The sequence below is a fragment of the Scomber japonicus genome, chromosome 12, assembly GCF_027409825.1.
Source record: "Scomber japonicus isolate fScoJap1 chromosome 12, fScoJap1.pri, whole genome shotgun sequence".
Lineage (NCBI taxonomy): Eukaryota > Metazoa > Chordata > Actinopteri > Scombriformes > Scombridae > Scomber > Scomber japonicus.
Window position 1 is genome coordinate 10,251,106 of NC_070589.1, and position 60,138 is coordinate 10,311,243.

The window sequence follows — 60,138 nt, forward strand, 5'->3', positions numbered from 1 at the left end:
TGTGCGTATTTTACACACACAGACACACGCGCACACGCACACGCTCGGACACAACCGTGGACTGGAATTTTGTTTGCTTTGAAATAATCTTTTAAAAAGCCAAATCGGGAGGAAAAGAAACAAATCTAGCGATCAGAGATGTTTAAAAAAAAAAAAAAAAAAAAAAGTTGAGTGGTGGTGAAAAAAAAAAAAGAGTCCATTCTTTCAACTGTAAAAAAAACAACTTCAAACAAACAAAAAGAAGACAGACGACTCATCTCCCAGGTGTCTCTTGGCTGCTCCGGCCCTTTGTTCTGGTGGAGTTCCCTATGACGCACCGCGAGCCCACATCCTCACTAACATTTCTGGATTCTCATTGGATACTGCAACTCTTGACCACATAATGGGGTTTTTTTTTTAAGGGTACTACATGTCAGAGGTGAGTGGTGATTGGCAAATGACGAAGAGTTCTTGGTTGCTGTTTTCTTTTTAAAAATTCAGGACTTTCACGTGGACTTCTGCCTATAATGAAGCGTCAAGTCCCCTCCGCTCTTCCAGATAAAATGTTTAACTGTTCGCAGGTCCATGTTGGGATCCAGAACCTGATGGAGAGAAGAAGAAAAGAAAAAGAGAGAAAAGGTTAATACAATGAGGATGTGTAAGTGAGAGGAAGTTAGGTGTTTTTGGGAAAGGAGGAGAGAAAGCATGCCCACCTGGTCTTGACACATTAGCTCGATCTTCTCCTCGGCTAGCATGGCCATGTCCTCCTCTTTCTCCTGCTCCCCGGGCTTGTCGTTGGCAGAGGAGCTTGTGGTCTGCGACTCGTTGTCCAGGTTGATGATCTTCTCGTAAACGTGCTCCATCACCTTCCTCACCTGCAGCATGTCACTGGCCGAGAGGCGGTCCCTGCAGAGCACAGAGCGGGTTAGAGTCACATGGACTGGACTGCTTTAGACAACAACAACAACAAAAAGTGGGAGATACGAGTTTACAGCCCAGCAAGGGAGAAGAAAATACTCACTTCTTTAGAGTTTTTGCACCAGAGGAAGAATGAGGCTGGAGGTAGAATGGGATTTTGTTGAATTTGGGCATATTTTTCTGGAATAGAAGAGGAAGGGTACCACAAGTAAATCAAATGCATCAAATCATGGCAGCAGCAGCTTGTCATATGTTGTACTAGAAGTGTACTTGAAAATAAGAATGGCCTTCTGGGAAAAATGCAGCCTTTTAATCTGAATTTCAGAGTCCTAACGTTTCCAGTACAAACTTATCAAATCATTGCAGCACACACAGTTAGTCAAATATATTTAAATATGTTTTCCAGCAGTGCAAAGAGCTTCAACATTTGATGCTAGTGAGCCATCACTGACATGTTCTGCACTACTCACAGTATTTTCCCCAGGGCAAATATAACACTCTCAGAGCTAGTTCATTTTTAAACACATAAAAACTGTACTCATGATCTTCCACATGAGAATGACCGACTTTGACAAGGCGAGTAAAAAATAAAAACATCCAACTGAGTGACTGAGAGTGGGGTTAGGATCCAAAGCTGTGGATTTACTCATATTTATTTTCACCTGCTATTGAAGTAAATGTGTTTAGAAGCTCAGCTCAGCTCTCTAAGGAAAACCTGCTCCAAGTGTAGGACCAGTATTTTGTAAACTAGCAACAAACCAGTCAAGAACTATTAACAGATGGTAGAAACAGTTACCTGAATTCAACATAAAAACACTTTGGCCCTTTGTTTCAAATTTCAAAACCAAATTCATAACTTTTTTTTTTGCCTGTACAAACTGCCATGTTTAAGAAAAAGAGAAATATTCATCTTCAATCAACTTCTCTGCAGTTCATAGCATCATTAACAGCTAACCACTTGTTAGTATGTTGTGTTGCTTAGCAACAAAAGCCATCATGATTTCCTTTGCATGTAGTTGCCAAATTGATGGTTTGGCAAAATCAGTGTGAATGTGTTTGTTCCAAAAATGATTTTAGTTTGCTTGGATGAGTGACTTTAGATATACAAGCACATACTAACACACACCCAGTAGTTTATAATGATCGATTTGGACTTTTTATACTCACATCTACAGTTATATCAATAACCCACTGTGGAACAGTCTCATTCAGCAGCATCGACTCAGTCTCTCCTCCTGAATCTCTACATAGCAACCTGCAGCATATAAAACACAGCACATCACAAACTATGAGGAGCTGCCATCAATAATTCAACTGGAACATTTCTACACAATATGATGAATCAATATGATGAGAAGAGTGATGACATTACAGAGCCTACAGCAGCTTTTTTCCAATTATATTGAACTGGCATTGAGATATCAAAAAGGTCTGGTTAGTGAGTCAGCACCTAAAAAGAGTTCTGCCTCCTGCTTCCCCGAAGATGACTGGCGTGTGTGGCGGCACCTGGAAATACCCGTTTCCTTTCTGGACCCTGTTCTCCTGCTCTCCATTCACTGGGGACATGACAACACAAGCCTGCTTTAAGACAAACTGAATGACACCTTGGACACTAAAACACAAACAGAACATCCACAATCAGCTCTGCTTGATTTAAACTCCATTTGCTCGTCAGCAGATCGACAGTCGAGCGTCTCCTTACCGTGGTTCACCTCGTTCTCTTCCTCGTCCATGGGGTTGATGCGAGTTCTGGGCCAGAACTCTAACAGAGCCTGAAGTAGAAGTCCACCCAGGTTCACTGCAGACAGACAATGAGGAAAATGATCTCAATATGATGTTAAATCCTCCAATATTTAACCATTATCTGTGCGTAAAATGAGACTGGGTGACATATCCTTACGCTTTGGGTCAGATCCATCAGAGCTTGAAAACCCGGCGTCCTTTGCAGACACCCAGGCGGCGAAGCAGTCGCTCTCGTCCAGTGTAATGGTGAGCATCTATTTAAGCACAATATAAAAAGGGAGAGGAAGGACACACAGCTGTCATACACCAACGTCAGGCTCGGGGAAGGAGATGGAAAATGTTACAGCTGCTGACAGACAGATGAAAAGCTCTTTTATTTCATAGTTAAAAAATTACCCCAGTTTTCAGATCAACAGAGAACCAATTTGGCACGTAGACCATCTTGAAGCGCTTTTTAATCTCTTCATCAAACTCCACTTTCCCCAAATCTTCACCCTTGCAAGCCTGAAGGTAAAAAAAACAAAAAAAAAAACAATTCAAAGCCACGCAGAGCAGTCATTTGAAGAAGTTTCTGCAGTGATTCATTTCATCTTGTTCTGACAGATGCAATCACTCTGTAACATTAACGTTACCTTCAGGACATCCCAGAAAGCCACATTGTTGTTGGTATCTTTGGTTAGTATGTGTCTCTTGTCATTCAGAATGTGGCACTGTATGATACTGGCACCTCCTGCAAACACAACACAGGATTTAACTCAGTAAAATGGCACAGAGACAGAGACAGAGAGAGAGACAGAGACAGAGACAGAGACAGAGACAGAGACAGAGAGAGAGAGGCTTTAGTTTCACATAAATGAGCACAGGTTTACCCTTGATGACTTGTTCCGGTTGAGTACACAGTGGTGTCAGAGGGGTGCTGCAGTCATTGTCGTACTCCCCTGATGATCTGAAGTTGTGCATTCCCTTTAGAGACTGCGCACACACACACACACACACACACACAAATAATAATAATAATATTAATAATCAATCCAGACTATCCTGGATCCTTGCAGCACTGGCTGTGATTAATGTAATACAATTATCTTCTTTGTATCACTGATGCTATTACAAAGCTGGTTTAAATTTTTACACTAATGACAGGAGGATTACATAGCATTAGGCGTGGCCACATAAACAAGTCCGGCTACATTGTATTCTGGAGTCATTACGATGACAGCCGACCGGCGATCTCAGACGTGTCACGCATGCTTACCCATTTATTAACGGATGACTTGGTGGTGGAGACCCAGATTGCTGGAGGTGGGTCAGCAGATCTGTCCAGTTCCATCTGAGCAAAGAGAGAAAGAAAAGTGTTGAATGACTTCACATAGTCAGCTATGAGTGTAGGTCAGGAATGACAGAGCAGAGTACTATACTTGTTATTCACAGGTGTTGCGCATTTAATATCAAATATTTTGGATTTGGAATTCATTCTTACTACGTTATATAATACAATGCAGTATATCGTTTCTTAAAAAAATAAGTGCAGTAGCCAGGAAAACACAATCAGGATAAAGTAGAAATACCACTTTCACCGAACAGTCAAATTGTATTTTACATTCACATCTGCTCAGATTCATTCAATATTTGTAGTGAAGACTTTAAATCAATTTAATAATTAAGGTATTAGGTACATAAAGTTATGGACAAAAATGCATTCTTTTTTTTTTTTTATAATCACAGTGACCACACTTTTTTTGCTATCCCCAATATTTACATCTACACTGCAAAGCAATGTTCAGTCTGCAGATGTTAGTAAGTTACTCCCTTATTGCACAACAGAGCCTCTTACTTTGAGCACCGGGGCTTTCTCCTCACAGATGAGCACACGGATGTCTGGGTTACGCAGGTCAGTGCAGTAGATCTTTTTGTCCCTGCCTCCAGAATATACGTGTGTGAAGGCCTCGTTGACCTGCAGGGCCCACACCCCTTCATCGTGCACCCTGTAGGTGGCGATGCACCTTTGTTGGCCGAGGGACCACAAGCGGATGGTCCCGTCTGAACTGCCCGACAGGCACTGCAGAGAAGCAGAGTTATAGAGTTAGATCATCTTATTTTTAATGTGCGCAAAACCACTGACGAGCCCAGACATCTTAACTCACCTGAGTGCCATCTCGATTCAACAACAACGACTTAACGTTGTCTGTGTGGCCTTTCAGTTTCATCAGTTTTGCGCATGTTCGTGGATCCCACACTCTGAGAACCTGAAGAGAGGAAAGCAAAGAAAGGGAGGGAGAGGCGTCACAACAACACATACATGCACACTCTGATCAAGTTAGTGAAAAAAAGTGTTAACAAGGTTTCCCTGTTGCCATAGTTTACATAATTAAAATCGTCTTACACAAGCAGGCAGTAGCTGAAAAGAAACATCAAGCTGCGACTTTGCTGTATATATCCTTCTCTCACACCAATTAATTTACAGAGCCGATGGCACTAACATTGACACCAATTATGATGATCTGTCAGTTGAGTTTTTGCTTAGTCTACTTTCTGGACTCGATTGAATAAAGTGTCTCAGCTAATACTGCATGTTTTGGTGCCAGTCTAACTAATCTGAGTGATGTCTTAAAGTGAATTAATTAAACTCTTTATATGTGTGAAAACCCAAACCTTTTCTGTGGATCCAGATACAATAACTGTGCCCATCTGGTTCATTGCCAGACTGTAGATAGAGTCCTTGTTCCCACTAAGTGACGAAGCTGCAGCAGACGAAAAAAAAAGTAGTTCACAGGTACATAATATCTCCTAGAGAAACACATCAGCTTTCACATTACAGCTAAAAACAGCTATCATAGGTAGAAGTTCACAATAATGAAAACTACACAGTAAATAAGAGAAATAGGTACAACTGTGACAGAAAAAACATCACTTACTGGTGACAGTATTGTTGGAAGCAGTGAGTGCCGTTAGTGTGTTCACATCCCAAAGAAAGATCTGCCGGTCCAGACCTGCAGATGCCACCAGTTCCTTGTCCTTAGCGTAGGCCAAAGCTTTCACGTAGTCTTTGTGTGTTCGTAACGTCGACATGCAGAAGCCTTTGTGCGCATTCCATACTTTCACTGTTGTATCCGAGGAGGCAGATATCACTGAAAACAGAGCAGAGTCGATGATTAGCAGGTCAATCAATGCCAGGCAGAATGGTAGATAAGTAAAAACAAAAATCAAAACAAAAAACATCCTATGTGGGTGGGACCACTATCTGCAATTCAACTCACATGTTTTTCCATTGCAGCAGAGAACTATGTCATTAACCCAGTCTGTATGATGCTCCATTGAGGCGATGTACGGGTCCTGCTGCAATGACAGGGGAGAAAATTAAGACAAGTGCACCAGCTATCAGAAACATAAGCAATACAACTGCCTGATCATAGAGGAAGTGTAACATGTTGATATATAGATGTAAGAGAGTAAGACGCTCTACTTTGTGCTGGTAGACACTCCATATCCGGATGATAGAGTCCCTTCCAGCGGTGAAGAGCCGGTTCAGCGCTGGGTCCAGCTGGAGTGCGTTCACCCCATTGCGATTGTACTTCTCCACCTCATCTCTAATGACATACGACACCTGAAAAACAAACAGCAGCGGAGTGAGCACCGAGGTCAGCCTGCTTTCTTCACACCCTGTGGTGTTCATCTCACATCACACCCTCTTCCTTGTGCACATGTCGAAGATGCAGCACGGTTACATGTACCTGCACTGTTATGGATAGAGCTAAATTAGCTCGGGAAAGATGAGGCCTAGCTAGATGGCACAGATCACGGCGAACAATTGGACAATAATACACTCTAAAACTATATAGACGTATAAGTTGCAGCGCGTTACGCCGTGGTAGCACCGTGTACAATTGAACCACCGAGGTAACCTACGTCCGTTATCCCAGCAATTAGACCGAGCCCACAGTGTAGCTAAGCTGCCGCTAACGTGAAAATCATTTCAAAATGCTGCTAGGACAACACACTCACCACATGAGTTGGTTAATGAGGGTTGTAGCTGTGTTGTATTAACATGAACATGTATGAGAATAATTAACAAATGTGTGTTATGTAGACGCCAGCGTTAGCAGCAGACGCTAAAGCTAAGCTAGCTAAATTAGCCGGCTTGAGTCATGACGAGGAAGGAATTTACCGCCCTTCAAGTATTCGTGAAGCACCTTATTAAACTGAAAGCCGTCATGTTACCGCTGCCAGACGCCCAGCATTCATGCAACTGTTACAATTTACCTGTACTTTTCTCCGCCCAGCAGCATTTTGCCTGTGATGCGTGGCCATCTTGCATGTTGACAGTCAATTCATGTGATGCTACATCCGGAAAAAAAAGAAAACACACGCAGCTGAGGTTTATGGGTAATGTAGTTCCTGGGCCGTCTTCAATGTACACTCATGGAGGACGATTTAACTAAGGATTGGACCATTTTCTATCAGAGCCAAGGAGTAGAAACCAAAGAAATGCATTAAAATGTAATTTAAACATTTCTAAACAGACTAAAAGCCGGGTTAGATACACTCGTCTAATAGCTAGCTATATAAGACAAAGACAAGGACCCCTTCCCAAACACCCTCTTTAGTAGGCTACTTTTTAATTTGTTTACTATAGCCTACTGATTAAGTTCAGTAGTGGTTTAGTTATTTCTTATTCCTGTATTTAGGTATATGTGTTTGAAGTTAAACATTTTGTTATTTATTTATTTATTTATTGGAATTAAGTATCATGTGATGTCTAGATGAATATGATATCTTTGTTGTCTTTTTTTCCCCTCTAGTCAGATAAACCAGTTTAAATGATTCCATAATAAAATGTTGGACTGGAACTCTAGCCTTTGCTCGAGCCAGTGAGTTAGTCAGGTCAAGTCAAAATCCATTTAAAACAACCACAGTTGAACAGTTGAAATGCTGAGCAGGCTTAAAATACCAAAATAAATACATAGGCTATACAACTAAATAACCAATAAGAATGAAAGAAAAAGAGAAATATTATAATAATAGTAATAAAATAATTGTGGCACAATAGAAGATGAAGTGAAAATGGAATTAGTGATACTCATATCAGTATTCCTTCAAGCTAAATATTCTTCACTTATATTGCCTATAGTCCAATATTATCATGTTATTTCCCAACATGAAAGTGATAATGCAGAAAGTCAAGGAAAGATGTTTACTGACAAAATAACAGCCCTAGTGTAATAAGAGGCCATCAACCAAAAAAAATATCAGTATGTTTTTAATTATAGGATTACCTCCCCAAAGACAGCTAAAAAAAAACCCAACAACCTAAAATTAGCTGAAAAATACGCAGGACATGGACTCAAGATAAGTTAGAGCTCTGTCATCAAGCACAAGATTCCAGCTCAAATAATGAGTTCACCAAATCAGCTCATGTGTCATGATAACCACTAGAGGGCGCAACAAGACACCTACCCCCATGAGTAGTTAATCCAAAACCACCCAATCCCAGACTATTGGAAAAACAAATGTAAAACATCTGACAGTTTGTTTACCCATGTCCTTTTAGGGTTCATTCAAGTGCAACAGGTTCTGAATCCAACTTGACTTCACTGATTCCTTTGGTTGTTGACAGCAGTGCAATCAGCAGCTGGAGGCCTTGATGAGCACATTTCTGCTTGTCTCTCAACTGCATTTGCTAAATCAAATATGGTGTAAATGCGACATTAAACAAACTATTATGTGATCTAAACAACCCCCAAACTGATTAATATACAGTACTTTTAAGGTATGAATACCCTCCACATCCCATAAAACGCCAACCAGTGTCACAATGTAATGTTTACCACAAAATGTAGTTGTAAGGCAGTTTTAAGTAGGATATTTGTTAAGAATTCTCTTCACTCTGTCCATTATACAGTAGCATGTGCTTTTGCGACTTGGAGATGTGGGGATTTTACCAGCTCTCTAAATATACTTCTCTGTTAAATCTGAGTGTGACATGGGGCGTCTATAGGAGCGGTAATCCTCTGTGGTCCAGCAGCATCCTCCCTCCCTCTCGCTCTTGTTCAAGGGCAAATCGAGGCGCGCCTTCCCCGCTGCTGCGCAGCTGCTGAAGACAGCGCAGCATCCTCTTCTCGGTGTGCGGGTAGGGACCTCTCCTCTGTGGGATGAATAGTGGGAAGAGCCACTCGAATGGAAAGGAAGAGGACAACTTGTACCCCGCACCTGTGGCAGGTTTCAAAATGTCCAACATAAGGTGATGAGAGCATTGGCATTTTTCTAAAAAGTCACTTTTGAGCGCTAAACTGTGGATTCTGGTGTCAACACGCACTTTGTCTGTCCTGCTGATTGGAGTTTTTGGTCCACCATGAAGCGGAATAAGCTTTGAAAAGAAGACATGGATTTTTCACGGAGGGTTTGGCAGTTCCTTCTTCTGATAGCCGAAGAACTTAACTCTGGAAACTATGCTGTAAATCTCAGAGTTTCATATGTAAGTATATCTACAAGAGTTTTCTGCATTAATATTGAGCATGCAATTATACAGTCAGAAATGGAATAACTTTAAAAGAGTGCTCATTTGTCTATATTTTTTGTTTTCAGTTTGAGTAACATAATAGTGATGGGCTAATGATTTAAGAAGCTGCAAACCAAAAATCATGTTTGATGTATAATCAAGTTTGGGGTTTAAAATCTATATTTAATGACATATGGCTTATTCAATGTACCATCATATAAGACAAAATTCCAGAAAGTAGGCTACATAATGTTAAGTACTCATGCAATGTTTTATTTCTGAATTTGCAGAGCTGAGCATTAAAGGCTTACACTCAGCTGGGTCATTTGCGTTCGTTCTCATGATCTCTCACTGTGGTAAAAACGTGTTGTAAACACTATACAGGAAGGAAATATTATTTAAAGCTCAAACATAAGCGCTCTACAGCTTGTCTAACTTGTTAACATTTGATGGCTGGCACATTACATGACCCTCCTCCCATCAGGGAGGCGGTACACATGCCTATGGTCCAGCACCAACAGGCTCAGAACAGGTTTTTTTCCACAACACCAAAACCATGGTCAGACCCTACAGTAGCCCACTCCTCCTTCTCCTCCTTCTTACTTGTGATTGCTGATCCACAGCACTAGCCCACCCCTCACTCCCCTGTCATATTCAAGGGAATAAATTCGCAGCACTTTGACACCCCCCCCCCCCCCCCCCCACCACCCCCACCCAATCAAGACACACACCTGAGTTTTGCACATTTTTTTAAATCAACAGCACAAACACATCTGTAATTTTCATATATTCATTTCACTACATCTTTATAAAATGTATAAATGCATTATCCCTTGCACTTTATCTGTAAATATTGCCTTATAAGCAGCTTCTTTTTATCATCTGTATGTCATATAACTGCATATATCACATATACTCTTACCTGTAAACATTGCTTCATCAGCACCATATTCGGCTGCCTGTGATTTCTTGTTGGGTGCAAAACTGCATGTATTGCACTATTACTATGTACAATGACAATAAGTTAAATGTAATCCAATCTAATAAGATAATGATATGTGAAGCAGTGTGGTAACACATTTGTAACATTTTAACCCCCCTTTTCCTTTTGGTTACATTAGGTACAGATGTAACCACATATATCACAGATGTGACTTTCCTTGTTTGATATAACCCACAATTTGTTGCAAGTGAAAGTAAAAAAAAAACACTTATGGATAAGCGGCAGAGCTCATAAAAATAATTTTTCCTAAATTCATTAACCTGGTCATGGTAATGATTTCCACCACGGTCTCATTTTGTTGGTCTATACCTTCTCTAACCTACGCATTTAAGCTATCTACTGCAATTACATTGAAAGGTTTTTGCAAAAGAAGTAGGTCATCAGTTCAGTCTGTGCACCTTTTGCAGTTTGAAGCTCTGAGAGGGCAGCAGACATGTAACATGGTTCAGTAAGACCAGACAATAGCTGCACTTTGACTTTTAGTGTGTGGTGGATCATTATTTCAATTTCTTTTTTTTAAATGGTGTCTGTGGTCACGGCCAAAGCCTGGCAGTCCTCAAGAATGATATTGTCTCATTGAGTATTTGAGCGTGTTATTTCTATGTGTTGCTGTGACACTATAGTTTACAGTTCAGAGAAAGAGGGAAAAGAGACATTTTTAACTGACCTCAGACATAAGGAGAAATACACATTCAAAGATAAAGCAGCAGCAAGTACTTGGAATCCTATTTACTCCGAATTGTTTACAGACAACATGCAACAGAAAGAGTAAAGCCTGAATGAAACCACAGATTCAGAAGTATCATTAATCACCTTGAGTAACCAAAGACTGAAATACTTATCCTGCTATCCTGATATAACCCTGTGAAGGATTCAACCTCGTAAATCCGGAGAAGCACAAACCTCTAATTTTAGAATAAAAGTAATACGAAGCCACATTCAAGATACAATTTATTTTATTTATATTTGCCAGTGGTTTTGATAATAGCGGATGTTACATAATGACCATAATGACAACATGATCCCAGTTTTTTCTACTTTGAAGACACAATTTTAAATGCAAGTCATCCACAGAAAACATGATACATGTTTTTTTGTGGATGATGAATATCAAAAAAGAGAATTTAGCACAAACTCAGGGAAGACAAATCGTTGACAGATAGTTTAAAGTAGCTTTTGCAGGTTTTAAGATATTTGAACTTGTTCAAACAGTAGTTTAAGACATTTGAATGATTTATGATTGCTGAAAACATGCTTTATTTGATAAATCACAGAGAACATTCTGGAAGGAAGGATAATAAGTGAGATCAGGTCATACGTCATGTTGCGGTCAGGTGACGTGGTCCACAATCTGCATCAAGCACATGAAGTACAACCAGTATCCAGGTCAAGATATCTGCTTCACATAAAAGTAGTCAACAGGAAGCAGGAACAGAGCAAAGCTACCTGTTATTACTATTACATACAAGCAGTGAGTAAAGAAGGTATAGCAAAGTAACAACATGATAGGTGCAAACAGGTTACACTGCAAATACTTTACTCATCACTCAAAAGGCATTTCAGTAAAGGTGAGTATTGGATTGAAGTTTGAGCTGTAAACTGAAAATCATCTTTCAGCATTTCAAACATCTGTCTGAAGATGTTAGTTGGGTATTTGCCAGTCTCCAAACTGACATAATAGTCTCACTCAGTCAAAACTCATAAGAAGTTGATGTAACGCGATGTGACTCGAGTTTTCATCCACAGCTCTAAATGACAGATTTGAAATGTCTTTTTTAGTTTGGTGCCAACTGCTCATTTATCATTTACACATGTCAATGGTGCAACTTTACTAAAAAGTTGTATTTTTGACCATGTATTAGGTTTTTTGGACCACACAAGCATAACAGCACAGGACCTTATACTTCCTTATTCATGGCAAACTAAATAATAATAATGATACATGTATTTGTATAGCTCCTGTGCTTTACAACAAAATGAATTACATGCACCAAGTGCATAACATTAAAAGGACATAAAAAGAACATAAAAACCCTCCTATAATAATAATAATAATAATGTAAAAGTAGAAAAGTACAAATAATACAACAACTAAAATTAAAGTAGTTAAAACAGAGGATAAATGTATTAAATCAAGTCAAATACAACATTTTAAAAGAAGTGCATCAGCGTGAAGGTGACTGAAAAGAGCTCATTAAAGGCTAAAGTGAAAAAGTTTTTAGCTTTCTTTTAAATAATTCACACAATGCTTATTGTTAATTGTCTACAGTCAATGACAGCATCTAATATGATCAAGTTCATATACAGTTCAACCATCATATGATTTTGAAATTTTAATGACAAATGAAAAAAACTTTAAACCAAAAAACCTTCAGGTTCTTCTTTGGCACGTCCTGTAAAACCGAAGACTGGTTCAAATATATAGATATATAGATATATATTATCATTCATGACTGCAGTTATTTCCCCTTATCAACTCACATAAAGTTCATAAAACAGATAAAGTTCATGACAACATGGAGTCAAACCTCAGCCTTTCTGATTTAGTGGATCTTCAGCACAGATTCTGCAGTGTTAAATGCTTTTGTTGTTCATTTAACAGTGTTACTGAAGCTGGTCGTCTTGCCTAGAGCTGAACAATTAGTCAATTAACCAATTGGTCAATTAAGAGAAAGATTTCCAGCTATTTGATGATCAATTAATCGTTTTTCATCATTTAAAATAAAAAATATACTAAAAGTATCTCACCATGTGACAGTTATTGACATTTTATAGACCAACAACTATTGAACTAATCAACACATTGATCAATAATGAAAATAATGGTTCGTTTCAGTCCTAGTATTGTGTAAAGCTGGTTTTAGTTGCAAAGGCAGACAGTCCAGAGGATCTTTGTGTCTCTGATTTTATTGACTTATATCCATCTATTATGGCGCATTGAATTCACTGTTTAAATGAAATGATTCCTCTGTCAGTTACCTCAATACCCATCATGTGTTATTAGGAAATATTTAGTACTGTATTACTTTTCAAACCTAGCCCATCAGTTTAGAGGTTTCACATGTAAATTAGATACAATGTGCGTGCAACAAACCTCAGCAACAATATCATCTGATGAAAAGAGATTCTATCATCAGACTGAATGCTATATTAGATTAAATATTGTCCTCCAGCCTGTAACAGAATCCTACCAACATCATTACATCACCTGTCAATCATCCCCTTTTAGCCCTATCAAAAATACACATGCAGGTGGTGCTTTGTTATTTTAACCTTTGCAGCACTGATAATAAAAGAAACAAAAGAAACAACAATATGGAGAAGCAGTGGGTTCAGTGCCTTGCTCAGCAGCACATCAGCATTTTCTGCCTCTGCTTGTAAGATACTTCAAATGTTTTGCCATCATTTGTTTTACTATTGCAGACAGTGGGTGTTTGTGTGTGTTTGTGCGTGCTTGTTAAATATGCCAGCCCACAGCTCCGCTCTACTTGGAATCTAATTATCATAATTATTTGTAGTTATGATGACCATATCACATCTGGCTGTTATGGGAATTAAATTTCATTGAACTAAAATATTTTTTTTCCCTGTCTGCGCTGTCTAATTCTTTACCACCATTTCCTCTCATTTGTAAGCTGGCGTGCAATTTCAGACAGTTCACCCTGGCAGATATTCTCTCTGCGTTTTTTTTAATGTAGATTAATAGTATTCATATTCAGTTTGAATATGTAAGCTACAGAGCATATGTGACTTTTTACTGCTCTGTATCATTAGCTTTTATAGAAGACACACATGGCTACCCGTGTTTCTGTGGACGATGCGTCACATCATGACAGAAATAACATTGCTTTGAACCTGTTTATCTGCTTTATGACGTTGCAAGTGGACCTTAACCTATTTTTTGATAGCAAATAGGAAAGCACTGGATACACTGTGTGAGACAAGCTGATCTGAGATCAACCTGGGCCAAATAAGCAGATCAAGTGAAAGCAGATAACTAGCGTCTGGCTGGATGTGTGAAGGGATCAATGCATTTCAGGACAGGAGGAGATGGAAAACTCACAGAGCTTAGTCAATATGAAAAGGATACAATGATATTTCTCTGTCAAATGGGGGAACATAGAAATGTAATCCTCTCTTTGGAAAGCTTTTTCAGTTATTAAAATATCAGAATCGGTCACTGGCTAAAATGTAGGAGTGAATGTTTGGTCATGGAAAGGCCTTTAGTGTTGTCTTTATTTAGATAGTGGCCTTGCTTCCTGATCAGATTAGCTGTGGACTGTCTTCCGGCTTTGTTTTAGTCCAGAGAAACCAAGTTTGCCAAAAGGAAAAGAAGCAAATGTATTCCTTGAGATTTTAGAAAATGTGTCCATCTCTCATTAATCAATCTCTCTTTGAATCAATTAAGAAAAATAGTAAAATTGGCTACAAGGTCTTATGTTATTAATATGGCAGTAAACTAGAAATATACTAGATAGCTCTTTGTTTTTTAAATGTCTATGTTCCAGTTTAATTGTGTGAACAAAATGTTTTGAATTATAAGAAAAATAATGTTGAAAAAAAACATAATAAACTATACTATATATTTTATGCTAAATACATTTTTTAACACGTTTTTTTTTCAAATGTGGTAAAAATACTTAAAATGTCTTAACAATAAAATCTGTTGGCAACAGACATTTATTGTCTGCTGTTCACTCACCTCATAATCAGACTACTGATCAATATTCCAATATATTGACACCAGAGGACCTTTAAAGCTCCCCTTTGTGAGTTTAACAGTTACCTATAATAAACATTTAAGATGAATTAATATGAAAAATATTCCTAGTGTTTTTGTACCACTTAACATATTTATTTTCTACTCATAGTTTTAATCAGATAAAATCAGCTGATTGGGATTTTCATTTCTTTGTAGGGTTTGTTTTTTAAATCACAAATCAATATTTTCAATTAACAGTGGATCAAATGTTTGAAGTCACTCATAATGATGAAATTACAGCTACATGGAACTCTTTAGTGTCTTCCAGCTCACTGTTTTGGTTTTACAGATAGCAACTTGTGTTGTCAGTGCTCTTATTAACCTTGTTTTCAGCCACAGCCGACAGCTGTTTTCAGCAAAAAGGCTTAGATACACAAACTGCAAACTGCCCAGCAACAAACACATTTAGTGAACAAGAGCCAGATATTTCCCTCAAGAGTTGCTGGAGACCAAAACAGAGCTGAAAGTTGAATGTTTAAGTTGAACCCTGATTTGGACTGCAGACTGCTCTTATTTCAACTACTACCTGTAATAAACTGCTTTTATTTTAAGGACAATAAATGTAAATAACTAAAAGCTTATAGTGAGACGATAGTTTGTATGTTTTGTAATGGTGAAGGTCACCTCGTAGAGTATGTAATCACAATTATTGCCACAGATAATCACTTATAATTTAAACTACCTGCACTTTCAAGATATACTCATTGATTTTGTTACAGTGTTCACTAGCTCCCACCAATCTCCACAAAAACCCCAACTAATCTCCATCTTTTGGCCCACCTGTGGTCGACACAGCTCACACTTTGAGAACAGGGTTCTAGGTGGACATTTTGGCATGTTGGGCTGCTATTGGGTGTGCCAATAAACAATTACAGAATACTTCTTTAAGGTTGCTGGCAGGTTGGCATCCAAGCGTAGCGTTTTTCTGCAGTTCAGAGGAGGTAAAGAGCGAGCGATCACTATTCTAACTCATCGCTGGTGAAAACCTCTGGTCAGAGCCACAGACTGCGGACTTAATCCTTCTGACTCAGAACTATGGCTGCCCTAGTTTGACAGAGACAGTTGGATAACAGCGAGCTGGTCAGTGGTAAGGGTAAAAAATGTACATTATGTCACTGTAACTCCTGCAGTACCATCAGATAAAAAGAGCCAATGCAGCTGCTGACTTAAGCTTTAAATACTGCATTCATACAGAAGAACATGTGCCACATTGATACTGATGTCTATGCTTTCCTTTAGCAATGTTACGTATTGCAACACTAACCATGGGAACCATTAAGCTCAAAATATTTTCCTGTTGTTTAATGGACATTTTTATAAAACTGTAATAATAATACAATAGGATGATTTTGCACAATGTAGTCTAATCATTCTGATACTTGTTGTTTGTAGGAAATGAGACAATCTCAATGAAAGCATGTGTAGTCTATGTTTTACTTGCTGCCCATTCATCATTAAATTCTTGTGTCTTGTGGCTCTACCGCAGGGAATGCCAGAGTCAGAAATGTTCTAATTGTCCACATAAGCATTAAAAAAGCAGTAATATATTAGTTTGTTCACTTGTGGGTAATGCCAAAAGCACAGCTATATATAAACCTTTTCACAACATTTTGACTTTTCAAAGCAGGATAGGTACAGGTTGAGGTAATGACATTAATGGCAGATTCATTAGATTCAGCTAGAGTCAACTCCAGCACTCTGGTATTGTGCATGCTATGGTTTACTGGAGCTATTGTTAATGTTATTATTTACACCTGTACTTTTCCTGCTTTTACAAGTCAAAATGTCTGCTGTGAAAAGGGTCTGTTAGTATTCATTTGGAGTCATGTTTCTGGCCGCCTGACAAATACAAGGGCAATATTCCCTCTCCTTTATGCTCCAAGGAAAACATCTGGCTATTTAGCTGCTAAATGCTCCACTATTGTTCACCAGTTAGTCACTAGCTTTGTCTGTCTGCTGTTTGATGCAGGGCAGGTAGTGTACTCAGGATTTATCAGGGATTTTCATGGAAAAGAGTTTCCTGCTATGTCTGGAAAATCAACTGATGTGATTCATAGTGAACAGTAAATTTGAAAGAAGCTAAAGTACTACATATAACTGAAATGCAGAGTTTGTGTGGGTTTGTTACTATGAGTTACACTTTTGACATTATACTTACACCAATTTCATTCATTTTTACCATCACAATGCCAAGATTAATTGTCAAATGTAGACCTCATGGTGGCACTAGAGGAAAAGTCAGACAATCTCAAGGTTATTATGATAAATCATCTAGGAACCATGGATATCTGTATCAGATTTAATAGTTGTTTAGTAGTTTAATAGTTGTCAAACATGTTAACCTACTGGTAAAGTCAGGGATAACCAAAGGCTTTATCCTCAAGGGACAATGAATGTCTGCACAAAAGTATGTGTCAAACCATTGTGTGGTTGTAGAGATATCTCAGTGTGGACCAAAATGATGACCTGTCTGACTGACCAACAGACATCGTTGGAGCCGTGCTGCTAGCGTGGCTAAAATATTGATTAGAGTAGTTTTAAGGCATTTGAAAACTATTTGGGAACCTAGCTGTTTACTGAAGTTGACTTCCAAGTATGGTTCTTGAATATGACGAACACTTTTACAGTGTTTTGACTCTATATTGTTGTTTTCCTAAAGTTGTCTCATTGAATTGGAATTATTGATGTATAATTGACTCACTCATTCTCTCTCACCTTCTTCCCCTGTTCCCCACATAGCTGTAAGTAAATTCTAGTACAGGAGAATCAGGATGAAAAGATGGCAGCCATGCTGTTACCAACGGGTCCTGATGGCTTGCGGCGGTTCACTCGCGAATCCTTGGCTGCCCTGGAGCGGCGGATTGCGGAGGACCATGCCAAGAACGCCAAAGGTTGCGAGGAGGCTCACAGGAATACAGAGTCGCCCAGACCCAGGGCCGACCTGGAGGCTGGCAAGCAGCTGCCACGCATCTTCGGTGACATCCCTCCAGAGCTTATTGGGGTGCCACTGGAAGATATTGATCCATTTTACTTCAAGAACCAAAGGGTGAGAGTTTTTGCGTGTATGTGAGTTTGTTGGGTGGTTTGAAAAATTGAGAGGTCAAGTAAACAACTGAATTCCAGTCCTGGCTATTATTAAATTATACAAGCTACTGAAGTAATTGATAATACTTTTAACTCCACATTGTACTAATATGGTGACACATTGTTAACTCTAAACTAACCTCATTGACCAGTTTGGTTGTATAGTTTGGCTAAACAAATATCAATGCTTTTCATTTCCAGCAAACAGCTAGCAGTTAACAGATTCATCACCAATAGTTTAGCAATTAGGCCCATGTAATGTATTCAGCATATGACTTTCAACATTTAAACTGCAAATGTAACGACAGATTCTACTTTTCTGAGATAATACTTGCTGAGCATTATTACTTTGGTGTCAATTTGCACCAATATGCTTCACGACAGAAGTAAATCCAGAAGTCCAACACCAGCTTCAAACAGCAGCAGTTTTCTGTGGTACCAGAGAGATATTTTGGTTGATAGAAGTCAATATTCTCTTTATAATATCCTCCTTAAACAGGATTTTTTTTTTTTACAGTTCTATGAACACACAAGTCAACGAAAACTAATTTTACATTTTTGATAATGTAATTTACAAGTGTAGGTTCTATACCCTTAAGCTGACACTACATCAGCTCAGAAAATGGCTATTGGTGCAAAATGGTAACTGATGATCAGGCCCACATGGAATCTGTACCCGCAGAATTCTGATGACACCTCTGCAGATTCTCGCAGATTTTAGACCGTTAAAAAATGCTGCTTGTGAAACTCAAGAAACTAAGACTTAGTGAAATGAAAATAATATTTTCCCCCTTTTAAACTTGTGTCCCTGTGTCAATTGTCTTTTATTTTATGCCAGAAATCATTATAAATGTCATAAAATCACTATCAGATTATTTTTTAAAACTTTATGTCTTTTTTCTTCCTGTAACATAGTTTTAAATGATTAATCACTGGCATTAGTAATTCTGCAGCACTATGTTTGCTTGCATGTTAAATGATCATAAAACTCTCATGTGAACTTGTGATCATGATATGGCAGCGATCCTCCAGATCAGCTGAGGTTTCCACCGAATTCACTGAGTGATATTTTAGGGCGTCTAGCCGAATCGAGAGCAAGTGCATCTCTTTAGATCTCTTGTGGATGCAGAAATGGGATTATCAAGTTTGATTTGCAGAGTCGGTAGATCAGACTGCTGCCCATTAATGGGCCGCTTATGGAGAGATGAAAAAGGACGTGGCAGTCATTCTCAGGGTCTCTTTGTTTTGGCATGTGATGCGCTGCTGGATGGGAGGATTATCCAAAGACGAAAAAATATTTAAATAAATGCCACATCTGTTGGGGAAAGGTTCAGCCTGCTTTGGAGTTGCCTCCATTTATGTCAGCTGGCCCCGCCTGCTGCATGTATGTGCGCTGTTTTCTTGGAGGCAAAAGTGCTTATGGAGGAAGTTCACACAGATGGTAGACAGAGTGATAGACTCAACATAGCAACTGTCCCTGCTGGTTAAAGCAAACTGCTGAAACACTGCAGAGCTGCTGTCAAGTAGAATAGAAAAATGTGCCTGTGCATGAGGGGGAAATGATTTAAGGAGGGCTCTTCATTATATATGTGCATTTGATGGCTTGTTATATTTCTGCTTTATTTATAGAATGTGAGGAATAACAATTGAAAGATGTGATTTTTCTCACAAATGTTTTCTGTTTCTTTCTCTTTGTTTTTTTTGCAGACTTTTATAGTACTAAACAAAGGGAAGGCCATCTTCAGATTCAGTGCCACATCTGCACTTTACATATTGAGTCCATTTCACTTCATCAGATCAATCGCCATAAAAATTTTAGTCCATTCATATCCTTTTTGATTGCTCGGTGCCATTGTGTGCACACAATGCATGATGTAATAACCTGTCACAGTTTGTACTAAATTATGTAAAACAATGATGTAATTGTTGAGTGGGCTGGATGTTTGTTGTTGGATCACATTATCTGTCACTTTAGTTATTTTGTTTAAAGGTGAAATTTAACACCTTTTGAGGGGTTTAAAACGGTGTAGATTATAGTGATAACAGCATATTTTAAAAGTTAATAATCAGAATTACAAGAGCCTGAATGCGAATAAAGGTATTGATTTTGCATAACAGTTTTTGACAACCACTCGAAGTGCTTCACCTCAAAGTATTCACATCAGTGTCCTTACATGATAACATGCAGGTTATAAGGTGAATCAGACTACCTGCTGAGAACAATCCACTGTGAAATCTTCCCAACAAAATATTAATATGATAGAGTAAAAAGTCTAGAAACTACTCCTTGCATCTCATACTGGCAGATAAGCCAATTTCTAATATTTACTGATTCCTCCCGTAGGTTTCTATTGGATTTTTCCATAGTCCCATTTTTGAAACAGCTTTGTAATGGTCCTCTCTGGCATCGCAAACCAAATCCCCTCATATCCCTCTTTTAATCTCTGAAATGAAATAAGAGCAAGGAGATTTCACATCATGTGACGGCTGCCTATTAGTTCTCAGACAGCCCATTCGTACTTTACATGCGGGAGGGAATCTTTCCTCTGTATCGCTTCTATGCTATAGATTATAAAACATCTATGCTTTGATTCTCTGATTAATCTAATCTCATAAAGCACATTAATACCTATAGCTCACACTGTTGTGCTTTGAGTCTTATTATCAAAACACAAAATGTTCACTTTACATTAAATATCCAATATACAGTATCTACACTGTGCATATTTAATTGTACTATTATTTAATCTTTTTAAGTTGTCAGTTGATATATCTTTTGTTATGGTTTAATTTATCCATAAAAGAGAGAATGATATCATTTCCCAGATTTAATAAATGGAATTTACCTACGTCTTCTATAATCTGTATGTACTATAGTTGTAATGCTGTCGGCACACACAATGATGGTTTATCCTAATGGATATATTCCAGAGGATTATAAGAAACATTGTCTCTGCACTATTTCTATACATTGTTGGCTCATCACGAAAACAGCTGCAACTGTGTTACTGTAAATTAGTGTTTCACTGTACATTTCCCTTAACCTCTTCTCCACATTGTTCAGCCTGTTCATCATGTTCACTATACTCACCAACTGTTTCTTCATGGCCATGTCTGATCCGGCACTATGGACCAAGTACCTGGAGTAAGTACATAACGTATTTAAGTAGTTGTCTGATCCAAAACTGTGTGAATGAGGCAGAAATTTAAACTGTGCTACATATTATATGTCCTAATGTGGAGCTTTGCCGAGGTTTGTTGCTTTATCAGTGACAACTGAAGAATCAGTTGACATGTAAGTATATGATGCATGTTATAATTACTGCACAAATACAGTAGGAATGTTATATGGAATGAAAATTGCCACTTAAAATATTTTGCTGTGCATGATGTGGAAGATGTGGCTAAGTTGTTGTCATCATCAGTGGCTCATAGGCATGTTTAGCATGTAGCATGCTATCTGCACTGACAAATTAAATGTGAAAAGAGAAACAGTTGATTTTCTCTAGATTATGTTTTATCTCATGGCTATGACACTATCTTGAGAAATCGATTGAGAAGATTGATAACACCCTCATCTGTCTAGTAAATATGAAGCTACTGCCAGCAAAAGTGTTGGCAAATAAAGCTCTGTCCCAAGGTGAGAAAATCTGAAGTCTGGCAAATCAGAGTCAGGCTTGCTCTTTCCCCCTATTTCCAGTATTTATGTTAAACTGAGCTAACAGGCAGGTGGCTGTATATTTATTGAACAGACATGAGTGTGGTGTCCACATTTTCGTCCAAATCTCTGCAAGAAAGCGAATATACACATTTCCCAAAATGTCAAACTATTCCTTAGTATTGAGTTATTCATTTCTATGTATAAGTAAATAAATCATTTTTTACCAGATAACTAGACAAAAGAGTCATTTTATCATTTTTAACAGTGTTTGTTCGACTGTTTTGAAGGTCAAGAATGAACTTTGAAACTCAATGTCTTGGATTTGTTAGACTTAAATAAATGTTCATGTGCATGTCGTTGATGTCATGTACTGTATATGTTACGCTCATTATGTTAATTTAAACTGTTAAGGCACACATTTTTTCAGTGACATCATTCCTCAATCATTACAGGTACTTCACATCATCAGTTGCATTCATTTTTTTCATGCCGTGTTTTCAATCAGATTTCAGTAACGGTTACTGAATATAATTTATTTTATATTCATTGTTTAGAATCATTGGATTTATTGATAACTCTGTATTTTCTTTCTTCTCAATTTACATTTTCCAGGTATACTTTCACTGCCATTTACACTTTCGAGTCAGCAATAAAGATATTTGCGCGAGGATTCTGTATAGTGCCGTTCACCTTCTTGAGAGATCCGTGGAACTGGCTGGACTTCAGCGTCATTCTTATGGCGTACGTAACAGTATCATTCATACACTATCATACTGATAATCAGTCTCACCTGACATGTACTTTCCATAAGCAGCAGTGACACTGTTCAGATGTGTGTGTAGCAACTACGAGAGAAACATCCATTAACTATACTTTATTTTTCCTGTGTGGTTGAATTTATTTCCACTTTAATTCAATGTTCAGTTTCTGTCTTGAGGGATCGTTTGTGTCCCCATTTTCTGCCAATGTCAAAGTGACTTCAGTCTGTCATCCTTAGTGATGATTTGAAACACCATGAACTATAAGCCTATTGTGGGGGACAGAGATCTGTGTGTCGTGACTCACTGCCCATGATGCGGGTGGCAGATTAGACCAGAGGTGACCTCTCGATGCTGCTGCATTGTCTATGACCATTCATCCTGATAGGACATTTGCTTTGTTTGAAAACAGCGAGAGAAAATCACCTTTAGTGGGTGTAGACGCACACAAAGCTGTCATTACCTGTGGCGATTAATTTACTCCTGATTCATTATGGTTCAGTCAGCTAATTCTTTGGTTATTAGTTACAGGCTCCCAACATGTAAAACACGTCTTCACAATACCTGCCCAGTACTACATTGGTACACACAATTAATGACTATCTGGTGAACTAGTGTAGCATTTAGCAGCTAAAACTGCAAAATGTTCCCTCTGGAATTGGTGGAGGGCAAAAATATACCAAGCAGTAAGAAATATGACAAATATGATAATACAAATGAATATTGCTTCTTGTCTGCTTTATGTGTAAATAGGCAACTGTTCGCTAACATTCTAACTATATATATGTATTTGTATGTGTATATGTGTGTATATATATATATATATATATATATATATATATATATATATATATATAGATATATATATATAGATATAGATATAAATAAAAGATCAGTTAGTTCAGGTTTACCGACACCAACCATCACTGACAAATTATATGGCAATATTTTTTCAATACTTTTGTCATGGTAAGTTTATGTGATTTTAAAGGATGATTGAATGCAACCGAGGCGCTAAGTGTCTTCTTAAATTCTTGGCTTTGAAATAATTTATTAATAAATTATATACAATAAAAATGAATTATTAACCCTGGTGATCATACTGAAGTCTTACTTTGTTAAACCTCTTTGCTCTTTATATAAAAATTTCAGATATGTAACAGAGTTTGTAGACCTTGGAAACGTCTCTGCACTAAGAACCTTCAGAGTGCTACGGGCCCTGAAAACGATCTCAGTCATCCCAGGTAAACAAGCCTCCTGGCCATGTTTCTATGTCTCATCCCTTGATTCCAGTCATGTATAAATCTACCTTTCCCACATTGCTGTCAGACTAAACAGTCAATACATCGCCTCCTCTCTCCCTGTCCAGGTCTGAAAACCATTGTCGGCGCTCTGATCCAGTCTGTAAAGAAGTTGGCAGACGTGATGATCCTGACTGTCTTCTGTCTCAGTGTGTTCGCCCTCATCGGCCTGCAGCTCTTCATGGGGCTTCTGAGACAAAAGTGTGTCCGCAGCCTCGCGCACTGCGTGAACTCCTCTTACAGCCCCAATGCATCTTTCATCTGCAACAACAGAACTTGGAGCTCTAGGGCAGACTTTCTCAGCAGCGAAGGTCAGCTAAAAGCAAAAGAGACCTGTATTAAGAAAGCCTTTCACGTGTATACAATGCTCTAATTTCTGTGCAGTATCATTTAGTATTAAGTTAGAAAATATATTTTAAAATAATGTTTCTTTAACTTCTTGTTCCCTTTTCCTCAGATAATTTTTACAAAGTTGAAGGAGATAAGGATGCCTTAATATGTGGATATGGAAATGATGCAGGGTAAGTGTTTGTCCTGCTTACTGTTTGTTGCTTGTCTCCATGCTATTACATAATATCAAAATATCAAGCATCTAATGGTTTTTGATCCCATGCATGTCATGTATATAATTGGATATAGTAGCATGAGCACCAGGCTTGGTGCAAATAGTTTTCTCGGCATAAGTAAACATAACAATACAGTATGTAATTTGGGCTCCATATTTTTAATCTGTGACTAAGCGGTGTAATGTATAGAGGAATTATCCCATCAGAGAGAGTTGTGTAGCGTGAGAGAGGCTGTACGCAAGACGACATGTGGTGTGGATAATCACCCCGGCTCCACTGGAACCCTTTACTGAGAAACATGGAGTTGCCAGCTGGACAGAGGGGGGTCTTTGGAGATTTCATCATCTCAAAAGCTCTATGACATGATTAGGTTAACCGGAGTGCACCGGTTCACTTCAGATAGATATTCTGTTATTGTTGAAAGGAGATGCACTGGTGTCTTCAAATGAACTGCTGCAATACCTCTGTTTGTGTCTTGTACAAAGTGCTAGAAAGAGATTTAATTGCTGATACCTCTGTTATGATTGGATCCTGATTTGTCCTACAAAGTGAAATTGATTCCATTTTAATAAAAAGTAAGTTAAATATGTAGCATTAGAGGTCTTATGAAATGTTATGTCAGACATGCATAAATAATGTTTTTTCCAATGGAGTGACGGACTTTGTTCCCAATCAAAGGCACAGTGTGAAACCATCCAAATATTGCTACTCAGCCTACGCAATGAATAATCCTATAAATCCAAATGCTTTTGAAACAAGCACAACAGGATGACTCTGGCCATGCCAGGCCCAGTTCAAGGGTTATAGTGAACTAAATACCCATCTGTGTGAATCTAAAATCCTGCAGCTTCAACAAATGGCTTCTATTAGGTGCTCTTGTTAATGATACAAGATAATGGATGATAGCAAATGACAGAAAAATGGTGACGATATTAAGTTATTGCAGGCAAGTTTGGTACAGATATTTTCCCCTCTGTTAAAAGTGATTTATTGGAGTTATATATTATTATGCTTGAACATTTCATTAATCCATTTTATAGATTCACTATTAACTCTGAAGAACTTTCTGTAAAAGCACAGGAAGAGTTTCTATTTGATTAAATAATGTCAATGCTAATGCTAGCAATAATAATAATAATGATAATAATATAATAATAATAAAAATAACTAAAAATAATGATAATAATGATAATAATAATAATAATAATGGATATACAACATCATGATCAGACACACAGATACATGAAAATGAATACCAATAGAGAAATTACATTCAAATAAATTATATAGACATTGAATTAAACATGCTAAAGAATTGTGATAATCCATTTATCACATTTTCAAGAAAAAATGCTACATTTATAGGCTATATATCATACAACTCATATATACATGAGTTGTATGTTTTTAAGTAGAATTAGCAGAGTACACCTGAATTTAATAACTTTGAGTAACATTACACATGTAGCATTAGTAAAATGAGGGATAATCCACATAGCACCCAGCTTCAGGTGCTTATCTGAGTTGCTAACGTTAGCTAGCATTACTGTTAGCCAAGCTACTCTTTTGGAGATAAATATTTTATGAAGCACAAGACAAGGCACGCTTGTGGAAATGTTTCTATACCTATCATGCTGCTTGTGTCAGTTTATTTTATGATATTGTTATCAGGATTTTTGTTGACAGCTAGCATTAACATTAAGTAATTGAGCTAAGCGTAAGCTGTGTGAGTCAAAACAGCATTAAAGACTCTTTTTTGATTCAAAATATTGATTTTTGGATAATAGAACCTGGGCAGTACTAATTGAACATTTTCATGCATAGGATAATAGATAGGAGCTAACATAGATAATAATACACATGAATTAATAGAAGAAATATAGTCTACACAGTGGAGATAGTCACACATTTTTGTTTGCATCACAGTGCAGCCAGCTCTGTATTTAATCTCCTGCTGTAACCTCTCCTCCAAAAACACAGGAACTTAATCTCTCCAGAAGTAAAATCTGATTCAGTGACTTGTGTTCAAGTCAGAGTGAAAAGAGGATACATTGGAGGGCGTTTAGGGGGTAATGACGTCACTAAACTCCCTGAAATAGTAGGTCAGTAAGATCAGACTAGCAGAGATGTGACCTATCCAGCTGTCCAGTTTACCTATAAATCACTGCAATTGGACCTGGATTAGATTTGTTGCTTATTGTTTGTGTTTCTGCCATTTGTGGAGCTCTAGCAGCGCACTGTGATCCACATTCAGTGACATGAATATCAGATTATATAAATATATTTCATTCTGTCTCTAATGGGTGTGTTAATGGCTGTTTGGACAATAAGAGAACAATGAGGATTAGACCTTTTTGTCTTTCTTTAATTTTAACCTTAATCTGTTGTTATCAAGAATACAGTATATATATTTGTTGTATGTTTTTTATGTTATGTGTTTTCAGTTAGATTATTATCAAAGCAAAGAGAGGTTCAGGACAGTTTTACCAGGTTATAGGTTAAAGTAAGCATTAAGTAGCTTATGTTTTTGTTGGCAAAGTGATTGAGACAGCCTTTTAACTTGTGTGACATTATAGATGGAAGTTGGTGAGGCAGGCTGTGGAGACGGGCAAGATATTAAGCAGGTCACGATGGAGGACGTAAAACATAGAGGATGCTTAATCTTTTGAGTGTATTCCAACAAGTAATCCCTGAGTAGATTTCCAAATTAAAGCTTTGGATACGTTATGATGACTCACAAACACACACATGCACACAAGCACACACAGACACAAGTGGGCACACATACACACATATTCACATGATATTTTCAGCCTAGATGGTTAACAAGTTTGTGATAAATGATTCGCTCAAAGGCTGTTTCTCATCGCGCCTACTGCAGACTCTGCAGGCGAATGCTTATCCCGCTCACGTCTTAAAGCCACTGTGCATCACGGATTATGACTGATTGTATAGCCAGCTTCAAGTTTTACCCTTGACGGGTCTGATGTGAGCATGGAAACCTACCGCCTCAGCCCCGCCCACTACAGGAAGAAATCACTTGACTGCTATTGACAGATGTTCCTGTGCTATTCTGTTATGCAAAACTGCAGGAAATGAATTGCTGTCAGAAGCTGCATATAAATATCATAAAGTTTTTGTGGAGCTGTGAGGTAACATTTTCATAATCACACCACAGACTGCGTTGCTTTTTTCGTAAGAGAAAACAATTGTTATAAAAGCTAAAGGGCCATGACAATGTTTTTGAAAGTTTAAGCTCTTTAATTGCAAACCATTGGTACTTTACATTTTTACTGTCCATTTTCAAATGCACCAAATTTTCCCCACAGTTACAGGAAGCCATTAATTTCCATTAATGTACGTGCAGCATCAAACTTTTGAACCTTGTTTTAGTTATGTAATCCACATTTTTGTCAGTGTTGCATTATTGTTTTTAGGTAATGCATTGAACACCTTCAAATCAACTTGCACTTAAACAATGTCATTTTAATGGAAAAGCACATTTCAAGCTCACTGCTGTACTGAACAGAAGTTAACTGAAAACAATTGTTGCTTTAAAATATTGGGTTGTAAACAATAATTTTGCTTTCAACATTAGGGAAATATGTTTTAAAGTCTAAAACTAAGCTGCATGTACAGTATTTTTTTACAGCATGGTTAGGTGTGATGTAAGAGGATTTGTTGCAAGTGGACGTGGTATGGTCACTGTGCTTCCATTAAGCTGACACTCAAAAATACACTTTAGAATACACAGTGTATTACACATACTGTTGAATAATACACTATAGGATATACATAGAAAAAGATACACATTAATGTGACCATATATAACAGTGCAAACAACAACCACACTGGCTGTGGATGTTATCTGTGAGGAAGCAGATCTGATCCCATGGTGAGTACAGCAGCTCTCCTTGAGGAGCACTAACTCAGGATATACTTATGCAAGAGCGGTCTCCAGGGCAGTTACCATAGAAACCTCTTGGACCTTCAGCTTTACAGGAGCCTTGTTTTTACAGCAGCATCTCATTGCAAAAGAAGTCTCTCATTCATGTAGTTAAGTGACAACATTGCAATGTGATAATAAGATCAGCACATCATTAGATGCAGGTGGTCCAGTTGTGAGAGAATTAAATCAAGCAAATGGAATAATGATTAAAAGCTAAACCACTGAGCACTACAGGAGCCATCGACTTGTTAGTTCAGTTTAATTAAAAAGGCGGTTTTGAATAATTTGACTCAGGCTATGACATTGTTCTTCACTCATTGTATCATGGTAAGAAAATGTATATGCAGAGACTTGTAGTTGCTTAAAATGGATAATTCAACACAATCAACCAATTCAGTGATCACACTCATAGACAACTTCCACAATTAGCGAATATGGGCAGTACCACTATTCTTCACACAAAAAATCTGTAATGAATGGCATCTATCAAAAAAAATGTGGGGAAAATAATTTAGATTTACAAAACAAAACAATAAAAATGCAGTCAAGGGACAAATTCATGCTAAATTGCAAAAGTGTTTTTACGTAGAGTATTGCAATGTCAGCAAGTTCTGGTGTGTTTGTGTTTTGTTATATTGGGTAAAAAAAGGTCAACAGATGTGTGGACTTGCAGGATGAGCAGTGTGGCAAGGCAAGGGACAGCCTGACAGGAAGATGTCGCTGGCCTCACGCAGCCTCCACTGTCCTCACTGTAGGATATTAGTGAGCATTCCTGCTTAGCTGGCTGGTTGGTGAGATCTACAGCTGTTCTCACAGCAGCGCTCTCCCGCCCAGCTGTTTCCCTGCCATTACGAAATTATTCTGCACTCAGATTGACATGGCAGTCCAGCTTGTTCTCAGCTGCTGGACTTAAATATTTGCTGTAATGCCACTATGTTGACAATGAAGATCAGAGATGGAGGCATCGAGCTGAAAATTTTTTGAACTGCAATTTGATATCCATCTGGCTCTGCATAATCCCTTTTGCTCCAGTGCATTTTAGTGCTCCTGCCTGGAATGAATTTCAAGTGCCCTCTTCAGTTGAAATAATGGTGATGATAGCAGTGTATGTACTTACTGACTCATCCGCTTTCTCTCCCCTGTGGAGTCAAAGGTCACAGGGCTACATGTAGATACAGGAGATGTTTTTAACTCTGATGAAGCAGCATGCACGCTAACACAGCTATATCTGTCCTGCTTTTGATTTCATTGTACACAGTGTTATCAGGCCAGACCTGTCATCATCTGTCTCCTGCCATTAAACTGTGTGTGTTACAGGAAGTGTCCAGATGGATTTGACTGCCTGAAAGTAGGGAGAAATCCAAACTATGGCTACACCAGTTTCGATACCTTCGGCTGGGCTTTTCTGGCCCTTTTCCGTCTCATGACACAAGACTACTGGGAGAAACTGTTCCACCAGGTGCTGTTTTTGAACCTCATTTTTTAATTTCACCAATATCAATATCATGATGATTTGTTGCTCACCTGAATAATAATCTTTATTTTAACTCAAATTTATGTCCACAATTTCAGAGTAGAATACAATCATTTTGCTAAATCAACTGTCAAATAACAATGTTTTTTAACAGACTGGCCATAATTCATATTGGTTATGATTGTGTTCCATTTACCTGGTTAATTAGGATTGATATGAGTAATATGAATTCATTATAAATTCCCAACATACTGTAGTTCACACGAGTGAGCAGCCTTAGCAGTCAGACATTTTCAACTATACTATTTAAACCATTTAATGCATTAATGACTGTGTGTAATGTGAAAGGAGTAGGGAGACTAAACCCATAGCATTTTAGTACCTTTTCAGAACTTTTCTGTTGTAGGCTCAACATGCAAATGAGTGCCAGATTGTTAATCAGCAACAGTTTGCAAACACATTACATAACACCCATAATAATTTTATAAGGTGATAATATGTAAGTGTTGTGTTTGTTGTGCTGCCTGCAAGTGGCTCATAAAATTAATTAAAGAAACAATTGCAAAGATCTCTGTTTCTCTTTGGCATAGTTGAAATTCGTACTTGAATCAAAAAAACTCAAAGTAATGAAAAAACTGAGTAAAATGTTATACACCATAATCATATATAATGCCAAAACTACAATATGAGAATTTGCTTGGGCTTGCTTCCTCAGACTCTACGCTCAGCAGGGAAAGCCTACATGGTTTTCTTTGTCCTGGTAATCTTCCTGGGCTCCTTCTACCTGGTCAACCTGATCCTGGCTGTGGTGGCCATGGCCTATGAGGAGCAGAATCAGGCAACCATTGCTGAGGCCTGGCAGAAAGAGAGGGAGTTTCAGCTGGCTATGGAGCACCTCCGAAGAGAGCAAAGAGTAGGTGCAAAACAAGCATTCACGAAGGATTTTCATGTGGTTGAGATCTTATTAACATCATTTCTTTCCGTGTGAAGTTGGCAGCGAGAAGACAAGCACAGGAGACAGACTCTGTGTTGTCCCCAGAGATGTCTCCATTCTGTCTGAAGACGGGCAGCATACGGCGAAGCAGCAGCAGAAGGAGGAGATCTCACAGGACTTTATCAGAAGAAACAGAGGAAGCTGCTGAAGAGAAGTTTGACCCACTGGATGAGCCCATGGTAAATCACACATCAATCTAGATAGCTTTTGATGTTCTTACTATTTGGAGCTAAGGTATCGCTCTGTGTGTTTGTAGCCTCCTGTGTCTCCGATGCCGGTCCATCCTCTGCTGGCCACGCTCTCCTCTCACCCCCTCAGCACCAGGAGAGGAAGCCAGAACAGCATCTTTAGCTCATTCCGGGTGCGCAACAACTCTGAGGCTGACTTCGGGGACGACGAGTATAGCGTTCATGGGGACGTCTTCAGGAGTCGCACTAACTCAATGGCAACACCCTGGAAAAGGAGGACAGGCAGTATGAGGAGCCACTGCTCCCAAGTCTTCACCCCCAGCCTCAATGTCAACGGCCGACTCAACATTTCCCTTGACCAGAATGGAGTTACGACAGTGGGCCTGCACACCCCTACCTCCATGCCTGCTTACAGCATGGAGAGGATCAAGGAAGACACTGTGAGTAATGGAATTGCAACAGATGCATTCATTAAGATGTAGTAGTGAAATTGCTTCTCATTGATCATAGAAAACAGCCTGCCAATACAAGAAAAAAGAAAGTTTTGTATTTTATTTTTGTGCATTTCCTTCTCTTAGATGCCCACCAATGCAGAAGATACAGTTCCCAGATCTCTTCTTCAGCCTTCCCCAACAGTGACTGAGCCTCCAACTGTGCACAGGAAAAGAGGGCTGAGCTCTGTCAGCTTTCTGAGCGATGCCATGGATGGTTAGACCCTTCCAATACTGAAAATTATTCTTTTAATTCTCTTTATGCTGAGATGCTGAGGCAAATCGCAGCTTGATTCGAGCATTGGTTTGCATTAAAGTTATACAAACATGTTTAAGAGTGATCTTAAACAAAGGCTTTGGTGTCTCTTTGCAGAGCTGGAGGAGTCAAGGCAAAAGTGCCATCCCTGCTGGTACACATTCGCCAAGAAGTACCTAATATGGGACTGCTGCCCCTGGTGGCTGAAGATGAAGGACTGGGTGAAGTGTATGGTGATGGATCCTTTCCTGGATCTGGGTATCACTATATGCATTGTGCTGAACACCCTCTTCATGGCCCTCGAGCACTATCCCATGACTGATGAGTTCAACACGATGCTCTCAGTGGGCAATCTGGTAAGGGCTTTTAAATGATAGGAGTGGGCAAGTTTTCCACATTTAATAAGCTTTCTCTTAAGTGCCGTGGTAGATGAGCCATGGAGAGGACTCATAGCCTTATACGGTATTCATTCAGATAAAATATTTCTTTATCAGACAGCATGTGTTTTTTATTACCAGTGACACTGTACTGGACTTAAGGTCAAACAGGGGCATGTTGATTGTTTGTCAGAGGTCCTACTTTAGACTAATTGTGATTATCCTTGGTAAGATGGGATATTTTTAGCATGATGTGGGGCTGATTCTCTTATTTGTATTTTGCAACCTTCCACAACTGGCAAATTATAGACCCTACCAGTGCCTTTAATTATGGAAACACGCATATAAAAGACACAGTCGTAATACTTTATTACTTAATGTAATAACATATAATATAATAAAAATGTGTAACTTGTGGTCTTGGTGTAGTTTGTTGTAAATTACCAGGATATTTCACAAACCTGCAGAGATTTTCATGAGATTTGGTGGAAACACTATGAGGTAAAAAGGCATTTGATTGGTTTGTAGTGCAGACCAAGCAATTATTTTAGGAATTTTTATTTAGGACATTTTGTAACACCCTTCTAAATATCCAAATTTAACTATTTGGATATTTGGTGACTTGAACCAGCAAATCGCAGAAATATCCAATGTTTGCTTTCAATTTTTCCCCTAGTTTTTAATCCCAATAATCTAATCATCAAATGTATCCTGTTTTAATCTGTGTATCATTCCGTCTTTCCATTTTTAATTGGCAATCAAAAATCAAATAATGAAAACACATATATTTGTGTTTGTAAATGGAAAGAACGAATGATACACGGATTTCTGTTTGTTTGTTTGTTTGTTTTTGATGGGGAACGTTTTTTCTTCTAGCATAAATTGCCTATATACACATGGACACACGGTGCAACATCAGCATTCATTTGTAGTCATGTTTCTGACAACCTGATGAATGTTCTTTTAGCTCTGTTTTCTGTTACCAACTCTTGAGTGAAAAAATATTTTGCTATTAAGTTGCTAAATATAAGCTAAGAGCTATCCAAGTGTGACTATGTTCACCAGTTAATTGCTGTATTTGTCTGCCCTTTGGGTCTGGGCAGGTGGTGCACAGTGGCTTTATCAGATCTGCTTTTGCTGAAAACAGCTGGCTGCCTGGAAATAAGGTTAATGAGAGTGGTGAGACTGAACCAAGTATAAAAATCAAAACAATGAGCTGAAAAACACTAAAACGATGTTGTGTATGTTGTGCTGACGGTAACTACAGAGGTGGATGGGTGGTAATTATCTGTGAGTTTGTCACTACAAGTGGCCACTTTCACATTACATAGTCCATTTGATCCATTGTTCATATGCAAATATAGATTGTTGCAGCTTTAAATAAAGAAACATAGTTTTCACCTCCAGCTGTGTTCTGTTACTGTGTGTTTTTTCCAGGTGTTCACAGGGATCTTCACGGCTGAGATGGTTTTCAAACTGATTGCCATGGACCCTTACTACTATTTCCAACAGGGCTGGAACATCTTTGACGGGGTCATTGTTTGCCTCAGTCTGATGGAGTTGGGTCTCTCCAATGTAGAGGGCCTGTCTGTCCTACGCTCCTTCAGACTGGTAACAGGAATCATTCCATTCAAGAATATTTGCTTTGAGTTGTCTGCCATTGTTTGACATATAAACACATATAAAGGACATGCACTCAAACTTAAATTAAGACAAATTATTCTATATTCAATATGTTTCCTTTTGCATTAGCAGCTAGTAGCTGGATGATGAGAGTTGCACAACAATTTGATTCAGTCTGAACAATAAAGATATAATACATCTGAAAACTTAAAACTCATTTAAGTATTATTTACAGATTCAGTTAATAATCCAACTTCAAATTTAAAGATAGGATGTTTTGTAAAGACAGAACATCATTAATTTTCTTCACCTTGTTCTCTTCATCAGTTACGAGTATTCAAACTGGCCAAGTCGTGGCCCACTCTCAACACTCTAATCAAGATCATTGGCAACTCGGTGGGCGCCCTGGGGAACCTGACACTGGTGTTGGCCATCATCGTCTTCATCTTCGCTGTAGTGGGCATGCAGCTATTTGGAAAGAACTACCAGGACTGTGTGTGTAAGATCGCCAAAGACTGTCAGCTGCCTCGCTGGCACATGAAGGACTTCTTTCACTCCTTCCTAATCGTGTTCAGGGTGCTGTGCGGCGAGTGGATCGAGACCATGTGGGATTGTATGGAAGTGGCGGGGCAGCCCCTCTGCATCCTGGTGTTCATGTTGGTCATGGTCATAGGGAACTTAGTGGTGAGTGCAAAATTATAAGTTTTTAAATATTTCATATTTCTAAACTGAAAACTGCAGATTTTATGCATTTTGCTTATTGTCAAATACAATACAATGTAGCCAAAGCTTTGTGCCGCTCATTCGTCTGTGCCACAGACTTGTCATCATCCAACAACTGTTAAAACATATCAGTGAGCCATATCATTGCACTTTATAGAAGCCGTTGATATTTGTGACCAGTTTGTAAAGACTTACATCTTCAGTAGAAACAACTGGGTCACAGACAGCAGAGAAGGCTGTATTATGGATTGTAGCTCTTTCAGCCTTTATATTGGATTTGTAGACAATAACTAAAGCATATAATATTACCAGCCTCATCCTCTAACAGTATATGATATTATGAAGCCTGTCTATGGAGAAATTGAATTGCATGTCACTGCAACCAACTGGGACTGCTCTCAAATCCAAATGATGATGTCATGAGTAATCAGGGATTACGTTGCACCAATGAGGATAGGTGATTCTATAATATGCAGATGTGACCTGCTTGGACGTGATTGATGTATCGTCGTGTTAAATTGTGCAGATATCTGTGAACTAGAAATGGTTTGTGCATTTCCTTCAGTGCTCTTTGTTGAAAAAGTGATTGTGTCACAGCCTCATGCTAACCGTCTTACAAATTAGCATTACCAGACATCAAAACAGATCATGTCTGGACAACATATAAACCATCTGTTGTCCATCCTCAGTCATGTATTATCTGCACATGCTGTCGTGCTAGCCACAACAGACACAGTGTGCGTTGGAAGGGCTTCATCACCTTCTCATATTCAACAGGGCTGAAGGTTGTATCTACTGCCAATGAACTAACCTAAGTATTGTACAAAGGCAAGGCAGCTTTACTTATATAGCGCATTTCATACACAAGGTTGCAGCATAAAATAATGATTTGCTTTACAATCATTAAAAGGACATGCAGTGCAAATGAAAGATTAAAAATTAAAGTGCTTTAAAATAGCTCAATCATAAGCACAGGAGAAGAGAAGTGTTTTTAACCTGGATTTAAAAATGTTCACAGTTAGGGCTGAGTCCAGTTCTGCTGGTAGTTTGTTCCAGTTGTGTGCAGCATAACAGCTAAAAGCTGCTTCACCATGTTTAGTTTGAACTCTGGGCTCAACTATCTGACCTGAGTCAGTAGATCTCAGAGCTCTACTGGGTTTATATTCTACTAACATGTCATTCATGTATTCTGGACCTAAACCATTCAGTGATTTGTAGACCAGTAGCAGAACTTTAAAATCTATTCTATAGCTGACTGGGAGCCAGTGTAAAGACTTTAGAGCTGACTGGGAGTCAGTGTACAGACTTTAGAACTGACTGGGAGCCAGTGTAAAGACTTGAGAACTGACTGGGAGCCAGTGTAAAGACTTGAGAACTGACTGGGAGCCAGTGTAAAGACTTTAGAACTGGAGTAATGTGCTCTGATCTCTTTGTTCTGGTTAAATCTCGAGCTGCAGCGTTCTGAATGAGCTGCAGCTGTTTAATGCTTTTTTGTGGGAGTCCAGTCAGAAGACCGTTACAGTAGTCAAGTCTACTTGAGATGAAAGCATGAATCAACTTCTCCTGGTCTGTTTGAGACATAAAACCCTTTACTCTGGATATGTTCTTAAACTGATACTGATACACGTTTTTAGAGAGAGTGACTCGAGATGTTTACTGACAGCAATCCTCTTCTCTTTATTACCAAAAACAATCAAAGGATCAGTTGAGGCCAAAGAGTATTCTCACAATCACTCAAACCTTTGCAGCAGGTATAGATTTTCACACATGATGAAACACAACTCACATGTCACTGCATGCAGCTGTTCCAACACCAAATAGTTAATCTGTGTGACAGCTCTGTTTGTACACAACTGCTGTCGCTCGGTGTTGTAGCAAGGATACGTATATTTGTTGGCCCACCCATATGGTGATTTGTTGTCCAGCTGTGTCCTGTAAGCTAACGTTAATGAGAACAGATAACAAAAAATCCCACAAGTCAAACAGCGAGCATTAGCAGCATTTATTTATAGTCAGTGTAGTTTTACTTTGAATGTGGCGTCATTTCTGAGCTGATACTTTAAATATACCAAATCACATATTATACTACTATTTCAAGCTGAGTTTGTGTAAAATCTAGTTTTTATCCTATTATCATTATCATGACCTCTTGCTTGTATTTCTTCTTACTCTATTTTTACTTGAATTAGCCAGAAAAATGTATTATGCAAGTCTGGGCTCACAGTGGGTTCCGGGTCATGATGAGAACATATTAAAGTAGTATAATACACTGAAATATGAGCATCATTTGGACAGCGATTAAATCAGCTTTGCCACATAATTGTTTTTGTTTGTTTGTTTGTTTGTTTTTAATGGAGCAAGGCTTTGAGTGTGTGAGTTCAATGTGGTTCAAACACCTGTTCCCAGCATGCTCTCTGCTCCCTTTTCCATTAAATGCTAGTTTGTGTCACATTTAATCCTATGCTCTGAACTATAACTGTCTTTTGGAAATGATTTAAAAACCTATTTGTTGAACTCCATGATTGTCCATGGTCTTTACATAGCTCAAAATGACAATTTCGCTTAAAATATATTTATAGTCTGTACATGATAAGACATCCTCTATCCTGAGATGCATATAAGGGAACACTCCAACACATAAAGGTGTAGGTTTTCACACTGATGTAACTCATCGCATTAAATATGCAGTACCTCCTCATTTCAGCAGCATTGAAAAAGTGAATGAAACCACCAAAAGAGCCCACTGTGGCCTCTTGTTTAAACCTTCTGTTGCAACATTTACTCTATTGCCTTGTTAGAACGAAGACCAGATCACAACAGTGCTCCTTATGGAGTTCAATGGACAGAAACCTCCTCTGCATATGAATCGTGGGAAAGCTGTTTATCCAAGGGATTATCCAGGATACTTAGGGGCGAGAAGGTCGAAGGGCATTCATCACTAATCATCTGCTCATACTCCCCATCTCTGACTGGCTCAGTGGCTAAAGATGATCCTTGTGCACCAACTGTGCATGTCACACACGCACACAGACACATGCTCAAACATACATACAGTGCAGAATGTTTGATGCTGCTGCTCTCTAAGCTAGTAAACAGATTACTTAGGAGTCAGATGCTTGGAAACTTGAGTTCAGAACAGCTGAAAGTACCAGAAGCCATATGTGTCTCTGAGGATGTTTGGGTATATTATCCTCCTGAATTTACAATGAAGGATTTTCCAGTGTTTACAAAATATGTGGGATATCTTGTCATGCATTATCCTTCAGCTTACAAGCTAAAGTACGCTCAGGTTGGAAAGAAATATACAGAATGTACAGAGAGGGTATATTCTACATAATCTCAGCTCTTTTTTTGCATCAAATACAATGTTTGTTGGCCAACAGGTGCTGAATCTCTTCCTGGCCCTGCTGCTCAGCTCCTTCAGCTCAGACAACCTCTCTGCTCCAGATGAAGACGGCGATTTGAATAACATCCAGATTGCCATTGCCCGCATCCACAGTGGCATGTCCTGGTTCACCACGAACATTACCGACCTGTTCAATCGCAGTTTGAAACGCCCGCAGGAGAAGGACAAGGATGTCAGTCAGTCCTCCATCAAGCTGGTTGGCAACCACGTGGAAAGCAATGGAGGGATTATTGGAAGCTATGTAGAGAAAAACATCATACAAGAGGAGGACAGCTACATGACCAACCCAAACCTGACTGTTATTGTTCCCATCGCGCCCGGAGAGTCAGACGTGGAGTTTCTGGAGGAGGAGGAGATTTCTGAGTCATCAGATGATGAAGAAAAAGTAAGTCACATCACCAGATATGTGTTTTTACATGAGACCTGACCTGTGGAGAGGATGTTTAGTTTGCACAACTTGTGGATTGAGCTACTCTTCTCCATACCTAACAGTTTCTATAAGTTCCCAATGTGGGCAGCTTCATAAAATCTAGGAGACATAATTTACTCAAGGGAACATTAACACTTAATCACATGTGCTTTCTAATAGGTGAAATGTTTGAACATCCAGATGTGTAACATACTCTACAGTGATGTCTGTAGATGTCTGATGTCTTTTTTGCTTTTGACTGCTGATGGAACCCATGTGCTGTGACATCACTGCTATTGGTGAGGCCAGATGCTCAGAACTTAGAACACTCTCACAGCAAAGAAAGATGCAGGTTAATTCCACCTCTGTGTGTGTGGATTGGAAACTTTAATTGAACCATATCCAGGCTGGGTTTCAGCTTTCTGCCTGGTTCCCAACAAACAGAACATGGCAATGAATTAAAAGCATATTTTAACAAACATGAATGCTGCTAACAACCTGAAATCTCTCAGTAAATAGAACATACAATACAAAAATGTCATTGTCATTTCCTAATCATTTTTGAGTACAACTATGCCATTTGGGACTAATTATAGGGCAAATTCATTTTCTTTTGAAAGAACTGGCCCATTTAAACCCAAGTCAATATTCATTCATCAAATGTTCACATTTTTGCATTTTCAGCCAACCTGCTATGCTTAAAAAAGACTTACAATGTTTACAGGCAAAAAAAATCTTAATTAAAGGAATAGTTTGTAATTTTAAAAAAATCCTCTAAAGCTACCACCAGCAGCTAGTTAGCTTAGCTAAGCTGTACTGAAACTCTCGACAGGGTTGAGTAACTTCCTGTAGACTCAAGGACGTTACTAAGAACTAGTTTGCCATATAATTCCCAGTAAAAACCCCAACATTTCATTTTTACACTTTGTTTTTTGTACAGACAAGATAATGAGAAGTTAAATTAACATGCTAATCAGTGAGCTATAGAGGTGCTAATAGACAGATTTTGCTACCTTTAGACCAACCAAAGCTTGACGTCTCCCCCTGCTTCTAGTTTTTATACTAATGTAAGCTAACCCTAATCAGCTGCTTACTGTAGCTTCATATCTGCCATACAGAGGTGAGAGTTAATATCAATCTTCTCATCTAATTATCTGCAGCAAACCTTTTTTAAAATCTTCCCTATTATCAATAGTAAATTACATAGGCTACATAGGCAGATATTGTTATGTAATTGTTAGGAAATCCTGGACCCATAAATGAAATTGTGTATTATGTTATATTACTTATTTTAGTGGCTGGACTTTCTCTTTTTGCAACTGCACCCTAATTGCAGTTGATTTTAAAAGCTTTAGAAAATTTTGAGAAGTTGTTTGAAGAAGTTTGAAGTTAGTTCAGCATACTTAAATGATATATTATTTTAGACAAGTTGTTTATTCATTTGATACCTTGTGATGCTTCCATAAAATGTTATCCCTTAACGTTCTCTCAAAGGATTCATCATTTTTGTGTTTCATCGCTATGACAACCTGTGTCAAGTGAAATAACATCCGCCGAGATGGAGAACTTAATCATTTCCCAGTTCTCTGGTTTTATTTGCTGCTGTTCGTGTCATTCAGAAGGAAAGCACAGTGAGGGGTTGATGAGCAGATGGAGGAGGGATGCTAGGCTGTAGAGATGGTGGGGGTGGACAGTGAAGAGGACGTTAGTGCGGAGGCTTTCCGGACACATAATCTGTTAATCTGTATGGCAGACAAGGTGAACTCTGACTGAGACCAGTGCCCTGGTGAGAGAAATATAACTCCTGAATCCAGATTTTTGAACTACGGAGTTAGTAAGAGTTCATGTCACTGAGTTGGACAATGGCAAAATGATCGGAATAAAAAAACAAATCAAACAGACCTACTCCTAATTTATTTACATTGTTTGCAATTATTCGAACTGTGGAAATGACTGGATTGAGGAGCATATTAAAGATGATGCTGGGACAGTTTTTTAAACTATAGCTGTCACTGATACGCTGTTATCAGCCGCCTGTCTGTCACAGCCATGTGTCTGCACAATAATGTCTGGCAGTGGCCTTTTTCATGGGGGACATTTTAACTTGCACAAATGTAAATAAATGAAATGAATGATGGCTGAGTTCCATTTGCAGACGAGTTTGCATGTGCACACTGAATGTTAACAGACCCATTGTTAATGTTATTAGTTACGCCTGTGCTTTTCCTGCCATGATAACTCAAAATGTCTGCTGCACCCAGATGTTCTCACCTCTGGTTGATTACACCTCTGCTCTGGTTTAAGGGGGGGTGGAGCTAAAATAGGAACTACATGATAATCCCATATACTTATGAAAATGTTGAAGTTGTAATATTTTCTAATCCAAGAGATGCACAAACACTTCACAGGAGAGTGAGTAAGTGTCAATGCTGAGAGGAGGTCTATTCAGGTATGATAACTGAAAGCACAGCTGTTAAGGCCAGAGGTAGCTGAGCTAGAACTGTTATATGCATTATTTTTATTGTTATATATTATCATTCTGTTAGCTTACAGACCACCATTTGCTGTACAAGCTACACTGTTACATGCACCACAGCTGTTTGAATGTGGGTGCAGCAATGTGACGAGGTGAAAGGATAATGAATAACCACCACACACTGATGAGTAAAATTAGATGATAGCCCTCACCGCCTCTCTCTCTCTCTCTCTCTCTCTCTCTCTCTCTTTCTCTCTCCACCTCTCGCTCTCTCTCTCTCTCTCTCTCTCTCTCTCTCACTCACTCTTTATCAAACTCCTTATTTTCTCCCTGTGTCTCACTGTCATTTTCCACTCCAGTTCCTCCTGTATTCCTCCATCTCTGAGTGTCCTGCGGGTCAGGGGTTGTTAAGGTGGAGGGTGTGTCGGTCAGGCCTGTTCTCTCTGGCAGGCATTCAGCAGCAGGCCAGATGTGGAGCCAGGCCCTGCAGAGCAGATTAAACTGACACAGCTGAGCAGAGCTAGACAGGAGCAGGCTGAGCTGAGCGGGCTGCAGTCTGGCGCTCTCTCTTCCTCTTTTCCTGCCGAGCTCCACACCACACCACACCACACCACACCAGAATTAGGTATCAGGGGAAATAGAAATGAAAAAAACAAAAAAAACAACTCCTCCTCCTCTTGCCCTCCGCCAGCTTAGCTGGGCATCAGCAGCTGCTCAGTGGTAAAGAAAGCTACAAATTACACACATAGAGCTCCAGATACGCACAAAAAAATCATACGATTGTGGCTATTAAGAAGTCGCTCACTCTAGTTCCAAGTTTTTTCAAGTGACTCACTTTATGATGAACAATGTGTGCCTCTATGAAAACTGCATACAACACTACACTGATCCTGCTGTTACACTGGATATAATGTCGACTCAACAAAATGGCATCATTCTTTCCTCTCTGTCTTTGAGCCCAAAGAATGGCGATGGTGGTAATCTTGTCTCCGGGTCCTCTGAATGCTCTTTAATACTAGATTAGACTTCATACCATTTTATAGGATTGAAGCTGCACCTCTGTCCTATAAATCATGTTAAATATGTTCCCGTTACAACACACGGAAATCTCATCAAAATTGTATTAAGGCTCAGAGGAGATTGAACAGCAAGGCAAGGCATCTAGGTGAGCTGGCCTTGATGGGATGAATTGGGTTGAAAGTGTAAAGCATATTGCACATCTGGCCACACCTCTGTCAGTGATGTCATAGCTGGTGTTTTTGCAGGCAAATGTTTGTTAATCTACGCAGTCTATGTTCTGTGCTTTAAATGAATTATAACATGGTATTGATTAATCCTGATCATGTTTCAGCTTCACATAATTGAGAGGTTCATGTTCACAAGACCAGCCCATAATATATTTAACTTTAATAAGATTATAAGTGAGCTATTGGTTGGTAATAGTGCAACTTTTTCACTTCTCAGGAGAATATCAGCCTGTCAGAGGGCAGCACAGTGGATTTAAGGAAGCCTGGAGAGGACATGGACTTTTTAACTGAGCTGATTGAAGAGAGTATGGAGCCAGAGGAATGCTTCCCAGAATGTGTGTATACAGTTTCACATTCAGATTGAGAGTTTTAACAGTACAAAGACTGTAAAAATACTGCATTACAAAGCTATTGTAAGTGTTGTGATGACAGTTGTTCTGTCTTTCATATGACATGATCTGTGTTGGTTTATTCTCACAGTTTGCATGAGGCACTGTCAGTGCTGCAACGTGGACACCAGTCGCGGACTGGGACAGGCCTGGTGGAGACTGAGGAAGACCTGCTACCAGATCGTTGAGCACAGCTGGTTTGAGACCTTCATCATCTTCATGATCCTGCTCAGCAGTGGGGCTCTGGTACGGCAGCTTGATATGTTGCTCTTGGATGTTAAAAAAAAGAAAGAAGGTGTGTGGGGGGGGTGTTTCTGTGCTTGATCCAATTTCACATTCCTGTCCTGTGTTGCTGCAGGCTTTTGAAGACATCTACATTGAGAAGAGAAAAGTCGTAAAAGTGGTGTTGGAATATGCCGACAAGGTCTTCTCCTACATCTTTGTGTTGGAGATGTTCCTCAAGTGGATCGCATACGGCTTCAAGAAGTACTTCACCAACTACTGGTGCTGGCTCGACTTTCTCATCGTAGACGTAAGTGAACATTTTGGTGAAACTCAAGTGTTTTTGAATGGATACTGTGAACGAAAGATCACATTTTGAGAATTCCAGCTGAACTGTAATCCCTCTCATTGTAGCTGAAAGTAGCTGATATGTTTTCATGATTGTGGGACTTACAGTGTGGTAAGTGTCATACTTGCACAGGAAAGCACTTGACAGTTCATTTATACTTTTCAATAACTGGCCACTTTCTTGATCTAATTTCAACAAAATCTACTCAACTGTTTCAGGACCTAAAAGAATTAAATAGAAAGATTTCAGATAACTAAATTACACGCTGAAACAGTTGTTACATTTTATCTTATGCCAGGATCTGGCCAGACAAATTGAAAGAAATCCTCCAGCGATCAGAGTCATGTTACAGTTTGTGAGCATCTCCATGTACACTGTTGGGATAAGATGGATGTGGCTCTGTAGTGTTTAGTCCATCCAAAGTGCCCGTGGCGTGCAGCCCGAGGCCTGACTTGACTTCCTCTGATTTCACCTGCTGTTACACAGATTGCCACAGACCGCTCTATTGTTAGGGTAAGTTCTAATTAGTAGGTCCCAGGTGAGTATGAGCTCCGGGAATGACAACGTCTGCATCTGCATCACAAATGCTTCTGTGTTTCCTCACTTGTAAGTGCTTTCTGTTGTGATATCAAAAGCCACCGTCTTGTTCCCAAACAAATACAATTCTTTTTTTTCTTCCTTTTTTTGATCAGTTCATGATTCTTTCAATCAGTTGATATTACTACAGGACCTTGGCTTTTATATCAAAAACAAATGTAGTGCCATGTACTCTAGCATTTATCTACAGAAGATCTGGTGTATAAAATGTTGCTAAACAGACATTTATTAGTCTTATTTTCAATTCAGAAATGTACCGTTTGAATTCATGTCAAAACTGCTGTGCCTGACTCATGTACTGATTGTTACTTGTTATGTCTATTTTGAAGAAAACACAAATTCTGTTGGTCATTGTAAAGATTGTCAACTCTCCACTTTATGCTTCTCTCAGTGAAAAGTACCATCCTACTTTTCTTTTTCTGTGTTTTTGTATTTTTTCTGTCTGTACTTTCTTGGAGCCAAAGACATCTCTTGTCCTCAGAAATAATTTTGAGTATCTTCTTTAGATATATTGAACTGACACATCTATAAATAGACTTTTATAAAGAAATACAGACCATTGGGACCTTATGAGCCCTAAATTGTTTTAATGAACTTATTGGATCAATTGGATGCAAATTGGGAAACAAATTTGGCAAAGACAGATTTGTTAAAAATTCTTTATAAAACTCACTCTATTTGATATATATACATATAATATATGCATATATAGCTGAGTATGCATGCATGGACTCATTTTGTGCATGTGTGCATACTTGTCTGTGTTTTGTCATCTTCAGTCATGACATGAGTTTTTTTCATTTATATCATGCCATTATCATTCCTAGCTGTCATCTAAGGGCCATTCAACAGCGGAATACCATTTTGTTTTGTCTGTTTTGGATGTAGAATAGAGTGGAAGTCTAAATTTGCGAAAAGACAATACAACAACCAAAACCAATCTAAACCTCAAAAGTTCAGTAATTGTGTTCCTAACTGTGGAATGTCCCAAAATACACAAAAATCTCTAAAATATGGCTCTTCAAATGTTTTTCTTCCTGTCTTTTATTATGTTTTTTTTTTTCTTTTTAAAATAACGCATTAAATTACGCAGAAAATATATACAGTTCTTGGTATTAATAAGACTGTATGTGTCCTTTATAATAATGTTACCCTTTGAATTACAAGAAGAACACTGTTACTTTTCTCCCAAAGGTTTAAAGTTGCATTTAAATTCATTTAATGATTCTCACAGTTGAAATCCCTTTCTATTCTCCACATAGGTCTCCTTGATAAGCCTGGTAGCAAACTCACTGGGATATTCAGACTTTGCTGCTATCAAGTCTCTGAGGACCCTCCGGGCTTTGAGACCTCTCAGAGCTCTGTCCAGATTCGAGGGCATGCGGGTGAGAATAAAAAGTTCTGCTCTACACTGATGAAACAAACCACCATGCAGGCTAGGTTTACTTTTCATATCATGTACATGTTTTAAAGAATCTTAATTCCTTGAAATTTTCAAGAAATATACACTTTAAATTAAGAATATTGGACATTAATAGCTTTTCAGCTGTCATAACTATGAAATTTAGGGATATAGAATATAGAGAGGCTTGATGGCAGGCTGATTCAGTTAAGTGTCAACCCAAAGACAACACAAACCTGCCTTCCTCATACTTAAAGAATAAGTCTGTTTCTTTGCTGTTAGAATCTGATAAAGCTTTTAACTCTGTGCTGTAGAGCTAAAGCTATCGATCACACATCATTGAGTCATACCAATACACTGAGTTACATGTTCATTTATTACCATGACCACATACAAAATCATTTATTTTATGTCATTCCCATATCCACAGTCCTGATTCTATAAATACACCCAACCAAATGGTAGCTGACAATATATCCCAACAAATGTATATGCTTCTATTTAAGATAAAACAGCCCAGTTGTTTTAGGAAATTACTGACGCTCTTTTTTTTAATTAAAGCTTTGTATTTGTGACTCTTTTATATAATGTGCTATATGTATTACACTGAATCACATTGACAAAAATTAAGTTGATAAAAGGTAACCAACAATGTCCAAGCAAGACTTTGGATGGACTGTGGAAGTCAAAAAATGTTTAGAGTTGGACTAACACATGTTGTTTGACTTTACAGTATATTAAAATACGAAATATTAGAATATTGCCAGCCTTATCCTTTAAATTAGTTTGTATGAATGGCTTCAAGTTAAAACTTTTAGTAATTCAAATTGTATATTATGTATATTATGAGCTTTGGGTAAAATACAGAACTAGACAAAAAAAGATTTGTTTAGTGATTCTGAGGTTTTGAGTGAAGCTAATAGAGACATTTTGAGAGTTTTTAGAGACAAACCTGTTTCTTGTTCATTGATCATCAGGTGGTCGTGAACGCTCTCATAGGAGCCATCCCCTCCATTATGAATGTGCTGCTCGTGTGTCTCATCTTCTGGCTCATCTTCAGCATCATGGGAGTGAACTTGTTCGCTGGCAAGTTTGGGAAGTGCGTGAACAAAACAGGCTTCATCCACAGTATCTCTATAGTCAACAACAAGTCAGAGTGCCTCTCCATGAACGACACGCAGTTCTACTGGACAAAAGTGAAGGTCAACTTTGACAACGTGGGCCTTGGCTACCTTTCCCTTCTGCAAGTGGTGAGTCTCTCTTCTCCTTTGAGTTTATTTAATCTGCCAGCAGCCACCCCCTTTGTGCTCGTGTTCTCAGTCACTACATCTGCCATCACAAGAGACTTTCATCATGGTGGATCTTTTAAAAGACACTACTCAAACTGTCTGGGGTGGCAACAAAGCAACAAGCTGTCATATATATTATAATGTTTTTTCTCTAAAGTCAATACCCAGATAGTAATGTTGTGTCATATTGTATTGTATCGTAGGCTACATTCAAAGGATGGATGGAAATAATGCATGCAGCTGTTGATTCAAGAGGGGTAAGTGTGTCTTTGTGCTTCCAGGACTTTTATTAAAAACATGTTACAGTAACTACAGTAGACTAACTAAACTGGTTGCTTGCAGGTGGAGGATCAACCCATCAGAGAAATAAACCTCTACATGTACCTTTACTTTGTCGTCTTCATCATATTCGGCTCCTTCTTCACCCTCAATCTTTTCATCGGTGTCATCATTGACAATTTCAATCAGCAGAAAAGAAAGATGAGTATTTGCAAAGATTTATTGGTATTTATTTAAGGTATGGGTTACAGCTATGAAACCGGTTCAATAATTAAAAGAGTTTGCCAGTGGTCCACAGGCTGTTGGTCCGGACTGGTTTTCTATGTCGATGATAGTTTGTCCTATTGGTACGGAGAGGGTTTCCAGAATTTACTGCCGGACCACTAACTGGACTTTATTTTCTCATTGGGCATTTTTAGTGCTGTTAAACAGGACATTTTTACTGCTTTAACCCAAAACATAATCTTTTTCCAACCCTAAGTAAGTAGTTTTATACCTTAACACAACCATTTTAACCTAAAACATGGGAAAGATTGAAACAAAAAAGTTCTTCTATTTTGAAACAAACTTGATCACATAATGATCACAATCAATACCAATGTGCATGTGTAATAATTCCTGACCATCAATAAATAAATACCAAAGATAATGTTAGATATTGTATTTATTATACTTAGGTGGACAGGATATCTTCATGACTGAAGAACAAAAGAAGTACTACAATGCTATGAAGAAATTAGGATCTAAAAAGCCTCAAAAGCCAATACCAAGGCCTGCGGTAAGATATCACAGTTCACGAATGAAACACATTTTTCAAATACCGATACTGTACTTTGCTTTACATTTCTTTTATAATTTCTTATGATCATTAACCTCTGTATATTGACATGCAAATAAAATATTATATAATTGACGTTAGACCTGCTGACTGAATCACCATATGTATTTCTTGACCCTAGAACGTCCTCCAAGCGTTCTTCTTTGATCTTGTGTCCAAGCAAGCCTTCGACATCATAATCATGATGCTCATCATTGTCAACATGGTGACCATGATGGTAGAAACAGACGAGCAGTCAGAGCGCATGGAGTCCATCCTCAACAAAATCAACCTGGTCTTCATCGTATTCTTCACCACCGAATGCCTGATCAAGCTCTTTGCCCTCCGCTGTTATTTCTTCACAGTTGCATGGAACGTCTTTGACTTCGTGGTGATTATTCTCTCCATTGTGGGTAAGTTAAGAGGACCCATGATGTTAGTAAAATATAGTAAAATAGTTATATTTTTATGTTTGTTTACCTGTTGTTTGTGAGAGGGACATCTCAAAAACCTCTTTCAGAGAATTTCTTAACATTGTGAGAAAGGGGTCTTGAATATTTCTTTAATTTGTTTTATAACTTTCACACTGTCTAGAATCAAACAAATCCACATACAACATATGATGCATATCCACATGCAGAATGAAAACCTCAGAGGAGTCAGGAGTTCTTATGTCAGGGAATGCCTCAAATCAACATTTTGTGGAAATATTCTGAGTTGGTTGATGGTTCTCTGTGGGTTTAGCAACCTCTTTCACATCACACATGGTTATTATGATCCATTGTTAATGTTAAAATATATCAGTGCAGCATTACAGTAAGTATATTAAAGTGTATTTTGGTGTTTTAACATCTGTTTTAAACTATTCCTGGTTCATCTGTCTTTCTCATTTCAGGGATTGTTCTTGCAGACATCATTGAGAAGTACTTTGTGTCTCCGACCCTGTTTCGAGTCATCAGACTGGCAAGGATAGGGCGTGTACTTCGACTCATACGTGCAGCCAAAGGAATAAGGACTTTACTCTTTGCCTTAATGATGTCCATGCCTGCACTGTTCAACATTGGCCTCCTGCTTTTCCTCGTCATGTTCATCTATGCTATCTTCGGTATGGCAAACTTTGCCTACGTGAAAAAACAAGACGGGATTGATGACATGTTTAACTTTGAGACCTTTGGGAACAGTATGATCTGCCTTTTTCAGATCAGCACTTCGGCAGGCTGGGACAACCTCCTGAGCCCTATAATGGCCAGCTCCCCAGAGGAGTGCGATGTAAACTTTGTCAATACTGGCACTATTACTCGGGGGAACTGTGGCAGCCCCTCGATGGGCATAGCTTTCTTTGTTAGTTACATAATCATTTCTTTCCTCATTGTGGTAAATATGTACATAGCTATAATTCTGGAGAACTTCAGCGTTGCCACAGAGGAGAGTACAGAGCCTCTGAGTGAGGATGACTTTGAGATGTTTTATGAAGTTTGGGAGAAATTTGATTCTGAGGCCACACAGTTTATTGAGTTTTCCATGCTATCAAGCTTTGCTGACACTCTTTCGGAGCCACTGCGCATCGCCAAGCCCAACAAAATCAAGCTGATCGCCATGGATCTTCCCATGGTCAGCGGGGATAGGATCCACTGCCTGGATATCCTGTTTGCCTTCACAAAGCGGGTCCTGGGAGAGTCCGGTGAAATGGATGCCCTCAAGCAGCAAATGGAGGAGAAGTTCATGATGACAAACCCCTCAAAGATTTCCCACGAACCCATCACTTCTACACTGCGCCGCAAACTGGAGGAGGTGTCCGCCATCATCATTCAGAGGTGTTACAGGAGGCATCTGGTCCGCCGGCAGATGAAGCAGGCATCCTACCTCTACAGACAAATAAATTATGAGACTGTAGTGGATGTGGAGAACGCTCCAGAGACGGAGGGGCTGATAGCCACCATGATACAACACTATGGACCTGTGGAGGTGGAGGTTGAAGAGACAGCAGAGGCCACTCTAATGTCCTCACCACCATCTTATGACAGTGTGACCAGGGCAGCCAGTGCCCTCTCTGAGGTCGTCAGATCAATATCCAGAGACTCTGAATTTGGGGAACCTGGTGAAAACTATGAGGAAACTTTTCTTTGAGACTTGATTGTGTGGAGTGTGTTTGCGTGTTTTTTGTTTGTTTTGTTTACAGCAGAGAATATAGCTCAAAATGAATCATGGTCAAAGAGATGAACTTTTTTTATATATATATCTTAGCAGATGCCGAAGAAATATACAATATGTTTAACTAACTCAAATCCTCAGTTCAAACTCAAAGGACTCAAAATCAGTTTTGTTTGATATAAAGTCACAACCTCCACGGAGGAGTAGGAGGGCTCGGAAGTTAAATTTGTCCTCACACCATCTTGAAAAATTTAGATTTGGCAGATTTTATAATATATATTTATTATATATATATATATATTTATATTTGATACCTGAAAAAGAAGTGGAATATTTTGAATAACAGTATATAATACACAACTAACACGTTACCTACATTCACTCAAATATCACACAGTTTGTTTAACACATCAGGAAACACAAACTTAACTGCAGGAAACCTTTCTGAATGTTAAATTCTAATTCATAATTTTCAGTTAAAATTTAAAATTTGCTGCAAAATATTCATGAGGAGTGATTGTTCAGACATTATACAACTGTTAGACAAGCACTTTCATATTGTTTCATAGAACTAATAGCACGATGGCCACCTCGTGGATCTGTGGTGTTCATTCGTTGTGCCACTACAAAAACTGATCAATTTTTAAGCTTGATAACTAGCTAGCAAAAAAGCTAATTCAATGCAGTCACTGAAATCATTTTTAACAGGTGAGTTTATATAAATCCTTTTTTGTGTGTGCAAAAATCCCTAAGAACATGTACAAAGAAATTTGTATGTCGAGCAAAAAAACATTTACACCTTGAGGCAGTGGATGAGAGTTGGACAAATATAATCTTAGTCAACTAAGTGACCAAGAACGAAAGAAAGAAAGAAAGGCACCTTTTGATTGGCCTTTTGATTTAAAGTTGCTAACGTAGAAAGATAGCTAAAAAAAAGGAAATGCAGCTAAACGTTAGCTGTATTTCTTGCACAAAACATTTGAGAGTTTGTAACACTAGATTCAATCAGAGTATTACTAATCAGTTTTTTTATGGCAGAAATTATTCATGAAAAATGATGATTGTAAAAGAATGTTCTGCAACATTTCCTATTCTTTCTCTTCAACAGTTTAAAAGGCTTTTACAGTTGCTCATAAACCAACAGACAAACTAAGAGGTTGTGTCTGAAATAAATCTCTATTTATTATGTAGTGCACTACATTTACTCTCGACCAGTTTATTTGCGTGTCTGAATGCTGAGTGTGTAAATATGACTATACTATGTAGTGCCATTGAAAATGGAATGGAACAAAAAAAAAGTAGTGTCCATGGCATGTTCACCACTTTCTGTTAACAATTGCACAGTGCAACGCTCCACATTTTGAAGGTGTCACACAACTCAACAGCTGATGGTAATGACACAAAATTATGACAGTTAGTTGGTGTCCAAAATCTTGATTTGCTGCTCATTATTGAGTGAAATATTGTTGTTGAACTATTATTGAGTGTCTATTGTAGGGAGTAGAGAATGAGTGAATAAGCAAGTGATTTCTGACACAGCTTGAGAATATTGAGTATTTGATGGATAAACAGCACAACTTCCCACCAAACATGGTCGTAAAGCTGCAGGCTATATGAGCAGTTAAAGCTGAGAAGTGAATTAGCATTCGTGATGTGGTTGTCAGGTGTTATCGACAGGATTTAAACCAAAGCTCACATTCCTCATAAAATATCCCAATTTAAATAGAAAATTAATGGGGGGGTGGGGTCTAATTCAAGAAAAAATATATATGCCAAAGTAAGTCAAAATCAGGAATTATATGCACTTTGATTGAAAGGGAGGGGGTGCTTTATATTGTAAGTAATGGTAGAGACTTGGCCCCTGATTAGAATAGCATTAGGTGTATTAATTTAATTGCACAACAGGATGAAATAAAGAAAAGCACAACTTCTTGAAATTATGTCATTCAATAGGTACTGCCACTAATATGAAGAAAAATACCATCATGTTTGTTATGTGAAAAAGTACAATTTCCAATTATTTTGTCAAACATAGCACAGTGCGAGTCCAACATGTGTGTCGATTACAAAGAAGGGCTGTGTGTTCGAATAATCCCTGAATTATGTGCCTGATTTTGATTGTTGTCCGCACACTTCTCTGAATCTCTTTAGACCATTTAGTTTGATCTGATGGATGTGGATTGGAAGAGCATGAATGCACTGAAAGCTCATTTTGTAATTAACTGTGTAAAGAGCTTTGAGGCTGTACATGTAAAACTAATTTTTACCTATTTTTTGTAATGTATTTATATTGACAGACCATTTCAGTGACTCTCATGATGGCCATAACAGGATACGATCAAATTATATAAATATACTGTGTTCATTTTTATATAAAAAGACTCTCCTTGAGAACCTGATTGTCTGTATTGCATTTAGGTTTATCATTTCATTGACTGCTTTATTAAATGGTAATAAACCTCTTTTCCATATTTGTGGGTTTTCCAACTCTCCGTACAGTAAAAATAGCTGGGTGACATGTTTTGGATTGTTCTGTGAATTTAGCCAAATAGTCTATTGCCGTTGCTTATTTGAATGTTTTACATTTATAGATTTAAAAAACTGTTACATACTTTGCTGTGCCATAAACAACAAATCAAGGCAGCATTTAAAACTGCAGTATCTCTCCACTTTCACATGAGGAATCAGTTACTGTAGCTGATTTGACCTCATTACAAGGCAGGGCGCTGTTAAATCTCTCTGAGTCCATGTGTATAAAAAAAGAAAAAAACGGACAGATGTGCACAAACCTCTGCATCTACATGGCTGTCTGTCCTTGTGAGTGTATTGCCCTTTAAAGCTTGAATTTGTTTATAATGCCTCCACAAATACAGCACAATCACATAAAACCCTTCAACAATGTTAACCTGTGCTGAGTAAGAGATAATATATACTTTATTGTCCCACAGGGAAATTTGTCTTGGGCTCCAAGTTGCTGCATGACACAACACACTGCACATACACACATAGTACATAGATCATACATACTCATGCACAAACATGCTTAAATTCACATGTGAGACAGTAGCTCTTTAAAATAATAAAAGGTAATAAAAATACACTGGTTTTAAATAATAATAGTACATATAATCAAACCAGATAATATATAATTAAATCACAATATTTTAGACCCCACACAAAATCATATAGTACTACCACTTGTTGAATGTTGAATGAATGATTGCATTTTCTGCCTGCAGGTAATAATTCTTTCTTCTCCAGGAAGACGCTATGTTGCATTACAAAGATGCTTTGTTTGCTTAGATTTTAGTGTTGATTTAAAGTTAATAGTTGAGCACTCCCACATTTTTAGTTTGGAAAAAAATCATCAAGGGTGCCAATTTGGATTTAGCCCCAAAGAGATTTCCTCTCTCTGGTTGTCGGGGTGGTCAAATCCAACTCTGACCAGCTGGGATAGAGGGATAATCTGTGTGTAAAAAAAAATCACTTGTTTTAATTACACACTCACAGACACACAAATGCACGCACTCTCTCTTTCTCCCTTTCTCTCTTTCTCTTTCTCTCTCCCTCTCTCTCTCTCTCTCTCTCTCTCTCTCTCTCTCTCTCTGTTACATACGCACATGCACACACACACAAACACACATATATACAGTACACATGCAGACATACATGCATAGACACACTTTGCCATCCATCCTCATAATAGACAGATGCTTAATTTGAATTTAATTTGGGTTTGTGCGTGAGGTGCCAAAAAAAATGTCACTTGACTGAATGTGACTTGGTAATTGATCTGATTTTTAAACGCTTGGACATGTGGCGGAGATTAAAGCTTCATCAGAGATAGAAAACATTTTTAAAAAGATTAAAAAGGCACTATGTCTAATTACAAAATGGACCAGCATACAGTAAAAAACCCCAATGTCAATGTAATACATTACAAATGGTCTGCATATAATATGGACATGCTAAACTCTAATACACATTTCATGAATTGCATGTTCTATTTGTACCACTTATTTAAGTAAACAAAGGTTGTGAGTCACACTGTGACTCATCATCATCAGTCAGAGAAGTCAGTGGGAATGTAATATATTTTTAACAGGATAGTCTTTGTGTAAATGTGTCCAATGTTGGTGTGAACTTAAATATGTGAAATGTGTTTGAACCAGTCAAAGTCAGTCCAAAGAGTTTACCAGCCACTTTTACTGGAAGAGCTTTTCAAAAAAAAGTTACATTCATTTTAAATAACAGCCATGTTTGCAAGTTATCATCCCTGTGCTGTAGGTTGTCTGTTGGAGAGAAGAAAGTAAGAATCAAGGTTGGCCTTGCTTAAAGGGGTCTGATGAAGAAATATCTGTGATTTTTCTTATTCTGACAGATACTTACTGCCACCCCTGTTACAAAGCCTTCACTGCCACCACCAGGAGATTTATATACCTACAGATCAGTTTGAAAATGGCATGAGGGAGCTTGCTGGCCCCTTGTAGGTGAAACTCCCGCAGGTACACACCAATCAGTCAAAACATTAAAACCACTGATGGGTGAATAACATTAATTACCTCATTGCAATGGCACCTGTCAAGAGGTGGGATATAAAAGGCAGCTTGTGAATAGTCAGTTCTTGAAATTGATGATTTGAAAGCAGGGAAAATATTATAATAGGGAGAGTGAAAGGATCTGAGCAAATTTGGGACTTTGACAAGGGCCAAGTTGTGATGGCAGGATGACTGTGTCAGAGCATCTCCAACACAGCAGTTCGTGTGGGCCATTCTTGGTACGCAGTGGTCAGTACCTACCAAATGTAGTCCAAGGAAGGACTACTGATGACCCTGTGACATACCTTGGGTCCTGGCATTCATGTGGGTGTTACTTGGACATGAACCACCAAAATATTGTTGCAGACCAAGTGCATCCCTTCATGGCAGCAGTATTACCATGAAGGGATGTATCTTTTGGAGTCTATGACGAGTCAGAGGTGTTTTGGTGGCATGAAGGGAGCCTACACAATATTAGGCAGGTGGTTTTAATGTTATGGCTGATCGGTGTATATGGACAGAGAAACTACAATAAGGGACATAATAAGAGGAAAGGATAATAAGCCAACCACATTAAATATTATTAATGACCAGAAAACATGAGGTAAAGATTTCAGAGGTATGAATAAGCATTTTGAAACAGAGCTCATTAAAACAAATAGATTTGCTGCATTGTTACACTCAACTAAAATGCTATTTAGGCACAGTTTTGCTGTATTTGTATGTCATGTAAGTATTTCCAGGTTATGTAACTTTACACTTCACTACATTTCAGAGGGCTCAAAAATATATTTATATATTATATTATAAATATATTATACTCCAATATATTTATTTGATGGCTAGAATTGTTTCATACTTTGCAAATGAAATGTGTTCCACAGCCACACAGGTGTTTCCAATCATTTTAGCTGATTATAACGCTGGTCAGTCATAATGTGGGGGAAAGCTATGTGTGATGTGTCACCAAATTGTTCAGTAAATGTGCACACTATTAAGAATAATAAAGGTGTAAATTGTCTGCCTGATCAGATACAACAAAACCAATAGGAGGCTGGGGGAGATCTCAATCAAGTGCATTTCACATACACCAACACTACCGAATGGTCTAATTAGATAATAAGTGAAAAAGACTCCTTGCATGTGCCAGAACATTAAACTTTTACATATACAAAATAAAGGATGTATACAATATGATGCCTTCTTATTGATTAAACTGCAACAGTTAATTAATTGTTTGGGATTTATTCTAATTAGATAAGCTACAACATTAAAATGTTGGTATGCTTTAATACATTAAGTGACAAATCAAGATTACATAACAATATATCACTGACAGGATTCCCTTTGATTTGAAAATTTTTAATTTTGAGGGTTTTCATTTTATTTTTTCTGATAATAGGCTCCTGCATACTTTTAGTTTATTTAATCTTGAAAGTTAATTATTGGCCTTCAAGTCAGCAATTTGTTAAAAAGGAAAAAATATTATATTTTTAAATAAAATATATTTAATATATATTTTATTTTTCTCACCATAACTCTGACATCACTGTCGTTGCGTGATTATTTACTTTTTTATCCTGTCACTAATAAAACACCAATAGTTAATTTCATATTCGTCTAAATGAATAAGCCTAATGGAGATTATGAAATGATATGGATATTGTACATCTGTTTCTGGTTACTGCAATGTAGAATTTAGACGCTGGGTGGCGGTAGAGCAACAAGATGTGAACATAAAAATACAATACGAAGAAGTAGAGTCCTGGAAGTGGTCTCTAGCTGCATTTAACAGCGAGGCGTTGATTAAAATCTCGTTTTTATAGCTACTCACTGTAGGAGGAAGAAACGTTTTAATTAGGAAACACTCCTCTGTGTCCACTCAGCTGTCACAGCTCTGTTCGGTGGAATAAAATGGGTAATGTTTTGTGTTTTTCAGGCGCCGTGTCAGTTTGTTTTGATATTGTTAGCCTGTCTGCTAATGTTAACTTCCGTGATTTGACTTATTAAAGTGATAAAAAGTCATCATTTCGATACATATAACACCAGGGGAGAAGGTGTTGCAGTTTATGCAAACAATGATTTCATTTTGAAGGAAATAATGACCAGAATAAGTATGTTTTTCATGTCTGTGACACTGCTATGTAACAGTCCATTAGTTTATTATTATATCCAATGATAATATCTAAGAGAGCCAATGATAAAACAGTATTTGGCTACTGCCTCTTTTAATGCTAACACTGGACACACCCAATGAAAATGAAAAGAGACTAACTTAAATGATACTTTTAATGGCACTTTGATCTTCATTAAGTTTAGTTACTCTTTTAATTCTTTTGAAAACATTGAGATTAGATTCTCTTATTCAAGAGAGACCTGGTCAAGAAGGCACACACTATTAAAAAAAAAGAAGAAGAGCTGAACAAACTTGAATAATCATCAGCTATCTGACAATATGGCGATTGTACATTCTGGTATTTATGCTCAGGAATAATAATGCTTCTCCTTTGTCCTTGCAGAGGGTCCCCTGCCCATGTCTGCACTGAGGCTGCTGGTTCCACCTCTGCGGGTGATGTCAGCAGTTATGTGGAAGGTGGTCCACCTGAGGAATGTAAATCATTACGGGAAAGTGGAGGAGTTTGTGTCCTTAGTGACTGAAGCTATCCCTGACATCTTGACTAGCAGACAGATGAGGCTTCTCACTCTGGGCTTAAGAGCGAAGGTAAGAGATTCAAATGCTCCATATTTGCCTGGGAATGATGTGACAAGCTTAAAATTAAGGGTAACTGCTTGTTTTAGGTTTGTTGCTCCTGTGTACACCATTCTATTGCAGCCTATTTATAATCATCTGACACTTTGGTTTTATCTTGAAGGTATGGCCCTGTATTTATTTGATTTGCAAATGCAAGACCCAGCACAAGTAAAAGCTTAAAAAGCAACTTAAAATTGAACTCCTGAACTTCCTGCACGTTCAAACTTAAAGAGGTCACATCTGTAGATGATTCATGAGACAGAAACATGTCTTAAAGCATTTTATGTGATTAGATTGTTCTGCTATGCCTGTTTGTTTCAAACCTGTATTTCAGTGCATTTGGCAGACAGTTGGATGGACATGGAGGAGCTTCTTCACTTTTCTTTACTATCAGTGACTGTTCACTGTATTTTCCAGATGACTTTACAGATGTTAGGTTCAGAACAGTCAGAGGATCTCAAAAGTGTCAAAACACACTTGGACAACCTTTTGCCAACTAGCTCAAGACAGGTGTGTGTCATTTTTCCTTGATTGACGTTGCTTATCATCTGTTTAAGAAGTGATTTGCTTATTTAACACATGGACTGTATGTGTTGCTTTGCAGGCTGATTCAGCAAATGAAGCTCTTGAGGCCAACTTTGTTAGGTTTGTTCAAAGACTTTTGGAGGACCCTGAGGGAAGAGGACACTTCCTGAAGGTGTGTCTCTGCTTTGGTCTCGCAGTTAATTCATTCTAAAATAATAAGTGCAGTATCACAAGACTTCACAGTCATCCTTTATGTTGAAACTCTTCCACCTGACAGGATGTGTTTCCTGTGAAGTACGGGCCTGACTTCGACAAAGCGCTGGAGACTGTGGTTTGTGAGTTCTTCACCAGACTGGACGCAATGCTGCTTATTCCAGACTTTAAACAGGTAGAGAGACCACAAACCAGACCAGAGAGTTACATGGTTCCAGCTCAGCATAATAACTCAGTTTTGTTTATCTAATAAAGACCGCTATGTGGATCAGCGATACACCTTCTGTGCCGGAGGAGTACATGCAGTGTGTATCCAAAGCAGATGACTTCAAAGTGCTGCTCAGAGGCGTGAAGAAAAACGGAAAATTGGCCAGGATGAATGCCAGTGGTAAGTCTGCCTTCCTGAGATATTGATTAATAATTAGTTTATTGATAAGCAATTGGAAAACATGTAGTGGTTCCAGGTTATTATATTTGAGGATTTTCTGTTTTCTCTTTTTATATATATATATATATATATATATATATATTGTAAATGCACAAAAACTAATTCAATACTTTTTTTTTAATCTTTTTCATTTTCTCTTTACAAACAGCCCCCTCTCCATCAGAGCAGCAGCTCTTGTCATCTTTATCCCTCACTCCTTTGTTGAGGGAGACCAACACATCCCATCAGACAGAGGATGACTGCAGTCCAGAAAACTGTTCTCTGAGCACCACAGATGTGGATGTCAGCACAGTAACATCTGAAAACCATAAAGAAGGAGGCAGCGACAGTATTCCTGATGTTCACAGTGTTGATTATGATAACCAGGCTTCTGCTACCTGCCAAGCTCCCTCTACATCTGCTGAGAGCCTTGTGTTGTCCGGCTCTACCATTGGCCCACCACGGCAGAGAGTTGCACACAAATGCACTCAGTGTGGGAAGTGCTTCATTTACCGTTACGAGCTCCTGGAGCATCAGAGGCTCCACACCGGAGAAAATCCTTACAAATGCTCTCAATGCGGAAAGGCCTTTAGGAGGACCTCTGATCTATCCACTCACAGACGGACACAATGCACAAAAGCTGCTTATATTTGCATCAAATGTGGAAATAGCTTTCAGTCCATACAGGAGAAATTCAGGCATCAGTGTGTTCATAATGTACAAAAGTTTGACTGTTCTCATTGTGGGAAAAGCTTTAAGAAAATGTACTTGCTGGGTAAGCATGAGCTGACTCACACCCAGAACCGGATCTTTACATGCAGACAGTGCGGGGAAGTGTACTCCACTATGAGTGAGCTGAGAGCCCACCAGAAGATTCATCCTCCGGAGCTGTCCAATCAGTGCATGCAGTGTGGAAAGTTCTTCAGCTCCGTGGCGTGTTTGACAGCCCACGAGCTGCGCCACAGACAACAGAGAACACAGATTTGTGCGCGCTGTGGCAAAGCTTTTAAGAACAAACACGACCTGAATCTTCACATGCGCAGTCACACAGGCGAGAGGCCATTCCAATGCACATATTGCGGGAAGCGTTTCTCCGTGTCGGGAAACCTGAACATACACATAAGGACCCACACTGGAGAGAAACCGTACCTGTGCTCCGACTGCGGTAAGGCTTTTGTTTCAGCCGGCGAGCTGCAGATACACAGACGCACCCACACGGGCGAAAAGCCTTACAAATGCACTGTTTGTGGGAGAGGATTCACCATGGCTAGCAAATTGACACTTCATATGCGTGTGCACACTGGGGAACGGCCTTACATCTGCACCGAATGCGGGAAAGGATTTTCACGTGGCAGCGAATTGAAAAAACATACCATGAACCACACAGGCATCCGACCCTTCGCTTGTCAGTTGTGTGCAAAGACTTACACGTGCCTCAATCACCTTAAGAGACATTTGAAATCTCACAGTGTGGTCCAAACACAGTCGACCTGATACTGTCCATTTCCATGTTGCCTTTTCCTCAAATTAATATATTATTTATGGGCCTAGCCTGTTCTGATTGTGGTGTTGACCATATGCAGTGCCATGAGTTTAGTACTCACTTTCTCTTTCCAGGACTATGTTTGTGGAAGTTGTTGTTTTTTATTAACTGACTGATTGCTCTTCCTTTTTTGTTAGATCATAAGTGCAGTTATTGGGCCTGACATCTAAGTGTGTAATATTTCTCTGATGTCTTATGTTAAAATGCTCACTGAGGAAATGTTCTCTTGTGCCTATATTTCAGTTAACACTAAACAGTTAACACTACTTGTCAGTGTCAGTGTTGTTCAATGTCAGTATTCTCTAAATATTGAATAAATCGTAAAGATCTGCAGGAATAAATCATTTTATTGAAATAGCTCATTTGTCAGGCAGACAGCAGAAGAATTTCTCTTAAATTCAACATGAAACACCCCCCGTTTCATTTAGTTCAGTAATCCCCAACCTAGGGGTCGAGCTCCTCCAAAGGGTCACCAGAAACCTGAAGTTCTGATACACAAATGTGTTTTCAGTTTTTGGACTTTTTCTCCAATCTTTGATTTTTGCTGAAATATTGGATCATTTGAACATTTATTGAATTGAAACCACATGAAAAGTTTTTTTTTTGGGGGGGGGGGGGGGGGGGGGGTGGAGCTGCCTGTTAACAACTCATAGACATCTGAAATGTGAGCCTGACTACACACTGCTTTAAGTTGTCAAAAGCCAAAAAAAAGGTTAGAAACCACTGGTTTATCTTTAACAATGTGTTGTATTTTAAAAGCT

The 60,138-nt window shown here is 38.5% G+C and overlaps 3 protein-coding genes across 5 annotated transcripts; 2 read left to right on the forward strand and 1 right to left on the reverse strand.

The window, feature by feature from the left end:
- Nucleotides 1-86: 86 nt before the first annotated feature.
- On the reverse strand, nucleotides 87-6,957 carry LOC128368831 (WD repeat-containing protein 48). Of its 2 annotated transcripts, none has more exons than XM_053329719.1 (18): nucleotides 6,901-6,957; nucleotides 6,104-6,244; nucleotides 5,898-5,976; nucleotides 5,556-5,768; nucleotides 5,293-5,381; nucleotides 4,785-4,886; nucleotides 4,475-4,699; nucleotides 3,896-3,970; nucleotides 3,510-3,612; nucleotides 3,273-3,370; nucleotides 3,037-3,144; nucleotides 2,798-2,894; nucleotides 2,600-2,695; nucleotides 2,348-2,453; nucleotides 2,065-2,152; nucleotides 1,001-1,077; nucleotides 693-885; nucleotides 87-581 (listed from the first exon to the last, which is right to left on the reverse strand). In XM_053329719.1, the coding sequence occupies exons 1-18, from the start codon at nucleotides 6,946-6,948 to the stop codon at nucleotides 486-488; spliced, it is 2,034 nt and encodes a 677-aa protein (XP_053185694.1). In that variant the 5' UTR covers nucleotides 6,949-6,957; the 3' UTR covers nucleotides 87-485. The 2 variants fall into 2 exon arrangements, with proteins under 2 accessions (XP_053185694.1, XP_053185693.1); XM_053329718.1 differs by having other exon boundaries at nucleotides 5,898-5,973; nucleotides 6,901-6,954.
- A 10,723-nt stretch (nucleotides 6,958-17,680) lies between these two features.
- LOC128369398 (sodium channel protein type 4 subunit alpha B-like) lies at nucleotides 17,681-49,355 on the forward strand. 2 transcript variants are annotated; one of them, XM_053330436.1, is made up of 27 exons: nucleotides 17,681-17,947; nucleotides 19,693-19,811; nucleotides 21,041-21,130; nucleotides 22,259-22,387; nucleotides 23,557-23,648; nucleotides 23,774-24,016; nucleotides 24,163-24,226; nucleotides 29,538-29,679; nucleotides 30,410-30,611; nucleotides 30,692-30,880; nucleotides 30,973-31,331; nucleotides 31,500-31,584; nucleotides 31,741-31,979; nucleotides 33,438-33,611; nucleotides 33,951-34,307; nucleotides 37,730-38,137; nucleotides 41,088-41,123; nucleotides 42,081-42,219; nucleotides 42,365-42,519; nucleotides 42,632-42,805; nucleotides 44,704-44,826; nucleotides 45,821-46,093; nucleotides 46,336-46,389; nucleotides 46,475-46,616; nucleotides 47,089-47,189; nucleotides 47,371-47,641; nucleotides 48,124-49,355. In XM_053330436.1, the coding sequence occupies exons 1-27, from the start codon at nucleotides 17,681-17,683 to the stop codon at nucleotides 49,353-49,355; spliced, it is 5,859 nt and encodes a 1,952-aa protein (XP_053186411.1). The 2 variants fall into 2 exon arrangements, with proteins under 2 accessions (XP_053186411.1, XP_053186410.1); XM_053330435.1 differs by lacking the exon at nucleotides 41,088-41,123 and having other exon boundaries at nucleotides 30,410-30,607; nucleotides 30,685-30,867; nucleotides 30,945-31,316; nucleotides 31,455-31,584.
- A 6,330-nt stretch (nucleotides 49,356-55,685) lies between these two features.
- Nucleotides 55,686-59,674, forward strand: LOC128369400 (zinc finger protein ZFMSA12A-like). The gene is made up of 7 exons (XM_053330438.1): nucleotides 55,686-55,835; nucleotides 56,437-56,639; nucleotides 57,087-57,179; nucleotides 57,274-57,366; nucleotides 57,472-57,582; nucleotides 57,663-57,795; nucleotides 58,004-59,674. The coding sequence occupies exons 1-7, from the start codon at nucleotides 55,832-55,834 to the stop codon at nucleotides 59,326-59,328; spliced, it is 1,962 nt and encodes a 653-aa protein (XP_053186413.1). The 5' UTR covers nucleotides 55,686-55,831; the 3' UTR covers nucleotides 59,329-59,674.
- The last annotated feature ends 464 nt before the right edge of the window (nucleotides 59,675-60,138 follow it).

What these genes read in the sequence shown, in the direction of transcription:
- LOC128368831 (XM_053329719.1), bottom strand. Translation starts at nt 6,948, where the DNA reads ATGGCCACGCATCACAGGCAAAATGCTGCTGGGCGGAGAAAAGTACAG. An exon ending in AGTCATCCGTTAATAAATGG is followed by an intron (nt 3,613 to 3,895) that starts GTAAGCATGCGT and finishes GTGTGTGCGCAG; the next exon opens with TCTCTAAAGGGAATGCACAA. An exon ending in TTATTGATATAACTGTAGAT is followed by an intron (nt 1,078 to 2,064) that starts GTGAGTATAAAA and finishes CTTCTATTCCAG; the next exon opens with AAAAATATGCCCAAATTCAA.
- LOC128369398 (XM_053330435.1), top strand. Translation starts at nt 17,681, where the DNA reads ATGGCAGCCATGCTGTTACCAACGGGTCCTGATGGCTTGCGGCGGTTC. An exon ending in CTATGGACCAAGTACCTGGA is followed by an intron (nt 21,131 to 22,258) that starts GTAAGTACATAA and finishes TACATTTTCCAG; the next exon opens with GTATACTTTCACTGCCATTT. An exon ending in ACCTCCGAAGAGAGCAAAGA is followed by an intron (nt 30,608 to 30,684) that starts GTAGGTGCAAAA and finishes TTCCGTGTGAAG; the next exon opens with TTGGCAGCGAGAAGACAAGC.
- LOC128369400 (XM_053330438.1), top strand. An exon ending in TTATTCCAGACTTTAAACAG is followed by an intron (nt 57,583 to 57,662) that starts GTAGAGAGACCA and finishes TATCTAATAAAG; the next exon opens with ACCGCTATGTGGATCAGCGA. An exon ending in GGCCAGGATGAATGCCAGTG is followed by an intron (nt 57,796 to 58,003) that starts GTAAGTCTGCCT and finishes CTTTACAAACAG; the next exon opens with CCCCCTCTCCATCAGAGCAG.